The sequence below is a fragment of the Papaver somniferum genome, chromosome 11 (assembly GCF_003573695.1).
Source record: "Papaver somniferum cultivar HN1 chromosome 11, ASM357369v1, whole genome shotgun sequence".
NCBI classification, from domain to species: Eukaryota; Viridiplantae; Streptophyta; class Magnoliopsida; order Ranunculales; family Papaveraceae; genus Papaver; species Papaver somniferum.
The window spans coordinates 61,325,878-61,397,966 of record NC_039368.1 but is presented as its reverse complement, the minus strand read 5'-3'; the positions used below and the strand labels follow the sequence as shown (position 1 = coordinate 61,397,966).

At 35.9% G+C, this 72,089-nt stretch overlaps 2 protein-coding genes and 1 long non-coding RNA gene across 4 annotated transcripts; 2 read left to right on the top strand and 1 right to left on the bottom strand.

The window, feature by feature from the left end:
* The first annotated feature begins 30,189 nt into the window (after positions 1-30,189).
* Positions 30,190-33,668, top strand: LOC113321132 (KAT8 regulatory NSL complex subunit 3-like). The gene is made up of 6 exons (XM_026569014.1): positions 30,190-30,577; positions 31,136-31,197; positions 31,666-31,801; positions 31,900-31,972; positions 32,872-32,937; positions 33,045-33,668. The coding sequence occupies exons 1-6, from the start codon at positions 30,429-30,431 to the stop codon at positions 33,258-33,260; spliced, it is 702 nt and encodes a 233-aa protein (XP_026424799.1). The 5' UTR covers positions 30,190-30,428; the 3' UTR covers positions 33,261-33,668.
* Positions 33,669-35,296: 1,628 nt separating this feature from the next.
* On the top strand, positions 35,297-38,580 carry LOC113320428. 2 transcript variants are annotated; one of them, XR_003346094.1, is made up of 6 exons: positions 35,297-35,315; positions 35,416-35,484; positions 35,827-35,993; positions 36,087-36,341; positions 37,303-37,431; positions 38,138-38,580. It is a non-coding gene; the product is annotated as an uncharacterized LOC113320428 (long non-coding RNA). The 2 variants fall into 2 exon arrangements; XR_003346093.1 differs by having other exon boundaries at positions 37,750-38,580.
* Positions 38,581-49,601: 11,021 nt separating this feature from the next.
* LOC113320622 (major pollen allergen Ole e 10-like) lies at positions 49,602-50,715 on the bottom strand. Its single transcript, XM_026568524.1, has 2 exons — positions 50,039-50,715; positions 49,602-49,946 (listed from the first exon to the last, which is right to left on the bottom strand). Exons 1-2 carry the CDS (start codon positions 50,406-50,408, stop codon positions 49,909-49,911), a joined length of 408 nt encoding a protein of 135 aa, XP_026424309.1. The 5' UTR covers positions 50,409-50,715; the 3' UTR covers positions 49,602-49,908.
* Between the last annotated feature and the right edge of the window lie 21,374 nt (positions 50,716-72,089).

The window sequence follows — 72,089 nt, the reverse complement described above, 5'->3', positions numbered from 1 at the left end:
ACAAATTTGTCTCACACAAACAAGTCTATCAAAGGATCAATCTGTCTCCCACAGAAAAACCCTAAAATTTTCGTACCGTCTTTTGATAATAATCAAGGTGAACAAGAACCAATTGATAATCCGGTCTTATATTCCCGAAGAACAGCCTAGATAAATCAATCACCTCACAACAATCTTAATCGTATTGTAGCGAAACAAGATGTTGCGGAATCACAAAAAATGAGACGCAGATGTTTGTGACTACTTTTTATATCTTGCCTATCGGAGATATTAATATCAATCCAATCAATCTGATTGTACTCATACGATAGAAGATGCAAGATCAGATCACACAACTACGATAAAAGTAGTATCGGTCTGCCTTCACAATACCAATGAAGTCTTTAAGTCGTTAACCTGGTTTTAGAAGAAGAAAACCAAAGGTTAATGGAGAAACGACTCTAGCACGCAAACTAGTATCACAGTGAGGTGCGGGGATTAGTTTTGTAGAGTTGCTAGATGTCCCCTTATATAGTCTTTCAAATCAGGGTTTCGCCTTGGTCACAAAGCAAACAATATCCACCGTTAGATGAAAACCTGATTTAGATTCAAGTTAATATTTCTCAACCGTTAGATCGAAAACTTAGCTTGTTATACACAAATGAAATATACGCTCTAGGTTTGTTAACCGTACCCAACCATGTACATTGTTGGTTCAACAATAGTTAACCAAAGGGTCAGCCATATGAGCATTTCATACCAACCATATTCTTCTTCACCATAACTAGTTCAAGTGACTCAAATGAACTAGTTAGAGAGTTATTCAATTGCAAGGAATCTTATGTACTACACAAGACACAATTGAAGCAAAGATGATTTGATTCACTTGAGTCGGTTCATGAACTTTATAGCCACGGTTTGCAATTTGCATTCCTTAGTCTTTATAAGTTTAAGTTCAGAAATCATCTTCAGATATATAACCTTCTTAAGTTCCCACACTAGGTTCGTGGACTTAAGCAACCGGGCAGAGTTTACAAACTCCAGCAGAAAATCTCGGCAAAGACTTTCCGCCGGTTCGCGGACTGGTACTCACGTAACAAGTTTGTCAACTCCAGCAGAATTTCTCGGGATGAGAAGTTCGGCAGTTCGCGGACTGAGTTCGCGGACTTGGCAACAAGCCATTCTTCCGGTTTCTCTTGATCAACAAAGTTCGCAAACTTTGGTTCAAGGAATAGGACTTATGCACATAAGTGTTTCCATAACAATACTTATGTCCATCATTGGTTATGTAATCTAAACTCTCATTCCAACCATTGAAACATTCTTAGAGGATGTTATATAGTTATTACACCATTTCTCGTCAAAGCAATTTTCAAAGTGATTGAAACATATCATGACTTTCGTCACTAGGTAAAGATAAACATGGTCGAAGCGAAATACTTACCAACACATATTTCGAGATATAGATAGGCGAGGTATACTCGGCTCGAAATACCAAATGTGTATAATCTAAGTCTATATATAGCATACGACTTTTTGTCTCAAGAAGTAGGAGATAGAGTAGATAGACTTTTGAGTGACAGATAAGTTCAAGTCTTCGCATACCTTTTTGTCGAGAAGTTCCACCGGTTCCTTGAGTAGTTCTTCTTCTTGTATGATGAATCGCCATGAAGTCCTTGAGCTCAATTACACTTTCTATACTATTCCGAGACTTAGCTATAGTAGACTAGAAATAAAGACTTATAGTTTTGATCACTAATATTGACAAACATGCTTGAGATAGCAACGCATGCGATTTCCACCGAGCAATGCTCTAACAATCTCCCCATTTTTCAATTTTAGTGAAAAAACTATCAATACATATGGAATACAAAAAAGATAAAGAAACTTTAGTAGCTCCTATTCCACAGCCGCACACCCCTCAAGATATGACCATTATACAAAAGTTCAAAAGAACTCTCCCCCATTTGATGTCATTCCCAAGGGAACAACAAGAGCGACCTTAATTTCAAAAGAAAAGAAGGATTTTTACCACGAGAATGATTTTCTATATCCAAAATCTCAATCAAATTAATCACAAGTAATCCCATGATTAATTTAATCGGAATATGCAATCAAATTAAACACAAAAGTGATCAACTTAATTGATTATGCTCGACATAAGAGAACTTACAGAGCATACGACTAACATACCCATCAAAAAATGAATAGTATAGTCGTTCATATACTCAACATAAGAGGAATCTTACGGAGTATGAAAATACTCAACTAGATTAATTACAAGAGAACCCATAATTAATCTAATTGGAATACACAATCAAACTAATTACAAAAGTAATCAATTTAATTGTCATTTGTTTTGCTCGACATAAAAAGACTTATGGATCAATGACTAAATAACCAAACAAGATGATTAATTTAGTTCAAGAATGCTCAACATAAAGTACCTTACGGAACAACCAACAAAGCTAATCGAAAATTAATCAACTTGGTTGTATCTTGCTCAACATAAGACACATTACGAAGCCTCACAGTATTACATAAAATATGGATCAGTGAATATCAATACTGTGGAATACACAAGGATTCATTCTATCTTCTATCACTATTTGCATAACGATTTTTAATAGACATAATCCTTGAACACAAAAGATTTTAACCTATCTTCCATCAAAGAATTGACAATAAAGGATTAACTTTTGTATATGTCAAAAGTCTATTCATCCTTAAATCAATACATGAATACCGATCATGAACGAATTTACTTTTGACAAAATATGGGATAACATAGTTCACGGACGTAAACACCAATATCCCATAACAAATTGCAATATAACAAATCATAAAGATTAAATACTGCAAACCATCATCCTCCAAATATTTTTAGAATTTAATATCAATAAACCCAAAAAAAAACACAAGAAGATGAAACATAATAGCTATGTGTAATCACAATCATTTCTATTCAAAGCACTAGTTATTATTCCAACTAAACCAAAAAGAAGACATACTAGGCAACAAAAATAAAACTCAGTTTTTTAATAACCAAAGAAACTAAGCCTTGTCAGCAACTAGAGATCGAACATGGACGAGTTCATCAGTTAGCTTCTTTAGTTTATCTTTCAGAAAAACAAGATTGCTTGTTGCAATCCCGAGATGTTCTCAAACTACTTCAAAGTCTTGAAGAAGATTTCCTACCAGTTGTGAAGACATCTGAACCGATAGGTTGTTTTCATGATCAACTACATGAAAGCAAGTTACGGAGACATCAATCAACTCACTGGTTTTGCCCTGCTCGACTTCAACAATCTTGTTGCTTCCATCCATTGTGCACAAAAAAAAAAAACTCAATAGAATCTTCTGGCCTTATGAAACCCAATATTTATAAGGTATTCCAAAAAACCCTAGGAACCATGGAGTTCGTGTGGGTCCGATACGTGTGCTTGCGGTCAAAACACATGTGACACCAAGGAAAAAGGAGAAGCAAAGAAGACCAAGAGAGTGTTGTCAAGCGGCAGACACTTAGTGAAGGGATGAGGAAAAATCTAGAGAAACTTTAAGCAACAACTTAATACACTCCTGCTAGCTTTTTCAAGATGAGCATCTTGAGAACAAAGAGCATCCTTCTTTGTTAAAAGAAGGATGTGATAGGATCCGGAGACGCCTATATATGATAATCGCAATCGAACGGTGTCTAACTAGTAGACGGAGGCATGTACGGGTCGTTTCCACAAGGAGCGGTGGAAATGTCAATAATCAGTATTCTTAATCAACTAACCAATAACTATATTTTTGGGTTTTAGAATTAAATTCAAAAAGACCAAAAACAAAAAGAATTAACTAAACGCAATGGAGCGAGTCAATAACCAGGGTTTACGGATTCCACTACTATTTATAATTCTTCACCAAAAAGAATTGAAATTCCAATTATGTATACATCTTAGTTCTATTGCAACACCTATTATTGATGTATTTTCGTTTTTCAACTCGCATCTCTTAAATATAGCCTATCAAATTTCTAAGCATGACCTATCAAATCATAATAACGAGAGAATTATTGAAAACATAATTTATAGATTCACAATTACTATTTGCTTCGTCTAAACATAACCCATCAAAAGTATTAACCTAAGCATAAATCATCAAATACTAACAAATACAATTGCAAACTACATGAATTAATGGACATGGGCTATTGTATCGTACAAAGCCGGTGGAGCAACAACGTGTGTTCTAATATAATCAATAAACATAATTAAATAATTTACGATTCATTTTTCATAACTAATACCAAAATAATTTCAAAACAATTCAAATGGTCTAATGCTCTGAAGTAGTTTTCTCCATAAACCCTAATCACATAGCTTACCAAGTCATGGCTTTCTTAAAATCCATAAACAAATTAAAGAGAAAATCAATCGAAACTCAAAGTGAAATGGAAAACAATACTTCAAACCCTTGATTTCTCTTTTGCTCTCTGGCGGCAGCTTCCCTTTTCTGGTTCGGCCTCTCGGCCGCGACCTCCCTTCCTTCTTCTTTTTCGATTCCCATATATGCAAGTGTTTGCAGACTCCAAATAGGACCGAGCAAGTCCTTGGCAAAGCCCAGTCCAAAAGTATAGCACCCATTTCCAAATTCAGACTTTGTCCAAACTCCGACCACTGCTCCAAATGATGTTCCCCGAACCAACTTCTAACTCCGGCACAAGACCACTAACGCCAGTCAGTACTCCCTTAACTTCCAGCCACTACCGACTGCACTCATCTCAGCCATCGACTGCACAACTCCAGCTATCAGTATAGCATGCTCTTCCTTGCTGCTTCCACAGCACACAGTTCCGTTCAAACATGACGCGTATCTTCAATGGTTTAATTGCTCAGTCGTGGATCAATTGAAACGACGACAGCTCAATCAACAAACCCCCCACTGTCTCCTGCCAAACATCATACACAATCAACTCCGGCAACACACAAGAACCCATCTTTCTTCTCCACCTCGAGCTCTCAATACTTACTGCCACCACCGAGATACAAGAGCCTAAAAACTGAAGTCACTCATCCATTCACATCGACCAACCCATGCAAACCCATCTTATTCCTTGACGATAAAAATCTCTAATCGTTTCCTTTCTCATCGTTCTCTCTCTGCAAGAATTGATCTGAAACCTTCTCATTTTCTTCCACCAAAATTACTCTTTTCTGTCCAAAAGAAACGAAGATGTTACTTGGTATTGATCACAAACCACTGCAGAAATGTGGTCGTATACATTGACACGTCACCCACTATTTATTCCACTTTAATTAGTTATTGGTGAACTTTCACGTGCCTGCTTGAGTGGAACAAAGAAATCCAACAACTCTGGCCGTGTATTTGTTAAATGGTGCCACTAACTTAAGTATGTTTGGCAGCCCACAGTCTCAATAATTAAGCTGTATCCTTTGGATGAGTGATACGGGTGATTGTCGTTGCAACCGCCATTTGCTCTCATTTAGCCATGTATTTCACGGATTAATGTGGAATAAGGTAAAAGAAAGCAATACTAGATTGCTATAAGCAAGAAGAGAAGAGAATTCAAGCAAGAAGAGAAAGATAAGTTTTGTGTTTAATAATTTGATTGAGTAATAGATAGCTCTTACAAGACTTAATCTAGTCTTTATATAGGCTTGAAGAATAACTAAACTAGGAAACAGAAAACTAAAAGGAAATCTAAAAGAATCCTAAAAATAAGAAAGACTGAAACTAGGAAATCATGGAAGCCAAACCTCTAAGCGGAATCTTCTGGAATTGTAGTATGCCCTGCATCAGTCCCCCCTTCTAGAGTAAAGCTCGTCCTCGAGTTGTCCAAACAAACCAGAAGTTCATTGTCACCATGAAACGTAAAAATCTCTTGAACATTAAATGTGTTGGAGATATTCCAATCATTTGGTAGATCAATAACATAAGCATTATCATTGATCTTCTTTAAAACCTTGAAAGGACCATATTTCTTCATCTTGGTTTTGTTATAAGTACCCACTGGAAATCTCTCTTTTCTTAGATGTATCATCACGAGCTCCCCTTCCTTGAAGGTTTTAAACCTCTTGTGTTTATCAGCATCCTCTTTATATTTAGAATTTGACTTCTCCAGTTTAGATTTTACTTCATTATGTAATTCAGTTGCTTTGTCTACAAAAGAGTCGGTTGCAGTGTTTGTACTCTGTGTGGTGGGTAAGGCTACCAAATCAAGAGTATGATTAGGTACTTTAGAGTACACAATCTCAAATGGAGTTTTCCCAGTAGAACGATTCACAGAAGTGTTGAAAGCGAATTCCATATGTGGCAATAACACATCCCACTGCTTACTATTATCCAGGCACTTAGCTCTAATCAAATTCCCAAGTGATCTATTAACAACCTCAGTCTGTCCATCAGTTTGCGGATGTGAAGTTGTGCTGAATTGTAGAACTGTGCCTAAGCGCATCCATAAACTTTTCCAGAAATAACTCAAAAATTTGGTATCTCTGTCAGAAGTGATAGACTTTGGAACCCCATGCAATCTTACTACTTCTTTAAAGAACAAAGAAGCAACATTAGAAGCGTCAGTTGATTTCTTACAAGCCACGAAGTGAGCCATTTTAGAGTAACGATCAACTACGACCATAACAGAATCATTACCTCTAGCAGTACGAGGTAAACCAAGTATAAAATCCATACTTATATCAACCAAAGGTGCATCAGGAACTGATAAAGGAATATACAACCCGGTATTTTGAATTGTACCCTTTGCTCTCTGACAGACCATGCATTTTTGTACGAACTTTTGTACATCACGTTTCAAAGATGGCCAGAAATATCTTTCTTCAACCAGGGCAATGGTTTTATCTCTCCCAAAATGACCACCAAGACCACTGCCATGTAATTCTCGCATAAGATGTAAACGTAAATACCCTTGAGGAATACATAATCGATTCCCTTTAAAAATAAAACCTTCTTGTATAAGAAAATCATCAACCCCATGAGTTTGAGAACTGCATTGATCCCATAGTTTGCCAAAATCTTCATCTTCTGGATAAATGTCTTTGATATAGTCAAATGCATAACTCCCATTACGAATTGTAGTTAATAGATGACTTCTTCTACTTAAGGCATCAACAACTTGATTCAATTTGACACTTTTATGTCTCACGGAGAAAGTGTATTTGTTGAGTGTGGAAAGCCATCGATCATGCATTCTGTTAACTTTAGCAGAAGTATTCAAAAACTTCAAAGCATGGTTGTCAGTGTTGAAAAAAAATTCCCTATGTATAAGATAAGTATGCCACTGCTTAAGAGATTGAACAAGAGCCAATAACTCTAATTCATATGTAGACCATTTCTTTTGTGCATCTGAATTCTTCTCACTGTAATATGCAATTGGATGACCCTCCTGTGATAATACTGCACCAATACCAACAACAGATGCATCACAATCTATTTCAAAAGGCTTGTTGAAATTCGGAAGTGCAAGAATTGGTGCCGTACAAATCTTTTCTTTAAGAAGAATAAAGCTTTTATCCATTGCTTCCGTCCACTCAAACTTCTCCTTCTTGAGACAGTCAGTCAAAGGTGCAGAAATAGAGCTAAAGTTCTTCACAAATATTCGATAGAAAGAAGCCTAACCATGAAAACTACGAACATCACGAATAGAAGTAGGAACTGGCCAATCTTCAATTGCTTGAACTTTAGAAGGATCGACATGAATACCATCAGTAGAAATCACATATCCCAAAAATGTTACTGAAGAAGCCATGAAGGTACACTTCTTCAAATTAACATATAAAGAGTTGTCAGCAAGAACTTGAAACACTTGTGAAAGATGTTGGAGGTGTTCTGGCTCACTGCGACTAAAAATTAGTATGTCATAAAAATAGACAATAACAAATTTACTGAGAAAGGGTTGGAGAACCTGATTCATAAGTCGCATAAAAGTACTAGGTGCATTAGATAACCCAAATGGCATGACCAGCCATTCATATAAACCTTCACGTGTCTTGAATGCTGTTTTCCACTCATCTCCACCTCGAATGCGTATTTGGTGGTAACCACTGCGTAAATCCAACTTAGTAAAAATAATAGAGCCCGACAGTAAATCAATCATGTCATCAATACGCGGTATCGGAAATCTATAAGGAATGTTGATGCGATTTAATGCTCTGCAATCGATACACATCCTCCATCCATTGTCTTTTTTACTAACCAAGAAGGCAGGACTGGCACAAGGACTGTTGCTAGGTCGTATCAAACCCTTTGTAAGAAAATCATTTACCTGTCCCTGTAATATCTCATGCTCAGCAGGACTCAAGCGATAGTGTGCTTGGTTTGGTAAATAAGCTCCAGGAATAAAATCGATGCAGTGTTGAATATTCCGTAAATGAGGTAATGCAGTTGGTAGTTCATCTGGAAATAAAACATTATATTGAAATAATAAGGGCTTCACCTTTGCAGGCAACTCAATCATAGGCTTAGAATCTTCATGGGAATGTAAAGAATGTTGTGGGTGCAAAGAACGAATAACAGTGGCTACGACAGCATCAGTCTGCGCACAAGAGTTTGAAGTGGAATTGGATGGACTAAGAACCTTGGTTTTCCCATTATGAACAAAAGTGTAAGCATTCTCGAATTCATTGTGAACCGCGTGAAGATCGTATTGCCAAGGTCTGCCAAGAAGAAGATGGGTTGCCGTCATATTAATGACATCACATAGAACTGTGTCTTCATAACCCTCAAAAGAGAATGACACATAACACTGAAGAGTAATCTTCTGTGTGCTAGAGGCATTAACCCATCCTACAGTGTAAGGTTCTGGATGAGAAGTTACTGGTAGTTCAAGCTTCTTAACTACGTGATCAGCAATATAATTATCCACACTGCCACTATCAATTATCATCTTGCATATTTTACCCCCAATATAAAATCTTTATTTAAAAATACTGTGTCTCTGAGACTTGCATTGTTGAGTAAGAAATAATGGACGAATCATCCCAACAAACTCGTCGTCATCACCAGGTGAGTCTTCATCTTCGAACTCATTAAGCGCACCAGTGACTTCATTAATGAACTGAGGTTCACCAATCAAAGCATTGAATTTCCGACAATCACTAGAAGTGTGCCCCGATTGCTGACATTTATTGCACTTATCTCCACGAAATTTTGTATAAGCATTATTAGCTCGCTGTTGCGGTGGAAATTGTTGTTGCCTGTTATGAAACCGATTCCCTGTAGTAGGAGGAGTTGGTTGCAGAGAGTGAGACTACTGACCCGGCTGAAGATCAACTGGATTGGCTAAGATAGGTGTAGCCAGAGGTGGAGTATAAGGCACAATATGGCTAGGTTGTCGATGTGAATGGCTAACATCATCATAAGGAGGCCTGGGAATATTCAAAACAGTATCTGGAGAAAAGTTTTGAGATGAATTGGTACCCCTGTAAGTATTTTGATAACGCCCTTGTCTGGATGGATAAATCCTAGAAGAACGAATAAGACGATTTTCTATCTTAATAGCTTGCTGCACAGCTTCGACCATAGTAAAAACTGAATGAGTCATACCATTTTGTATTAATCTATTCAGTCCCTCAATGAATCTTGCAACTAACTGTTCTTCAGATTCTTTGAGTTGATTTCGTGCGACCAAATTATAAAAATCTGACACATATTCTTCAACAGTTCGTGCCCCTTGCTGAATTTTTTGTAATTTGATGAAAAGTTGCTGCATAAAGTCTCTAGGTAAGAACTTATCCCTGATCAAAGTTTTCATACGTTTCCAAGTACGTATTTTCGGTTTGTTAGCGTTTCTACGATCATCACAGATCTTATCCCACCAAGCTGCAGCTCCTCCTTTGAGTTTGTATGTCACAAGTTTAACCTTAGAATCTTCAGGGACTTCCATGAATTCGAAAAAATCTTCTACCTCAAAGAACCAATCAGTTAGTTCTTCAATACGAAAATTTCCAGAGAAGTTGGGAATATCAGCTTTTAGTTTATATTCTGGTAAAGAACTGTAAGGGTTGTGACCAGTTTTTAAACGTCGTTCTTCAATCCAATTCTTCTCTAGATCGTTCTCACGTTCATCTTCATCATCACTGTCAAGTGCAGGAGAAACTATCTTCTTCTTTGAATGACCTATGAAACCTTCACACGGTTTCTTAATGTTTAAAGTACGCAATACATCTTCAGGTACTTCATCATTCTGTAAAAACTGAAGTATATCTTCTTTAGTTTTTCCTTCTAAGTCTTCAAGCTCAGGCATATCCAAATCTAGATTTATATGTTTTGCAACCTTCAAAAGTTGATTCTGCATGGTTTCAAGCTTGGTATCTCTTAACCCTAATTTGTCCTCCATGGACTTCTCAAGAGCTTCAGTAATGTTTTTTGCCAAAATCTCGGTATGAGATTTTATGAGAGCTTCGATTGCTGCTAGAGTAACTGGTTGAGCAGTCATATTTTTTTTTTTTTTTTGTATACGAAAAGGAACTAAAAAAGGACTGAAAGGTGTTGCGGAAGTGATGTAAAGGATCAAGTTATAGGATGAAAACCTAAAACTAAGCGGTTGATACCAACTAATGTGGAACAAGGTAAAAGAAAGCAATACTAGATTGTTATAAGCAAGAAGAGAAGAGAATTCAAGCAAGAAGAGAAAGATAAGTTTTGTGTTTAATAATTTGATTGAGTAATAGATAGCTCTTACAAGACTTAATCTAGACTTTATATAGGCTTGAAGAATAACTAAACTAGGAAACAGAAAACTAAAAGGAAATCTAAAAGAATCCTAAAAATAAGAAAGACTGAAACTAGGAAACCATGGAAGCCAAACCTCTAAGCGGAATCTTCTGGAATTGTATTATGCCCTGCATCACGGATGATCGAATTCGTATGTATTTTCACTAATATAGTTAGCCAAAATATCGAGTCCTAACTAATATAAATATGGATATAAAATATAGCAGTTACGTGCTTATCAACACCCTCACACTCATATTTTGCTAGTCCTCGAACAAAATAAAGAATTTACCCGCTACATAGATGGTCATATCATAAGATAGAGTTAGACCCGCTACACAACTGGTCATAGAAAATACCCTACAAAAGATCCGCTACACAGCTGGTCATAATCCTAAAAATCATAATGATAATAGTAATTATTTTTTTAAGACCCGCTAAACAGATGGTCATAATATGCATTTTTTATTATTTTTTTATAAAAAAAACCTATCGAAAATGCCACTCCCCCACACTTAAACATTACATTGTCCTCAATGTAATTGAGTCATCCAACGTAAAAATTAAGATGGGAAATTCAAGCGAACAAATTAAAGATAGACGAAAGAAAACAAATCTGATGGGTTGACTCCCATGAAGCAAAATCGTATGAGTTGACTCCCATAAACCATAATATTTGTATCCATGTTTGCGCACATAAAGAACCTCAAACAAGGTGAGGTTGCACCAAAGTAAATTGCAAAGCATATATGTATAGTCTGAAAAGTTGGGGATCACTCCAACAAATCAAGTCTGCCGCGAATCTGAATCTGCAAGCACTATAAACCTCCAAAAAGAAGTGTAAATTCATTCCCAATAGAAAATAGTCCTTAGTTGAGATAAATAAATCACTCACATGGACAACAAACATAGAATGTATATTATTTCTTATTTGGGAAGCACACTCTAAATCAGGTTCTAAATCAGCTGAAATACATTCGGTAGACACATTATCTTCACTAGAAAACAGAGGAAATAATGAATTGACAATTACAAAAGGCAAATAATCATCAATATTAGCACGATGACCTATACATGCATCTAGTGGTTCAAATTTATCAAAATCAGTTACTCTTAAATCTGGTTCTAATTATGTTGAGTTACCTTGATTAACTATTGGAGGTCGCTATGCATTGATAATATCAATAATCATAGGGTCATCGGAATCAGAAAAGTGGGCTAAACAAACAGATAAAGGCTCAAAATCATCGACACAAGTTATCTGACCAATATCAATATGTTCAACATTCACATCAACATTCGGAAAATCACTAGATGGATCAGAAAAACAAGAGCACAATGGAGCAATAATATCATGAATAATTGCCTCATCACTATCTTCAACTAAGTGACTTAAAGGAAACTCATTATTTTAATGATTAGAAAATATCTCATTATGCACGTCTACAGTCATCAGACTCAACAATAGTATCTTCTGTATAAATTTGTTCTTCTAAATCATCTTTATCTGAATAAATGACATCTCTAACACAACTCTCGTCCTTTTGAATGGAAAAATAATCATTTAAATGATCATGAGTTGGGTAAGATACAATAGATTCAGGTATTATATCGGTATCATAATTCCTAAAATCACTTCTAGTGTCAAGTTCATTTTCACCCTCATGGTATTGGGGTTGATACTCATCTGAATAACCACCCATAGCGAAATTACGTGGATTCGAAGTTCCATACCTTAGACGATTATAAGCAAGAACTTCCTTATAACGTGACCCATACATGTATTCACCAAGCGTCATAGACGACGTCTCGCGCAAAGCACTCATCGTTCTCAAAAAGGCTCCTGAAATAAAATTCTGAAGCACAAATCAAGTCAAAAGGAAAAAGAAATCCTAAAAAATAAAAAATAAAAATACTGTACAAAAAAATAAAATAAAATAAACACCTATCTATTTACAAAATCAAAAATACTAATTACAATATTCCACAACCGCTCCCCGGCAGTGATGCCAAAAATTGATAGGATCCGGAGATACCTATATATAATAACCGCTATCATACGGTGTCTAACCAGTAGACAGAGGCAAGTACGGGTCGTTCCCACAAGGAACAGTATAAATGTCAATAATCAGTATTCTTAATCAACTAACCAATAACAATATTTTTGGGTTTTAAAATTAAATTCAAAAAGACTAAAAACAAAAAGAATTAACTAAATGCAACGAAGCGAGTCAATAACCAGGATTTACAGATTCCACTACTATTTATAATTCTGCACCAAAAAGAATTGAAATTCCAATTATGTACATATCTTAGATCTATTGCAACACCTATTATTGATATATTTTCGTTCTTCAACTCGCATCTCTTAAGTATATCCCATCAAATTTCTAAGCATGACCTATCAAACTATAATAACGAGAAAATTATTGAAAACATAATTTATAGATTCACAATTACTATTTGCTTTGTCTAAGCATACCCCATCAAAAATATTAACTTAAACATGAATCATCAAATACTAACAAATACAATTGCAAACTACATGAATTAATGGACATGGGCTATTGTATCGTACAAAGCCGGTGAAGCAACAACGTATGTTCTAATATAATCAATAAACATAATTAAAGAATTTACGATTCATTTTTCATAGCTAATACCAAAATAATTTCAAAACAATTCAAATGGTCTAATGCCCTGAAGTAGTTTTCTCCATAAACCCTAATTACATAGCTTACCAAGTCATGGCTTTCTTAAAATCCATAATCAAATTAAAGAGAAAATCAATCGAAACTCAAAATGAAATGGAAAACAATACTTCAAACCCTTGATTTCTCTTTTGCTCTCTGGCGGCAGCTTCCCTTTTCTGGTTCGGCCTCTCGGCCGCGACCTCCCTTCTTCTTTTTCGATTACCATATATGCAAGTGTTTGCAGACTCCAAATAGGACCAAGCAAGTCCTTGGCAAAGCCCAGTCCAAAAGTATAGCACCCATTTCCAAATTCAGACTTTGTCCAAACTCCGACCACTGCTCCAAATGATGTTTCCCGAACCAACTTCTAACTCCGGCACAAGACCACTAACGCCAGTCAGTACTCCCTTAACTTCCAGCCACTACCGACTGCACTCATCTCAGCCATCGACTGCACAACTCCAGCTATCAGTATAGCATGCTCTTCCTTGCTGCTTCCACAGCACACAGTTCCGTTCAAACATGACGCGTATCTTCAATGGTTTAATTGCTCAGTCGTGGATCAATTGAAACGACGACAGCTCAATCAACAAACCCCCCACTGTCTCCTGCCAAACATCATACACAATCAACTCCGGCAACACACAAGAACCCATCTTTCTTCTCCACCTCGAGCTCTCAATACTTACTGCCACCACCGAGATACAAGAGCCTAAAAACTGAAGTCACTCATCCATTCACATCGACCAACCCATGCAAACCCATCTTATTCCTTGACGATAAAAATCTCTAATCGTTTCCTTTCTCATCGTTCTCTCTCTGCAAGAATTGATCTGAAACCTTCTCATTTTCTTCCACCAAAATTACTCTTTTCTGTCCAAAAGAAACGAAGATGTTACTTGGTATTGATCACAAACCACTGCAGAAATGTGGTCGTATACATTGACACGTCACCCACTATTTATTCCACTTTAATTAGTTATTGGTGAACTTTCACGTGCCTGCTTGAGTGGAACCAAGAAATCCAACAACTCTGGCCGTGTATTTGTTAAATGGTGCCACTAACTTAAGTATGTTTGGCAGCCCACAGTCTCAATAATTAAGCTGTATCCTTTGGATGAGTGATACGGGTGATTGTCGTTGCAACCGCCATTTGCTCTCATTTAGCCATGTATTTCACGGATGATCGGATTTGTATGTACTTTCTATAAAAGCACTAAAATAATACAGTTAGCCAAAATATCGAGTCCTAACTAATATAAATATGGATATAAAATGTAGCATTTACGTGTTTATCATGATGCAATCTTATGCAGTCATGGTGTACTAAGATGAGCATCTTGCTCATCAATATTCACTTCTTCTTTTCCTTTATCAAGGATATTTAGAGAGACATTACTTGTCATAGATGAAGAAGTTTTATCATGAACAAGGTTATAAGTACCTGAATCAACTGTTTTCCATGTTTTCTTGATGCTCCATTTGAGTTTGTTTACACTGATTTTTAGATCTGAGACTCGATTGTTGATATGTAAGAAGTCTGGAGCGGAAGTCTTGGATTTGAAGCTTTCTTCAAGGAGAGATGAGGAACTCAACTTTTCTTTCTTTCTCCTATGCCTTTTTCTTCTTGCAGGGTCAGTCACCCTTTTGCCACTCTTCCTTCTTCCATTGTAGGCATTTTTTATTTTGAACATACAATTATCACAGTACATTCCTTGAGTGTTTAGAATGCTTTTTCCAACAATGTGTGAAACCGATTTAATGATTTCTTTAGACATCCAAGTAAGAATGTTATGAAGCTTTTCATTCCTCAACCGATAACGACATCTACGCTCAGAATGTCCTTTATTCCCGCAGTAATAGCGGTTAAACGAATTATTTTTAACCGTTCTCTTTTGAGTAGATTTAGAAGGAGCATAATTCTTGTTTTTGGGACCATTGCAAGCTGCTAAAAGTTTTTCACATGGAGAATTATCACTAGCTTTAACAAAGTTGATCTTACTACTTTTTGGAGCGTCTATTCCTTTATAGCCCAGACCACATGTATCACGGTGTTCTTTACATGCTCCAAGCATAGAAGATAATTTTGTAGAGCTAGAATTGAATCTACTCAGATTCTCTTCCAGTGATTTTACTTTGTTAAGAGCAGCTGCAAGCTCAGTATCCAAAGATTTTTCTTTGGCGAGAAGACTGCGCTCTTTGTCGCTAAAACGCTTTTGTTGAGAGTCATATCTTGCTTCAGTTTCTGCAAGTCTTTCTTTCAACACGAAGATATTTCGAAAAAGATTATCACATTCAGATTTTTTTGTGCGTACATCTTCTTCACGATCATTAACGATAGATTGTAAGAGTTTATATCCACCATCATATCCTTTAAAGAGTTTTCTCAACTTTCTGTTTTCTTGACAAAGAGGACCCATGTATTTACTCAAGCAGGTTGTTGACTTATTTTCTTTCAAGGCATGATCAAACAACTTGATATATTGAGAAACTTCCTCATCAATAATTTGTCCTTCTTCTGAATCACTATCATCTGAAAGATCATCCAATTGTTCCTCAAGAGATTTTTTCCATTCGAAAGCAGATTTAGTCAATGGACAAGTTTTTGAGTTTTTCTCAGAAGTTTCAACCCTTTGAGACTCACGTGAGTAGCTCTGAACTGGTGTTGCATTATCAGAGATGTACTTATCGTCCATAGAGTCAGATTGCTACAAACACATACTTGTAAGGTCTTAAACGTGTTTACCTGCTCTGATACCAATTGAAAAAGCGGGGGTCTAGCAACACCACCCAATATTTCTCTTAGAAATCTGTATGAACTAACTCCGAAATATTTTCTAGAGAATCAACTAGACAGTCAGACTCAATCTAGGTAAAAGTATCTCAAGGAGTTAATATCTCTCTCTTGTTTTGATTTACTCGAGCTAATAGAAATCAACGAGTCTTTAATCAAACACAAGGAATAACTTGGATGGTACCAAAGACCAATATACAAGGATCAATCAATGACAATCAACTACCAAAGGTTGGATTACTCTAATTGATGATCTAACACACAACCTGTATTATTTCAATTATAAAGATAAAACAATATGATGCGGAGACTGAAATAACACAGACACCATAAATTTTGTTAACGAGGAAACCGCAAATGCAGAAAAAACCCGGGACCTAGTCCAGATTGAACACACACTATATTAAGACGCCACCGACACTAGCCTACTCCAAGCTAACTTTGGACTAGACTGTAGTTGAACCCCAATCAGTCTCCCACTGATCCAAGGTACAGTTGTACTCCCTAAGCCTCTGATCCCAGTAGGATACTACGTAATTGATTCCCTTAGCTGATCTCACCCACAACTAAGAGTTGCTACGACCCAAAATCGCAGGCTTTAACAATAAACAAATCTGTGTCACACAGACAAGTCTATCAAAGGATCAATCTGTCTCCCACAGAAAAACCCTAAAGTTTTTGTTCCATCTTTTGATAATAATCAAGGTGAACAGGAACCAATTGATAATCCGGTCTTATATTCTCAAAGAACAACCTAGATAAATCAATCACCTCACAACAATCTTAATCGTATGGTAGCGAAACAAGATGTTGCGGAATCACAAACAATGAGACGAAGATGTTTGTGACTACTTTTTATATCTTGCCTATCGGAGATATTAATCTCAAGCCAATCAATCTGATTGTACTCGTACGACAGAAAATGCAAGATCAGATCACACAACTAGGATAAAAGTAGTATCGGTCTGGATTCACAATCCCAATGAAGTCTTTAAGTCGTTAACCTGGTTTTAGAAGAAAAAAACCAAAGGTTAAAGGAGAAACGACTCTAGCACGCAAACTAGTATAACGGTGAGGTGTGGGGATTAGTTTTGCAGGGTTGCTAGATGTCCCCTTATATGGTCGTTCAAATCAGGGTTTCGCCTTGGTCACAAAGCAAACAATATCCACCGTTAGATGAAAACCTGATTTAGATTGGAGCTAATACTTCTCAAACGTTAGATCGAAAACTTAGCTTGTTATACACAAATGAAATGTACGCTTCTAGGTTTGTTAACCGTACCCAAACATGTACATTGTTGGTTCAACAATAGTTAACCAAAAGGTTAGCCATATGAGCATTTCATACCAACCATATTCTTCTTCACCATAACTAGTTCAAGTGACTCAAATGAACTAGTTAGAGAGTTGTTCAATTGAAAGCAAATCTTATGTACTACACAAGACACAATTGAAACAAAGATGATTTGATTCACTTGAATCGGTTCATGAACTTTATATCCACGGTTTGCAATTTGCATTCCTTAGTCTTTATAAGTTTAAGTTAAGAAATAATCTTCAGATATATAACCTTCTTAAGTTCGCACACTAGGTTCGCGGACTTAAGCAACCATGCAGAGTTTAAAAACTCCAGCAGAAAATCTCGGCAAAGACTTTCCGCCGATTCAACGACTGGGTTCGCGGACTGGGTTCGCGGACTGGTACTCACGTAACAAGTTTTTCAACTGCAGTAGAATTTCTCGGGATTAGAAGTTCGGCAGTTCGCGGACTGAGTTCGCGGACTTGGCTACAAGCCATTCTTCCGGTTTCTCTTGAACAACAAAGTTCTCAAACTTTGGTTCAAGGAATAGGACTAATGCACATGTGTTTCCATAATAATACTTATGCCCATCATTGGTTATGTAATCTAAACTCTCATTCCAACCATTGAAACATTCTTAGAGGACGTTATATAGTTGTTACACCATTTCTCGTCAAAGCAATTTTCAAAGTGTCATGACTTTCGTCACTAGGTAAAGATAAACATGGTCGAAGCGAAATACTTACCAACACATATTTCGAGATATAGATAGGCGAGGTATACTCGGCTCGAAATACCAAATGTGTATAATCTAAGTCTATATATAGCATACGACTTTTTGTCTCAAGAAGTAAGAGATAGAGTAGATAGACTTTTGAGTGACAGATAAGTTCAAGTCTTCACTTACCTTTTTGTCAAGAATTTCCACCGGTTCCTTGAGTAGTTCTTCTTCTTGTATGATGAATCGCCATGAAGTCCTTGAGCTCAACTACACTTTCTATCCTATTCCGAGACTTAGCTATAGTAGACTAGAAATCAAGACTTATAGTTTTGATCACTAATATTGACAAACATGCTTGAGATAGCAAAGCATGCGAGTTCGACCGAGAAATGCTCTAACAATGTCTATATAGAGTTCATATATGCTTCGCAGTTATGTTTTCAATATGCACGACTTGAAAGATACATTAGGGAATGAAACAGTTCAAGTCAAATATCACTAACCTCAAGTGGAAGGATGATTGTTGTCGTTGTAGCTCCTTGCTTCTTCACATCTTCAAGACTTCGCAATTCTTGTAATGTCTCGTATCCTAATACTTTCAAGCTAACCTATACGAAGTTTAACTCTAGTACATAATCAAGCGAATCTTAACATGAGGTTTGATTCACTAAAATATGACAACCAAACTTGACATACCAACGCTTGGTGGGTTCAACCGAGAAATGCTCTAACAATATCCCCCTTTGTCAATTTTAGTGACAAAACTCTTACGTCATATGGATAAAAAAATTACAAGAATTCATTACACTCCGTTTGATTCCCGATTCAACAGCACAGTAAAACTGCTTACATTCAATCCTTGAAAATGCCGTTGTTGACATTATAATAACAAAGCAAATACTCCCCCTAAGGAATATAGGTAGATATTCAATCCACACGTCTTTGTTATGCCAATCAATATGACATGTTACTCCCCCTTAGTCTGTGCTTTCACTCTTTCGTTAGATAAAACATTCAAGTACCCATATTCTTTTCCCTAGCGATGCCAATCAATATAAAATCAATACCAGCATCACCTGTTTACTCCATATATTTCCCTCCCTTTTTGTCAGAAAAATACAAAGAAACGAAAAAATAAAGGACAACACGAAAAGAATCTTACAAATCTCAGAATAGACTTGCAAACCTGTAGAGTTAGGCACGAGGGTTCCACACATCATGTTCTGATAACCACTATCAAAACCAAAACTACAAGTAGTCTTATTTTGATATGTTACCAAGGAAACAATTTTCCGAAACAATTTTTCCCATTTAGTTTAACAAACCAAAAACAACTAATCACATTAGTCCCTTTGCTAAACTGATTGTTGAAAAACAACCGCTTAATTCGATAAGACCAAAATAAAGATAAACTCCATTTTTCTCATCAGGTTCTAATTATCCATAAACTTAGACCTTTCAATTTTAAACAAGCCAAACACTAGGTTAGTTGACTAGCATTTCCTTGTTTAGGCATTCGATTAGACTTGAATAACCGAAACCTCACTTTGATAAGACAAACTAAGATCAGAATTAACTTAGTTTCTTATCTGGAATCGAATTGGACTAACAACTCATCCCGTACACATATTATTTCGTTAAGCCATAAATAATTCATACAAACCAAAATAAATCAACTTGCATAATTATTCACCTCAACCGGAAGCAATTGAAACAACATAGACATTAAAAGCACCGCAATTGCACTATAATTTTGTAAGCCTTAAACAATTGATACCATACAAAAGCAAGATAACAATATTTTTTCTTAACCGGAACTAATTGAATCACACACACATCATGTAATAAATATCAATTGAACCTAAATTTTGTTAAGAAAAAGCAACAAATATATATAATATAAACTCAGGCTTTTCTTAAACAGGAAAACAATTAACTAACAAGATTGTTACCTCAAATTTCGTATCCACTTCTCCAATATGATAGCATCTTCGTCCAGGGAAAATTGATATCGAAATATCACCACGTTGTCATCCTTATGCAAAAAAAAAAGAATAACAACACACCTCAACCTTTACCATAGAAAGGTTGAAAACCGGTTTTAACAATTGCAACCAAAAGTTGAAAACCGTCGAAACACATATGATTTTATGCTAAACCAAAACTGATTCAACATATTGTGACTTTTTCACATACTGTTTCTATTAGAACCCCTCATGATCCTTTGATAAATCCTACCTACTAGGGATATAACTTAATCCCGCTAAATCAAAAAGTCACCCAAACCATAAGGGTTCACAATATATGAGATCGAATATTAAGGTAGTAAAACCGAAATCAAACATCTCATAAATCAATTTGCAATACACCATAAATATTCAACATAAAATCAAGTATTTCAATTGCCTCAATATTATAGGAAATTGAATTACGAAACCAATGCAAAAAGAATGAGGTCATTCCGAGTTCGGATAAAGAAGTTATGGGAAAAACAGTTTTTACACTTCTTCGTAAGGGGACCTCTCACCAGGATCGGTTCCCTCACCATGACATGGTACTAGGATCGGTTCCCTCACCGTGACAGGGTACTAGGATCGGTTCCCATGAGTTACTTGTGACAGATCACAACACTAAACTGTTTCGACATAACTTTTGCATTCGATGTCCGAATTCAGTGATTTTTGGCTCGTTTTAACCGTAAAAACAAGAGCTACACATATACGATCAGTAGATATCAACATCATAAACTCACAATTACCGTTTCTATCAAAACTCAAATATATATGGAGAAAGTATGAGTATAGAAGAAAATAAATCTCCTAAATATGTTAATTAGTCATATAATAACCGAGAGATCATGTGCTCAGTTTTTCATGTCCTTCCTCACCTTTCAAAAGATTGAGCACCAAGGTGATCATGCACATTCCAACACAACTAGGTTGTGTTGATTTGATCCTTGTCTTGTTCGTCACGAGTGACTAAGACCGAATCATCATTCTTTACCTCTTGCTTAGTTTGTTTTCTCTTGTTCCATGTATTTTTTTTCTTCTTCGACTTGTGATGAAGAGTGTCATTATCACAATGTTCACTAGTACAAGAGATTTCAAACATGATGTCTTTCTTTAGCCTTTCAAGAAGAATCTTGTAATTATTGTCACCAACAATTAACAACTGAGAGTCGTTCTTGTGACTAACTTTTGGTCCCTTCTTGGGTATGGAGGACTGAGGGACCCATTTAGAGTTGGGTTTCGCAGGATCAGCTTTCTTCTTCACAATACCGTTAGGATCATTGTCCTTTTGAATACTTTGCGAAACATCCTTTCTCCAATTTGGAACATCAGATCTTGTCTTTGCATTTGAAACGTCATCTCTCTTTCTATAATCGAGTATTTTATGAGATGACCTTGTCGAGTGATATGCAAAACTATCATCATAATAATTATTTTGCCTAAACTTAGGACAGTAATTATCTGAGTTCTTATGAGGAGGAAACTTAGCCAATTCATTTGATACAAAAGAAAGTGCATCTTGCATCTTACGAACTTTGCATCCCCATTGCAAGTGTCCTATATTACCACAATAATAACAATGCTTAGTATAAATATACGAAGTATGAGTTTTAATGTTACCTTTTTGTGGATCATATTGCATTGGAGCTTGACGAGTTTTCTTCTTCTTCTTCTTCTTCTTATCCTTGTTGGATGTTGTTGCCTTCTTGACAGACTTCCCTTATTTACAAGAAATGTGAGCATCTTTGTCATCAGTGGAAACCTCTGATTGAGAAGAATTTGTAGATTTAACAAATTTTACCTCTTTGCTAATATTTAAAGCATATATTCCCTTATAGCCCAATCCTCGTGTATCATGATGATTTCTACTTGCTTCTAACATTGAGTTTAAATTGTTTGAGTTAGCATTGAACTTTTTAAGGTCCAAATTTTCTTCTTCCAACATCTTGATTTTATCAAGAGCACTGGATAGATCAGCCTCAAGGCGTTTTTCTTGTGAGAGATATACACCTTCTTTCTCTTGAAAACTCTTTTGTTGAGAGTTAATCCTTGCATCAGATTCAACAAGTTTCTCTTCCAACAAGTGAATCTTTTCAAGAGAAACATCACACTCTTTCTCTAATAATTTTGTTTGAGAAGACTAGCACTGTATTTTTCTTCAAGGCCCTGTACTTGTCGAGAATTAAACATTTCTTCCGATTCAGCACGTTTCTTTTCCGACAAAAACAGTTCTCTTCGAAGATTTTCACATTCTAATTTCTTAGAATTTAGATCGTTTGTACGATCTTTAGGAAGATAATCACAGTTTTGGAAACCAATATAATATCCTTGAAAAACCTTCTTAAACTTCTTGTTTTCACGACAAAGAGGAGTTCAGAGTATTCTGAGATATCCTCTTTTACTTCTTGTTCAAAATCTGAGTCATCATCATCGAAAATTTCATCTAAAATCTTTCTTGTAGACGTATTTTCCAGTCGTCATCGGTTTCTACATTATTAACAAGATTAACTTGTCTAGTAGAATCTCTAGTGATGATATCTTCAGATATTGATTCGTAGATGCCATCATCAAGTGTTAATTCAGAACTCTTGATGTCTTGCTTTATCTTAACTGAATCATTCATTAGATTCAATTCTTATAGGTTGGATCGCACCAAACACAGATTGTCATATCTTTTCGTTTTTGCCTGCTCTAATACCAATTGAAAAGGCGAGGGTACCCAAATATACCTCAAGCTAAAACTTTTCCTACCTATAAGTATTTTCTCCGAAAGTGATTGTTTATGAACTGAGTCGAGATAATACAACTAATCGGTTCGCACTTCGTGTGATCGTCTATGGATACGAGACCGAGACAATAAAACAACGAAGTATGTTTACTTGATACAAAGGTTCAGACTTAACCAAACACAATAGAATTGCTTATCAAGTAAATGGGAATTAACGTTTGTGTAATTTACTTTAATTATAATAAAACAATTATAATGCGGAAAATAAAAGTAAATGACACAACAAGATTTTGTTGACGAGGAAAAATGCAAATGCAGAAAAACCCCAGGACCTAGTCCAGGATTGAATACTCTTAGGATTAAGATGCTACACAAAATTACACTAACTTCGTATAGTTGAGACCAAGTAACTAACCCTATAGTTCACCTAGTTCCGTCTGTATTCCCTCGCCTCCAACTTATAAATAAGTCACGTACTTGGATCAATCCCTTTGGTTCGTATTCCAAACTGTAAAGGAACAAGAAATATGTTTGGTATCAACTCTATTCAACCAAGTGATATGAGTCGGACAAAGGCTCTTCCGTTTATCTCAACATAAAATCATTCGTCAGGTATAGATTTATCTTATATTCAATCACCCAAAGGTAATCGATTAAGATTAAGCCAACAACACCTTTAATCCGAAAAACTGTGTTGATGCCGATCTACTCAATTAATCAATCCAATCTACCACAAGGATAAACCGATTATTAATTGGATCATCTTTTACCGAAACAAGTATTGTGCACACCAAAGATTGTAAAACCCAAGTCAGATCTTCAATATCTTCTTTGTCTTCAAATCTTCTTAAATCTTCAATAAAAACCTGCACACAATCACTTGAATCTCTTGTGATCAATCATGCACAGAACGGAGTCTGTTAACAATGGTTTATCACAAGATCGTCTTTAGAACTAACAACAGTCTAAAGATAAAGATATTAGCTTGAGTCAGATCAGGTTTTTCATCTAACGGTGAATATTGAATTCTTTGTTATCAAGGTAACTTGGATTGCAACCCTGATTTGAAAACTATACAAAGGAGAACTCTAGCAAATGGGAAACCTAATCCCCACACCTCATGTGTGATACTAGTTGCATAATCTAGAGTTGATTCTCCTTTAACGTCAGTTTTTTCATGAAACCCTGTAGGTTAACGACTTGAAGACTTCATTGGGATTGTGAAGCCAGACCCAACTATTTTTTATGCAGTTGCGTGATCTGATCTTGTTGTTTCTATCGTGTTTAAGTACTATATTCTTTAATATTGGCTCGAGATTCAATCTACGATAGGCAAGATAAAAAGTAATCACAAACATCTTCGTCTCATCGTTTGTGATTCCACAATATCTTGTTTAGCTACCATACGATTAAGATTATTGTGAGGTGATTGATATTTCTAGGCTATTCTTCGGGAATATATGTCTGGTATATCAATTGGTTCATGTTCACCTTGATTTATCAAAAGACAGAACAAAACTCATAGGTATTTCCATGGGAGACAAATGTATCTATTCCTATAGACTTTTATGTGTGTGACAAATTTGTTTATCAAGTCTTCGACTTTGGGTCGTAGCAATTCTTGGTTGTGGGTGAGATCTACTAAGGGAATCAAGAGCGTAGTATCCTGCTGGGATCAGAGACTTAAGGAGCACCACTGTGACCTTGAATCAGTGTGAGACTGATTAGGGTTCAACTACAGTCTAGTTCAAAGTTCATTGGTAGTATGCTAGTATCTGTAGCGGCTTAATACAGTGTGGTGTTCAAATCTGGACCAGGTCCCGGGGTTTTTCTGCATTTTCGGTTTTCCTCATTAACAAAATTCTGGTGTCTGTGTTATTTCTTTTCCGCATTATATTTTTTTATATAATTGAAATATCACAGGTTGTACGTTTAATCGATCAATTGGGAAATCCAACCTTTGGTTGTTGATTGAAATCGATTGATCCTTGAACATTGGTCTTTGGCACCGTTCAAGTTAATTCTCTTATATTCAATCGGGCTCGCAAATTCCTATTTGTTGATTGCAGATTGAATTGAGAAAGAGAGATACAAAACTCTTTGATTACTTTTATATAGATTGACTCTGACTGTCTAGTTGATTCTCTTGAAAGTATATTGGAGTTTTTCTATTCAGATTGCCAAACGAATTGTTGGGTGTGGGTTGTACCCCCGCTTTTCAGTTGGTATCAGAGCAGGAAAACACATTAAAGACCTTATAAGTCTGTGTTTGTAGCGATCTGAATATGGACAGAAGTGTTATCTCCATAAATGTACCGGTTACATCAGTTACTGGGACCCGTTACCATATTCTCATGGTATTACTTGTGATCGGTTACACAAGTCACTGGGATCGGTTACACCAATTACTAGGACCAGTTACGCCAATTACTAGGATCGGTCACACCAATTACAAATATCGATCATACCATCTCAGGTGATTACTTAGGATCGGTTACACTAATAAAAGTCATACCAACACATAAGTCAGGCATTTTGGTTAGTTTTACCAAGATACATACTAAGTTATGATCGGTTCTACTAACTCACACATATTGGTAATCCAAAGATATGCAATGAATAACAATACCAATAAGCCTAATGATTTCCATTTCGATTCATAAAACAAGTTCATGAATGTACTTCCTTTAAACCAAAAACATTGTTCCCTATGATGAAATCTTCACCTTTACCCATACACATAATCACAATAGCATTCATACGATTATGTCGATGTCTTATATGAAAAGTTCAAAAGATAAGCATTATACTTCGTATGCTAATTCCTTAACATTATGATCATGTGATCATGTCTTACTACTAGAGTATAATCATTCACAACTTCGCAGTTATGTTTTCAATATAGCACGACTTGAAAGATACGTTAGGAATGAAACAGTTCAAGTCAAATATTACTAACCTCAAGAGGAAGGATGATGTCGTCGTTGTAGCTTGTTACTTCTTCACATTCTTCAAGTCTTCGAGTAATACTTGTAAGTCTCATAATCCTAGTCTTTCTAGCCTAACATATACGAAGTTGTCTTTAGTACATAATCAAGCGACTCTTTAAATGAGTTTTGATTCACTAAAATATGACAACCAAACTTGACATACCAACGCTTGGCGGGTTCAACCGAGCAATGCTCTAACAGGGGGAGAATTAATGTGTAGTTCACACTACAAATACATATGGTTTACAGATCATTATGTAAGGGGGGGGGGTGTTTCATATGAGATGAAGTATTGACTAAGGGGGAATGATACATATCACCATAGTATTGTTGTCAAAGTTGTGATACAATTTGACTTTGATGTTGTGTAATAATACTATGGCACTGTATAACAATACGAAAACATCTTGTTTTTATATATTGTTATAGCTATGGATCTTTAACAACTATGATGCTGAGTTGAACAAGTTCATAATCACTGGAGTACTTGGAAGTGACGAAGATTTCGAATAATGCTGAAGAACCAAGGAAATCAAGCATTTGGATGAGAAGCTACAAAGTTTATTTATTTTGTAATTCATATGTATTGATAGTTTTGTCACTAAAATTGGCAAAAGGGGAGATCGTTAGAGCACTGCTTAGTCGAACTCGCAAGCTTTTCCATCTCAAGCTTGTTGTCAAGTTTAGTTGCCAAAACTATAAGTCTTGATTTCTAGTCTACTTATAGCTAAGTCTCGGATTAGGATAGTAAGTGTAGTTGAGCTTTAGACTTCACGGCGTTCATCGATTGAAGAAGAAGAACTATTAAGGGGAGCTTGTGGAACTTCATCAACAAAAGGTATGTGAAGACTTGAACTCATCTATCACTCAAAAGTGTATCTATTCTATCTCCTATTTTCAGACAAAAGTCATATAGGTATATAGACTTCGATTATACACATTTGATATTTCGAGCTGAGTTTAACTCGCTTACATATTTCTCAAAATATGTGTTGGTAAGCTTTCGCTTTAACCAAGTTCATCTTATATTCTTGACGAAAGTCAAAATATGATCATGTGAAAATATCCTGGTAACATCTTACATGATTTGTGTGAGACAGTCATTTGATGTAGATTCAGAATGTTTCGCATTGATCATTCAATCACTTGAAAATTGCTTTGAAGCTAATAGTTTGTGTGAGACAGCTATTGTCGTCTTCTAAGAATATTTCAATGATTGAAATGGGAGTTTAGAACAATTAACCATGATTGGATATAGCACAGTATGCGTTCTTTTATGATAATTGTTGCATGTTATTCCAAGTCCGGGAACCATAGTATGCATACCCGTACGTGTACTGGTTGGTTTAACGAAAGTCCGGGAACTTAGTATGCATACCCATATGCGTACTGGTGTAAAGTTCATGTCTGGAAATTCAATTGAGTTTGGAGGTATGCGTACCTGTTTGCATACTGGCGAACCCAAACTAAGTTTGACCACTTACGTATGCGTACCCGTTTGCATACTTGAGTAGGTTATGTTCTCAAAACGGTTTGTTCATTAACTAATACATTTATATATTAAGGAATGAAATCTTTTGCAAACCGTGGCTATAATGTTCATGAATTGATTCGAGTGAATCAAAATCTATTTTGCTTCAATTATGTCTTGTACACTTCTATGAGAATATAAATAATTGAACAACTCTAGAACTAGTTGCACTTGAGTCATTTGAACTAGTTATGAATAAGGTTGATATGAAAGTGTTCATATGGATAACTTCGCCTAACTATTGTTTAGCAACAAGGTGTGCACGTTTAGGTACGGTTACGATTTCATCACATAAGATTATATAAGGGTCAAACCTCTATACTATTGGAGATAGTTTATTAGTTACGAGGTCCTATATTTACTATATGCAGGTGTAAATAATCCACAGATCCAGGTGGAGCAATCCTAGGCGATGTTTCACCAATAGTAAGGAAGATGCGAGGCACCGAATCATCCTTTCCAGGCTCGGCGCTAGGAAAGAGACATCAGAATAACCCGTGAAGCCAACACGTGTAAAGGTGAAGCTCGGATGTGATGGAAGAGACGTCTGTCGGAAGCTAGGTTAATAAATGCTCTGACAAAGTAGTTGGAAGGATAAGAAGAATCTAGTCAAAGTAGGACTCGGGGGTAACAACATCTAGTCGTAATAAAGGACGACATCGGGTCATACTAAGCAATCAATATCGAACATAAGAACGTCGGGAGTTGATCTCACCCAACCTAGGCCGATATGTCGGGAGAAGCATCACATGGTACCCGAGAAGAGCAGCAAGAAAGATGTACCACGACTCGCACTATAATATGGATATATCATCTTGAGAGCTTATAAAATAGAGAGATTTGTAAAGAATAGAAAGGCAAGTAATTCAGGAAGAGAGAGAAAACACTAAAGATTTTTGTAGAGTGACTAGAGAGCTTGTTAGTAAGAAACATCATCTTGTAACCTTGAATCAAGTAATAAGATCATCCTTTCACCCCTGTGGACGTAGGTAATCATGCCGAACCACGTATATCTTGTGTTCATGTTCATCTCTTGCTTATTTACTTAAATTGCGTGTCCTTAAGATTCATTGGATGTAGTAGTAGGATTTTCCACATCTACATTGTATGTATGTGCAAATCCTACTAAATAATTGTCTTGATAAAATTTTCAAGTAGGATTTTTAATACCCACTTTTGAGATGCTCTTAGAGATGTCGAGCAAGTTACGAAATGCCACAAATGTTGTATATTGATTGTGGCTGGCCCACCCTGTACTGCCCAGATATCCGGAATACGCGAAGATAATCTTCGCCGCAAACTTGACTCTTTTTTTTTAAAAAAAAAGGTCACCAATTCATTAAAATGAGAAACTTGAGGTTACATTTCTAGGATACTTTGTGCCAATCCTATCATTAAAAACAATATCGTGGATAAAGGATGGGCATGTGAATTCCCAGCTGTTTGTTGTTGTTGCAGTTGTGTTCTGGGTTTGGTTTGTGACCGCCTTATTTGTTGATGCATCAGCTGCTTGGTTTTCCTCTCTCCAAGTGTATGTGATTTTGTAGATTGGAATTTCTCTTAGGAGCGAGTTGAGTTCTGCCAGCATGTTGTTTAGGTACCATGGTATTGATTCCTTTTTTTGAATTAGATTGAGTAGTGCCTGCGAGTCAATTTCAAACCAGATTCTCTATCAATGGTGTTGAGTAGCTATCCTTGTTGCGAGTAGTAATCCCCATGTTTCCGCCTGAATTGAATTGGTTATCCCAAGTGGTGCCGCAATTGCCTTCAGTAGATTCCCTTCACTGTCTCTGCATATGATCCCTGCCCCTGCCGGTCCCGGGTTTCCTTTGGATGCGTCGTCTGTATTTACCTTGATCCAATTTATTTCCGGTGGAGTCCATCCTATGTAGATTGTTGAAGTAGTCGTTCTTTTCCTGTGTAGCCTTGCGATTGTTGGTCCATTAGCCATGATAGGTGCCATATATTCATGTGCTCGTTGGTACTCTTCATACATTACCATTATGATTTGGAATGTTTGCCTTGGATGGTGTCTTTGCCTGTTGTACACTAGTGCATTTCTGGCCAGCCATATGTTCCATACCGTGAAACTTAGTAACACTCTTTTTTCTGCTGAGTATGATTTAGGAGTACTTCCTGAATGTTGGTGGGGCATATGTGGTTGTTGGAGCGTGATGGCCTTTGTTGATGTTGATGTTGTAGTTGTAATTCATGTTGTGATCCTGCCTGTTGGTGCTGTTGTTCACGAATATTGTTGGTCTCCGGAATACTTGCTAGATGATTCATTATTAGTTGCCATATTTCTTCTGAGGAATTTCATTCGAAAAGTAGATGTTGTGCCGATTCTTCCTGATTGTTGCAATTTGGACATGTATTTGTTGCTCTGATGTTTAGTCGGTGAAATCACTGTAATGTTGGTAATTCATTGTGTGCGACTTTCCACCAAAAAAAACCTCATTTTTTGTGGACATTTTAGTTTTCACATTGAGTTGGGGTCCACAGGATGTTGAGTTGGTGTTTGGTTTGTTAGATGCAAACTTGACTTGGTCAAATTACTTATCCATGTACAACCGTGACATGTGGGACAGTATGTGGCATATTAATTTTTTTAACTTGCACTCAGGCATAAATAGAGTCCGATCCGATGTAAATTGTGTAAAAACTCTCATTTTCTTCTCTTCTCTTCTCATGTTCTGTTCAGGTTCAGGGTGATGTACTGTAATTGAATACCTACCTTTACATAAGTAATAATACAAACTAGTAATACAAATACCAGTCTGCTGCAGCAACAAGCCAACATCACCACAAAGCCCGTATTACATACCCTAGTACGTCCAAACTATACCACGCCTTCTGATTCATGCTTGTTCGATATTGTCTGGCTGGTCTCTTCGGGGTTTTATAGGGTTTCAGAAGATAACTGAAATCATCACTTACAAGGTTTTGGCAATGACTTCTGTATCTCCTCCTTCCAAACGTAGTCGTAAGGATGACCAGATCGAAGATATTCCGATTGAATCTTCTCATCCGAAGAGATACCCTCTCGTCGTTTTTGCTCATGGTGCTGGAGCTAATTCTTCGTCTGAATGGATGAAACGGTCATCTCTGTCTCTCATTGCAACCTCTTATATGTTTTCTCACGATGTATCATTTGGATTTTCACTCGTCGAACATCTTGAAGTAAATTCAAGTAATCTGGTACAATTTTACACATTGAGTAGGGTTTTTTACCTACTTCATTGTGATTATGACTAATAGATGATTACTGTATCCAGCAGATGCTGGTTCAAATTGTTGTATGTAGAGCAAAGGAAACTCAGTAGAAATGTTATCTGGTTCTATATTTAGGTTATTCACACAAATTAACCCGTGGTAATTGGAACCACTTGTAAGATTTAGATTCTCCGTAGATTAGTGGACAACACATGTTATTTTATTTAAAACAGGTTAATGAATCATGGTATAGAGTTATGCAGACCAATTAAGGAAGTTCACTAGTAATTGCAATTTGGGCCACTTTATCTTAGTTATCCAAGGAATTCAAAAACATATGCGGGCTTTCTTTGGGATCTCTTTTCTTTGCTCATTTGATCTTTTCAGCAAGTTTGGAAATGAGAATTATACACTCTTACTTATGATGTTTGGATTTTCTACAGATGGAAAGATATGATGGGAAAGGCTTTGCTTGCTGTTGATGTAGTTACATTTGATTACCCATGTATGTCTACCTCTTATCCTGCATTAAGCAATTGTTGGTTATATATCACGCTAGGTCAAGTAAGAAAAATAGAGAAAAAAGTGGCTTTTCAGACTTGGCTTTTCCACTTGGTTCTTTATCGTGTGAGGTTAAGCAAGAAAATTGAGAAAACACTTCTTAGCGTGGGTGACAATGACATGGAGATGCTAAGAATGACCTATTATAGAGCCATGTGTTACTAACAGTGATCCAAAATAAAGTTGATCTGTTCTATTTGTCAACGAGGGCTCTAAACTGCACTTAACTTTCTTGAATTGGGGAGGGAAAAAAAAATTTAGAGCACAGAAGGAACGATTCATACCACCCAAATACAAATGAAAACTTAACTAGTATATTAGGGATGCCCTGGTTAAAAGTAGATTGTATAGAAATACAAGTAGACAAAGTTAGGTAATATAGCTGAGATTTACGTAAATGAATACCCGGCAGATTTATCTGGTGGAAAAAAAGGTGCTCCCCCTAAGGCGGAGAAACTAGTAGATTTCCACTTGGGGATTGTGAAAGAGGCTGCTGCGAAGTATCCTGGTCATCCGTTGGTATTGGCAGGAAAGTCCATGGGTTCAAGGTACCACTTGCAAAATTTGCTTGCTTTCTATTAATACGCATTTCCATTGAAATTTGGACAATCGTAGAAACTAAGATTCAGCGTTTTCTTTTGAATAGAGTTAGTTGCATGGTTGCAGCCACTGGAGACATCAACATCTCTGCAGTAATTTGCTTGGGATACCCACTAAAGGTTTTGTTAATACGATACCACATTGCTAATACGATACCTCTACATGTGGTCTATTCAATTTTATCTAGCATTTGTTTTCTGTCTATTATCCTCAGTTCTGGTTATATGTGCCCAACTCCCTTTGCAAGAAGTGATACTCTTCAGTCCACCATCTACTTTAAAATGCATTGCAACTGTTTATAGAATCTTATTGTATTTAAAAATGTTTCTTCTTTAAAGCGCTCCATATGATTTTACTTTTACATTCGTTATGTAAGCTCATCATTAAACTCATCCAAGCCTTTCTAAGGCCAATTCGATCACAACTAATTTGGAAACAGAGTGAGAATCTGTTATGTTTAAGCTTGCAGCGACAAATAATTGCTCTAAGTTCTTAGATTTTTATGTCTTAGGTGGTTTTGTATTACAAGTTCTAGAAGGCGGGATGTGAGTAGAAGTGCTAGAAAATAATTCTCTGGTCCTTATAGGAAGTTGCACTTATTTTCCATGGAACCACTAAGTCATCTAATCATATATACTGATGTCATTTTCTAACTCATTATAAAATATGCAAGCCACTAAGTCAAGAGCTGAATCTTTCGAAAGTCAGGCCTTATAGTTATCAGTTTAAATATATGTAGCTATATAACCATCCTGAATTAGCTGGATGTCAACCCTCGGCATAGTTACCCCAGTTCGCTTTTACAACGTGATGTTGTTTGAACCTAATATTGTAGCAATTGAACTTTTCTCAGACCCTCACTGATATACCCTAGGCTGATCCAAAAAAATGTCCATGGTGTTGAGGTGTCTGAAACAATGACCATGCCTCGACTATCTATAAAGATATAAATGCATGGTTACTGGTGCTGGATGGTTTGCATATATAGTAGAAATAACATGTCGTGTTTCCAATTTAGGGTTCAAATGCATCGAAAAGACAAGAAACCTTGTTGCAGCTTCCAGTTCCAACTATTTTTGTACAGGTTTGGAAAGCTCTTAACATGCTTTTATATGAATATTATATCAAGTTCCCTTACATTGCCAAGTAAGCTTCTCTAATTCTAAAATGAATCTTACTAATATGATAAAGGGTAGCAAAGATGCACTCTGCTCTCTTGATAAGCTGACTGCAGTTTGCCGTAAGATGGAAACTGTCAGCGAGTTACATGTAGTTGATGGTGGTGATCATTCATTCAAGATTGGTAAGAAGCATCTAAATTTAATCGGATCAACCCAAGAAGCAGCCGAAGAGGAAGCTGTAAAATCGATAACGAAGTTTGTCAGGGAGGTACTTGGGGAGCTTTGACATCTTTCAAGTGCGCTTCAAACTGTTCTTACTACCATCGAAGAGTATGCCGCCTTTCCTCTGCGAATGAGTGTAGTCCTCTTTTGGGTGGTTCAGACTTCAGAATACTAACTGAAAATGCTCAGTAACATCATAATTACTTGCTCTTTTTTGCTTGTTTAATCCTCTTTAGGATTGTAAATATCAAGTTCCGTGCTGTTTTAGTAGTTGTAAGATAAGGAAACTCATGTACAAATTCGTGTTTGTGTAAGTAATGCATGTAGGCTTTAGTTAATACAGCTGGTTAAGGAAACTCGCTTCAGAGAGAGAAAAAAAAACACAAAACATCAGTATTATGCTACAGCTGGATGACGATTCTGCCTGAAACACAGTAATTAAAGGGTTAAATGGAGGTGGTTCTGCTTGAAACTCCTTCAGCGCTCTGCTGCCTTGTTTGGCCCTTTGGTGTGAGTCTATTGGCTTTCATTCTTTTGGGTAAGTGTAATCATATTGATTTTGGAACTCGGGTTCTTTTGGGTTTGGCCTTTACATTCAATTTTTTTGTGGTTAGGCGGTATAATTTGGAGCCCAAGTGATGAGATTGGTTCCATCTGTAGAACGTGCTTTCCAGTGATTATCATCAAGATTCAACAAATATAGTGGGAGCTATCAATTTTCACCCTCAAATTTTGTACGTCAAACAAACAGACGAGAATTGTAGCCGACACATTCCGAGTTCTTACGCATTCAGCAGTAGGTGAAAGTTAAAACAGTTCAGGTTAAATGGCTGAGAGCCTGAGATGTGAATGTTGTCCTACCAAGAGTAAATGAGAAATGATAAAATGTACCACCAATGGGTACTTTGGCGATTCATCTAATGACATAAAATCAGATTTCCAGTCCTTGTGTAATTAGATGATAAATCTGATAATTGAGATTCGATCAAAAAGAAGAAAAAAATTGTCTAAAAACACAAGAAGAAACTGACCAGAAATCATTATAAAATCTTGAGAATTTCGTATATAATATAGAGGGAGACCGGAGACATACATATTCTTTATATAAAAATAGAGTTTTTTCGAACGACGTGGTTAATCGGAGCTTCTGGTTGATTCCGGCCCCGTCGAATTTTTAAAAAGAAAGTTTATTTGACATGTACCATAAGGAAAAGTGCAAAAAGATTCCACGGATTTTTTTTGGAAACAAATATTTTGTTACCAGTAGAAGTTTATCTCAAAAAATAAAATATTAACAAAAATAATTAAGTCATGAATTCACGGTTTCACCCAAAAACTAAATTAATCATGCATCATTCATGAAAATAATCACGCAAAATCGCATCATTGATTATAACATTAATAAATTAAAAAAAAATTGTTACAATTCTTCGAATTTCTCTTTTCCTAATTACAATTTCGTTCTATCAATTAAAATCAATTAATCCCGATGACACTTCCGATAATGAGAAACTTAAAAAAATGATTAAATTGATTGTGGATACTAACCTTTCGATCAGAGAATGTGTCTCTCTTGCAAATAACTTTATTATTAATCCTGTTTGACAACAAAAAAATTGCGAATCGTTAGAATTTGACACAAAATAATAGGAACAAATATTGATTAGCATATAATTAATCGAGCAAACAAACAAACAAAAAATAACGGGCTAAGCTCATACAAAACAATCATAAAACGAGCAATATTGTTGAATTAGTTAACGTCATTTACACGTTACTTTTTTTTAATTTTGTTTATACCATAATTAAAACAAAATAGATGTAAAATAAATTAAAAAAAGAAAGATTAAATAAGGTGAATTGTTAATTTTGTTATGTCTTGATATGCCCCGGATTTTATATACTAATATGTTTTCAACCACTGATTGTGGTGATATGGATATAATATATATGTCCAAAATTTAAAGAGATTTTGATACCTATCACGATTTTATTCCTTAAATTAAATGTTGTTTTACCTATTTTAAGGTTTTGTTTTCCTGGAAATTTCATGTTCATTGCTATCTATATAAAGTGCTCTGCAAGGTTGGGATCACGTGTTGAGTTTTTTTCCGCTAAGGTTTTTTCTTCTTGCTTTTTTATTATTCATTTTTTTATTATTGTTAATAATAATAATGAATATCAGATCTTTTTGATGATGTTTGGTTTTTGATTTGCAGATGTTGGTTGTGAATCTCTTTGCTTTAGTGGCGATAAATCAGCATTCAATAATGTCGTGTAAAGATGAGGTGATGAGTTTGACATTTTGTTTCTTAGAATCTGTGTTTTTAGCATTTTTAGTTTTCCATGGGAAAAAGAATTTGGGGCGAATAATATGTGTACCTCAAACCAGATCAACTTTCTGTTTATTCTTACACTGAGTAATCAAAATTCTTGCTTTTTCTAAATTTTGGGTTCATCATTTACTGCCTTCAGCAGAAGCATGACTTACTTTATTTTTCTTTTCCCAATTCTTATTTTTTTTTGTTTGTTTCCTGCATTTGCTGCCTTCAACAGTAGCATGACTTGTTCTATTTTTCTTTTCCCAATTCATAATTTTTTTTTTGTTTCCTCATTAATGCATGATGCAGTATCTTTTCAACCAGATTGTGGTAAGAAATTTACGAATATCAATCGATATTATTTCCAAGATTTAGTTTTTGCCTTCTTCAGAAGATGAATATGGCTACCATAAATTATCTTCTATTTATGGAATTTCCGGGCTTGGTCGAATTCTATATAAAGCACTCGCACAAAGGTAAACTCTTATCATTTACCCTATTGTTTTTTCTTCTCCTATAATTTTTTTTTTTTTTTGGTTTTTTATTTTGGAAATTGATTTTGTTTGCAGATGATGGTGATATATCCTCGCAGCGAAGGATGAAGCGATGAACTTTTATCTTTCATAGTTCACAGTTTTTCCTTAAACATCTTCTATTATGCAACCGTAGTTTTTTTTATTCATTTATTCCTTTTATTGTTTAGTATTTTTGTTCCTTTTAATTTATATTTGGCTTTGTTTTGCAGTTGATCGTAATCGTTGCTCATAGTCAATAATGAGACAATAAAATTAAATCTGGACGTTTACTTTCGTACGAGTGTATAGGTGAGATAATGAGCATCTTTTTCTATGGTTATCTTTGTTTCATATCTTTATTGCTACCGTTCCTATGGTTTTTTCCCTTTTATGATTTTGCGCCTATGATTTTGTCCCTGCTGCTTCACTTTTGTGATATGTGATCGAAGCAATTCAAGGATGAATGAGATACAAAATGATGAATGAGTTTCAATACTCCCTCCGCTTCAAAAAGATAGTCCGGTTTGACTTTGTCAAAATATTAAGGAGACCTCAATACTTTACTTGACTAACCTTAACTATTTATTTATTTTTAGTTAATAAAAATGCAAGTATTAAAAACTTCCTAAAATTGTTAAGAGGATTGTAAATAAGAAATAAAAAAGGAAAATCAAAAGATATCGAATATATGGAGTATAAACTCTTTAGGGAATTTAATTCTTAGAGTCATATATATTGTCTTTTAAAAGGAATGAAGGATATATTTGTTTCCTTAATTGTACAAATTTTTTTAATATTTTAGATTAGATCTCATTAATATGCATTTATGAATATAAAAAATTAGAGGATATAATAGAGAGTGCATTGAAAAAATACGCCTATAAACAGATTCTGGACACAATTTTGAAACTGACGGAAATAGAATAGAGGACGGTCTTTTTGAAACAGAGGGAGTATTATTTTTCATTCCATAAAAAAAAGAATCTCATTCTTAAATGTGTAGAAAATGCTCAATATATCTCAATTGTGCACAAAAGCAAACCCAAAATATAAAATAAAAAATATTAATTATATTCCTGGACGTGAAAATAGATATTTAACATTTTTTGTACAAAATATATTTTTTGGATCGTTAAATAAGGGATTAATTAGACAAAATAATGCAACAAATAACATAGTTATCGGAAAATATTATGTTATCCAAAAATATACTAAAAACTATAAGAAATTTATTATATTATTTCCAAAACTAAGTTAATGAATTTTGCAGGCTTTGCTCTATATAAAGCACTCAAGAATAGGACAAGACATTATTTGCACGTCGTTTTTTCTTCTACGGTATTGTTCGAGTTATCGGAAACTAAGTGTTTATGGGAATCCTGATCAATTTCCGCAAGAGGTAAAGGATTTGGTATATCTCTTTGGAATTTTTGAATCTTCTTATATGCAAGTTGATTAAATATTGTGATACCCAATATAAGTTGATTCTGAAATTTGGCACCGTGGGTGATAACGCGAGCTCTTCTCTGTTTGCAAGTTTGACGTTGCACCTTAAAATTGGACAAAATATTGCACATTGATTTTTTGTTCTTCGGTATTGATTGTAATTTTTGTTTTTGTTTTGCAAGTACGCTTAAAAGCTTTTCATCTATGGTATTGGTCGTGTTTTTTCTTTTTCTTATTGTTGGTTGATTACTACTATGCATTTGTTCTGCAGGTATGCTCAAGCTTTTCATGGGAAGCTCGAAAGTACTCATGGAAATCCTGATAAATTTCCGCAAGGATTTATTATATCTCTTTTGAATCTTTGAATTTACTTAATTATATGCAATCGATGTTGCACCTTAAAATCGCAAATACATTCTTGCGAGAAATGCTAACTGTACTTCATAAAGGGAATAATCGCTTATGCTAGCTTAGATTAAGCTGTCACATATACCATCACACTTTTTTTTTAGGTTTTATGATCATATGAGAAACGTAATCAATTTAAATATTTTTAAATCAATAACATATGTCAAGAAGATTGTCATATATGAGATCATTGCAGATTTGCGGTAACTTGAATGAATGTTGTTAACTAAGAATTTCTTTGTTATTTGTAGGATTATCTGTGTTTTCTTGGTTTAGGAGCAGGAGATTGTCAAGAAGGTTTTTAAGATCAAGAAACATAAGGAGAATGTTGTAAATAGATAGATTTGTGAAGAAAAAAAATTGGGTTCAAGTAGATAACAAATGCGTGTTTTCATGTTGTTGGTTTGGTTCGACTAAATCGTTTCTTCTGCGTAAAGGTTAATTTATGTTCTTTGTGTTTATGAAGACCCTGAATTTGTATGGGGTGGCATCCAAGAGTTCCACAAAGGGGTCTAATAAGTGATATAGCGTAGGATTTCATCACGGTTACATTATAGGTTGAGTTTCTTTGGTTTGTCTTAGGCTTTAGTCAGTTCACTGATATAAACTCTTTCATGTTTGTCGACTACATTATAAGTTCTTGGCTTATCTGCATTTGTATCAAATACCAATAGTTGTAAGGGTTGCACTCGAATCCCAATCGATTTGAAGACGAAATATTATAGGTGATATGGCATATATAATAATAGTGCAGACTTAATATTATCGAAAATGATTGGTGTATCGTGGAGGAAATCCCGCGGCTGCACCGTGTGAGAGAGCAAAAAAAAAAGGGCCCCACCCCCTGCAAATCTCCCCTAAGGCTGCCCTAACAACCCTTGGATTTGTTTGCGGTGCAGATCGTGGTACACACCTTCGATGTGTATCATCACTCTAATATTATATTGTATGATATTCTTGAGGACTTAATTGGGGAGAAGAAGGTAACATCCAAGCGTCTTATCCCTAAAAAAGAGCTATAATGTCCCCAAACATACCTGATACTTCTCTTCCTCGAAAAAAAAACTTACTTCTCCTACTTACTCCAACAAATCTTAGTCCTCCTCCGCCTGCCCAACGGGACATCCGTATTAACCGTAAGTCGTGCAAGGAAACTGACAAACGGGCTGATGGATATGCAGCTGATTAGATTTTTTACACTTCAGCATCCAATGGAGTTTTGGGTTTGTAAAAAACTGATTCCAATTACTTTAATAATGAAAAGTCTCTAACGGAATGTTTCTTTGACATGCAAAAGGGTCTTATGCATCGGTGTGGTTAGCGGCGTCAATAATTGTTCAAACTAGAGTGATTCCAAACTACAAGAACCTACTTTAGGAATAACATTTTTGCATACATCACATCCAACAGATAAGATAAAATTGATTTACAAGTTAAGGATAACTCATAGTTACGAATTAGTGGGTGGTTCCCTATTGATATTGTGGGTTCTTACAATAATCTGTCTATTGATATCCTACCCAGAGTCGTGTCTTTTCGTTAAATTTTTTTAGGATGTTAAAGAGAATCTAAAGATAGTGTTGGTGCTAGGACTGATTACTAGATACGGTTCCTAACACATATTCCCAATTGTATTAAGAGATATGTTACCTGAAATATATTAGATGGTTGGAAAGTTTCCAATCAAGGCTACTGTTGGGGTATAAACAAGCTTCAACAAGATATAAACCTGAAATTGCAACTCACGATACCTTGGAACAACCCTAAAAAATTTATAAATAATTGCGAAAATTGTGGCGGAAAAAAAACTAAAATTTTCATTTAGTTAGCGACATCAACCGAATGTACGTTTGGCATACACATATTTATGATTCCGATGCATGCTTTGGTATTCTTGAGTTTCATGGGAACAAAATTTTATTTTTTGTTAATGCAATAATTGATGCAGGAAATCAATTAAACAAGTTAGGCTGTTGGAGCCGGTAACTCCGTCACAAGCAAGACTAAATCGTTTGCGACGTAGGGTGTGATATTAAAGAGGAAAAATAAGAGAACACGTGGAATACGTCTCGGTGAGATGTATGTACATATATGTGTGTATTATTGTCCAACTTGCATGAGATATTAAATTACCATTTTAAATGCATTTTTGGTGTCCGAAGGAGGAATACAGTTATAGGAGTAGTTCCGAGATCGCCGAGGATGGATCCAGAAGAAGCAAGGGTAAATCGTAGCATGAATAGAGATGTAATCATGTGAAGAGATACCAAAGATTTGATTTGGATACATGTTGAGTTTGTCTGTAATTCCTAAATTAAATAAACAAAACTTATATCTCAACGATGCCATGATGAAGCGTCAGGCACGCGTGAGTATCATGCTTTTAGATTGCAAGGATAGTCAAGGGACGAACACTTATTAGGGATAGTCATTTGTCATTGAAATACGTAGTTGATGCAGAAGGGAATTTTAATTTGGGAGCTGATTAGAGAACTGACTTACGCAGGCTTTCCAACAAAGTTCATTTGGGGCAATAACCCGACACAATGGAGTAGAAGAAAACAACAAAATGGATGATAAGAAGAAAAAAATGAATTTGGTAGACTCGGTTGTTCAGGAACTTAAATCCTCAGTGTGCTAGCTGCATCTAGCTTATCAAAAAAAAAATGTATAATGCTCATCATACTGCACGCAGTAGAAAGGTATTTTCGTATGTTGAACATTTTCGAAGAACCGCGTAGCCCTCTGCAAGACTTATAGAGAAGCACGTATTGTACTTGGATTATTCCACTGTGACAGTGACATCAAATACTAAAAATGCGTCGGTTTGGATTACAAATGATTAACCATATGATGAACTGCATTTAACATATAAGATGCATGGATAATGTTATTTTTTTATGGTGTATATAACTTGGGTGACTAAGATACTCGGATAATGTTGTTTTTAAAGGAAATGTGAGCACCCAACTTTATGATGGAACCTGAACCAAAATTCCAAACTAAAAATTGGAAAAGATCAGATATTGTTTTATAAATTGCATGTATAAGTTTCAACCTATGAGACCGTTGTACGTAAGACATGAACTAGATACAGTCATAAAACAAGCTTATCGAAAAACTGGCCTTGGTTTGGTTAATCAACTCCCTCTCCCCCCACTAAGGAACAATAATTCCTCGCTCCACTATTGCTTGGCATATACTATATGTCTGAGATTTGTGAACGCGGATACATTTTTATTCGAAAAGACGGTGATGATTTGGAGAGACTCTGTAATCCGTTTTAGTGGAAATCGCCAGGGAAGGGCCGTCTTAGGAGCAAGGCGGACTAGGCGGTCGCCTAGGGCCCCAAATTTTAAGGGGTCAAAATAAAAAAAGGATTCTTCTAATAGTAGTTAATGTGTAACATATAATGAGTAAAGTGTTCTGTATCACTTATTTGCATTACAGATAATTTGTAACACTTATAGTTGTTAGCAAATGGTTTCTAACAGCTACAAAAGTTATTTAAAATCTTAGCTTTTGAAAACATCAACCAGTTTGGGCGGTAGTTTATGCCAAAATTTCGGCTTAGAACCCAAAATCTAACCAAAAGAGCTGAAATTTTTGTTACGGCCATAGCCTAATTTAAGTTATCGCGTTAAACATACAAAATCTATTTTCTTATAATCTAAAATTTTAACTCTTACAATGATTTGGTGACCCATAAAAAACCCCAAATTTCAAGTTTGCATAGGACACCCTAGAAGAGTAAGACGGCGCCAGGGAAGTAATTATAGTTTCTATATAAGTCAAAGTACATGAACAAATGAAAGTGTTTCCGGTTCAACATGATTTGCTCCATCAAAAATACAAGTGGGTTACAACATTGTGTAAGTATGTTTTCTGAATCAATTAATAACTTATGTGGATCCTTGAATGTTTGTAATTTCTATTTTGTATTTCTTATGTCTTTTATTAACTGTCTTATTTGACTAAGTCAAGTTATTATAGAGACCGGTGAGAATCTCGTGACCGACCATATTAAATGTTATATTATTACTGATAAAAAGAAATGTATCTTGTAATTTTATTATTCTTGGGAATGTTTAAAAGAGTCTTATAGCCATAAATATTTTTATTTAGAAAATATAGCCGCAAATATTTTTATTTAGAAAGGGAATGGAGATAGATAAAAAGCTTTATAAAGAATCTGATAGTTAATATTTTTATTTATGTAAAAAGGAGTGAAAGTTGATAAGAAACATCTTAAATAGATTTGTTTATTTATATATTGAGATACAATTTAAAATTTAGGATTAAGTTTATATTAAAAATGATCAGTTTAATGAGAAAATATGTCTATAAAAAGAACGGATAGATAAAAAGGACAGACCAAAACAGAATAGAAGACAGATATATTAAAAAAGACAGAGAGAGTATTTGATTCTGATTTTTCTATGTTATTTTAGTTCTAATTATTCTTTATTTAGTGATTAATTTTTATTTAAAGTATTTTTAGTTTTATGCAAAGAAAGAAAACCAGAAAAAGTTATTAAGTTATCGAAAAAAATATTACATCTATTTAACCTCAATGATATATCAAAAATATCGAAGGACATCATCAAACCTGGGGAGCTTATAAAAAATCAAATGGCCAAACGAGAATCTTTTGAGAAGATTATCATGTATCGCTATCTCTATGATGCTTTTGCTGATGAAGTACATGCACATAATGATTGAATAATGATTGAATGGACCAGAAAATGCAAAAATAAAATACATTAAAAAGCAAAAAAAAGGAAAGCATAAACTCCAGAAATTAAAAAAATATCAAAACTAGAAAAAGTATGAATGGCATAACTTTTTAATTTGTTTTCTTTTATTACATTGTGTTTTCTAGGAATTACTGGTTAATCCAGTTATAAGAGAACCCGATAATGTGTAGTCCAGCACCAGAAAAAATTTAATCGCTGGTCCAAAAACATGTTTTTGGACCAGATCTTTTACTCTCTAATCCGGCACACGTGCGGACTTATTATTTCCTTTTTGGTAAATTCCCAAAACATCCCTACGTATAGAAACATTATTTGAGGCAGCCTTGAATACAGAAAACTTCATTTCTTCGTTTCAATTTCGTACATCAAAGCAGCTCTGGATATTCATGAAGACTAGGTTTTTTCAAAATCGCGATGATGATGGACAATTGTTGCTTTTCCAAAAGCTAAGTCTTCTTATAATTCTTCTAATCTTGATCTTAAACATCTTTTAGTGTTGTTTAAAAAGGAGAAATCATTTTTAGGGTTTTCAAAGTTTATCTTTTGGTTGTTCTATGGTAGGTGAATGAACTTTATTTTTTCTGATTTGATGTTAGGTTATCTTCAATCCGTGTTTAATTTTGATTTAAATGTGGTTAATTTTAACCTTTTATTTGATGGAGCGGTTAGTTTATGTTGATCAATTTGATTTTCTGGAGCTTTTTTGATGATAAAATATTTTATGCAGAATTAATTTCATTGGATTTAAAGATCTGTTGTTTCTTCTGCTCATGAATATTAATTAGTTTTCAGTTTTCTAAACAATTCATTTACACGTAAAGTGAGAAAATTGAGTGTTGTTTATTATGTTAGTAAAAGCATTAGTCAATTTCATGATTCAGGGAATAGATTTTTGTTTAGATCCGAGATGATCATATTTGCATCATAAATGAATTGATGAGAAAAAAGAAGAAGAATGGATGATATCAGAAAAGGAATAAGTGCAAAAGAAGCTATTTCTCTTCCTACGGGTATGTCTAATTTAGTTGGCATTCTTCTTCGTTGATCAATACTGATTGGTCTTAGCTTGACAAAGTTAGTGGTATTATACATATTTTACTAGCTGTATTTTCCAGAAAGTGAAAGCAGTTTTTTGATGCAACAGTTAATTGGTATCCTTATGATGGTTCTTGGGTTTTCTTTTGATTCGTTTCCCAGTACTCTAGTAGTCAAGTTTGATGTTGATGGAGTCCAGTAGTCATATTTTTACTCACTACTTATGAATATGTACTGTGTTTTCACTCAGAATGTACCAATATGTATTGAGTTTTCACTTGGTACACATCAATATGTACTGGGTTTTCAGTTCTTTTTTTTTTCAATACATATATATAGATGCACTGGTTTTTTTTTTCATTTTGAATCTCTTTATAAATTTATTGGTTTCCAATTTTTATAATCTGCTATATTGTATGAGATTCATTCCCTTAAAAAACTTCGCAAATTGCAGAAAACAAAAGAGAACCAACAAAAGAAAAATAAGATAAAGGGGTGAAACTAATGTAGTAAAAATAAGCTAAAGAGGCATGCTTCTTCATTCATTCTATTCGGGTGAATATTATTTCCATAACTTACTAGTTTTGTTTTAGATGTTATATGTAAATCGGGATTTTTAAAGGTTTTGCTTCCATTCATCGTTTTGCGGTGCTGCTGATTCAAGGGTCTGCACTTGTGGAGCTTGGGTTTCTGATGGAGTTGGACTTGTAGACTCAATGAGCATGATAGATTATATTCCTTTTTGATCAGGTAAAACTAGGGGTGTCAACGGGTCCGGGTCCTCCCGGGTATCACTAGACCCGGATCCGGACCCTACTTATAAAGGTCGGGTCCGGTTCCTAACGGTTCCGGGTCCGGTTCCTAAACTTGTGGACCCAGAACCGGACCCGTTTAAATATCCGGGTACCCGTCGGTTCCGGGTACCCATTGGGTCTAAAGAAAACTATTTAAAAAATCTCAAAAACTTAATATATTTATCTTTTTAGCTTGGATTTAAGTAATTTTTATAAAAAATTATTATTATTTCTTATGAATGCACTAAATAAAGATTAAATGTAAGAGAAAAAATTTAAATGAGTAAAATATCAAAGCTAAAGCTAGAAAAAATACTTATAATTTTGCTAAAAACATGAATAAAAGAATGAATAAACGGGTACCCGATACCCGCGGGTACCCAATGGATATTACCCGTTTGGACCCGTTTAAATTCGGGTCCAATCGGGTAACTACCCGCCGGGTCCTAAGTAGCTAATGGGTCCAACTTTAGGACCCGGAACCGGACCTTAATATACCGGGTCCGGTTCCGGATCCGGATAATGGGTACCCATTGATAGCCCTAGGTAAAACTGTATTCCTCTTTATTAATAATAACAAATAGGTGCAAACCTTTAGGATACATGTTGATATATCTTTTTTCTAAAATCTACATGCATCTGATTTTTCATGGCTTCTAATATTAATTCAACATACTTATGTAATGGAGGTCAACTGTTTAACTCTATTTTGACATTATTAACATGTATTTTAGAACTAACAAACAATTGTTTTTTGGAGTACATATCGATATCTACTAGTCTTTACTCGGTACATATCAATATGTACAAGGTTTTCACAGTACATATCAATATGTACAAGGTTTTCACAGTACATATCAATACCTACTAACTTTTTTCAGTACGTTTGTATATGTACTCTAATTTTTATAATGAATATAAAAAAAACAATTGGTGTGTGGTGTAAACAAGAAAAAAATTTAACCGAGTGACTAGTGTAGCCACTCATTAAAGCCATACACAAATTCTGTAGATGTTTTTATATGGGGTTGCCTCAAAAGCAGCACCACAATCCTTGGATCAGTGTGTATACTATAGGTTGTGAAAGAAAGAGAAACGTATGTACATGTACAATGTAGTTTTAATGTACTTTCATAAGAACATGTATATGGAATATAATGACTTATGTTTATCGTGAGCTGAAAAGCGGCGTTTCCTTGCATTGGGTTTCACTCAGTACATATCAATATGTACTGGGATTTCACTTAATGTTGTCCTCAACTTTTCGCAGTTCGGTTAATCTAATTTTTAGGAACATTGATGTGGATGACTAGCCTCTTGATATTCTATTATTGATCTCTTTTAGGTTAAGTAATCTAATATGTATGTTTTATTCCCATGTGTTCAGGCAGATTTGGCAGACAATTGGTCAAGAAATTTCTTTTCATGTTCGGCAATCAGTATTAGGGATTTTACGGAATCATTTCTTTTAGGTTCAGGAATGTGAGTGAAGTCATTGAAGATTATAGAAAATATACAGGTGCAAAGAAGAAGACGACAAGAAACATCAGTTGGATGGAGGTGATTCTCGCATCTCAAAAGAGATGATATCTTTGTAAACAAACCCAATTAATATCTAAACCATACAATATTTTAATTGTATTGATTTTCTCGGAACTCTTAAGAGTTTTATATATATTTATATTACTGATTCCATCCCTTGTAGACACTAATGAAGTGCGTGTTATACAAAACAAGCTTGATCTTACTTGACAAGTACAGTTTCTATGTTGGACATTATGACTGCAAACATCATTGTCGACAAAAAAGAAGTGTATATTTATCCTCAAGGATGTTGTTTTCAAAACTAAGAATTCAATCAGAAAAAAAAACGATCTGAAAAAGAACTAAAATATTAATATTAATCTAACTTTCTTTCGGTTCTAGCTAAAAAAAATAAACACCAATCTTTAACATCAACTCTAATCATCAGCTTCTTCAACGACGTTAGTTCCCAAACCCTTGAGACCTTCTGCAAAAGTTTATGCTACAATTATAAGTGAGTAGAGCTCTTCCTTTGCATCTTCATCATCTTTCCTCTTGCGAGCAATGCGGATCCTAACTCTTCTTCACGAATCTTATTATGGGAAATGACTGCAAAACATACTACAAATGATGAGAATATATTTACCGACAAAAACCCAATATATCATTCGACCTAAGTAACAAATCACAAGTACATGTGTAATATGAATTTCTAGGTACATATCAGTATGTACTGATGGATATGTACTGTAAGAAAGTTTTTTCATCAGTTGCACATCAATATATTCTTACATAAATTTGCAAAATAACATATACTGTGTACTTAATACATATGTATTGAAAAACGATGAAAATACATGACAAGAACCCAAGATATTGATGGACCAAAGTGACAAAGCACAAGAATATTTTTACTTTTACTTTTGCAAGGTAATACATATTGATATATGTACCTAATACATATGTAATCTAAGTATCCATTAGTACATATCAATATGTACCTATCAAGTAATACATATCAATAGTCAGTTTTCCAATCAGTACTTATCAATATGTACCGTCAGGTACAATATGTGTTTATACACTGATTTCCGCAAAGACTCTCAGTACATTTAAATATTTACTGGATTTTATTAATATATTTTAAATATCTACCTAAAGCTATTAGTGAACAAAACTCGCAGTACATCTAAATATGTACCTAAAGCTACATAAAGACCCACAGTACATCTAAATATTGATATGTAATGTAACATATTCCACATGGATAAACTACCTTTCTACCTAAATCATGTTTCTAAGTTGAATTAGTTGTTGATGTTGTTGATAGACAAGAATAGAAGTTTTCATCTGAGAAAGTAGATGAAGTTTTCGTCCGAAAAAGAACAACTTCGAAAAAATAAAGAAGAAGAATGAGATATACGTACCACACGTGATTGGAGATGTCCCTTGTTGAGGTGTTCCACACTAGGTGAATGTTGAATTCTTCGATGTTTACTTCCTTTTCTCCATCTCCCTGATAGGTTTAAGAATGTAAGTCTCTTGTCCTCCAATGAAGTCTTACGGGTGGTCGAAATGATATTGAAAACATGTAAACAAGTTATTCACCTATTACATATCAATATCCACAGATAATAGTGTTTTTTTCAAACAATATATACCATAATTGAAAGTAAACCAAAATCAAAAATAAAATGGCGTCCACAAAATTAACTAGGCTCTCTTGTACTGTCAACTAAGAATAAGTCTCCTGCATTTTTATATCAATATGTACTAGGTGAATAACTAGGTATTTTACCTAGTAAATACTACCATATATTGTTGGATCTAAGTACTGGGTTCATTAGTACATATTAGTATGTACATTTTTACACTTTGCAGGGTAGTACATATAACTTTGTACCTACTTGATATCCAAATACATACCAATATGTACCTAAATCTCTCAAGTTCCTACACCACATATCAACATGTTCTACTAGATATCCAACAATACATATATGTACCTAATCTCTCAAATCCTACAACACATGTCAATATGTCCTACTAGATATCCAATAGTACATATCAATATTTTGACACCAAGTTAAATTGGAACGATTGAGTGAGAATAACTAGACACACCTGATACCCGTAAGAAAGATGTCCACCATGTGGAAGGTCAAGTTCAATAATTCTCTCGCTGGGCTTCAACAATGCAGTGATATGTACCTAATAACTATGTAAGATAAAGTACCAACTATACCTATCAATATGTATTGATTCTTATTCAAGCATAAAAGATGTTTTTCACATAGTACATGTCAATATGTACTGTTTCATAATATTACATGTCAATAAGTATTGGTTCATATCGTACAAATAACCTACATATCTAGATAGGAATATACACTACATAACAATATGTATACTGTCCACTGATATGTAATATCAATCATATTGCTACTTGACAAAGTAACACAATGCATCATTACATATTCATAACAAACACAACAATGCTACTCCCATAACAAAGTAACAGAATGCAAATATCACTACATATCATATTGATATGAATAGTATCACCATTTATGGGGGTCGAGGGGGCAGTGTCCCCTCGTTATTAAGAATTACTACATATTGATATTCAATAAATCACTACATATTCATAACAAACACAACAATGCTATTGCCATAATAATTAAGGAATTACTACATATTCATATTCAATAAATCACTACATATTGATAACAAACAGATCAATGCAAAAAATCACTACATATTGATATGTGATTCACTACATAATATTGATAACAAACACACCAATGCAAAAAATCACTACATATTAATATGTATCACTGCATATCATATCAAACACAACAAATCCACATGCAAAAGAATTTCTACATTTTACAAATCTACCAACACTACATATTGGTATGTAGTCTAAAAGTTTGAATAGATGTTTACATTTCTCATTATTAAATTTGATTTTTTTCCTTTAGCTTCTGGTGAAGGAGTACCGTCGTTTTCATTCATTTTTGTTGATGAAGGAATATCATATTCAGAAGCTGTTGTCATACTTCTCGTTGTTGGTAAATTTGCAGCGGGTTTTTCCTTGGTTTTTGTTGTTGATTAATTAACGACAGTTTTTCCTTCTGGTTTTTGCTGGTGAAGGAGTTTCTTCTACAATTACTTCTCTAATTGTTCGTTTAATCTCCCTTTTGGTAACCATTTTCTCAGATTGAAAATTATTGGAACGGTTTGGGTTGCTGAAATGGAGTTAGGGTTTGCTGAAGAAGATTGATTAGAGATTTTTTGTTTTTGTTGCCTATAATGATCGATTTTTAGTGATGATTAAGCATGGGTTTAGGTTGATTTTTGTTTTTGGTGTTGTCGACTGAGAAGAAGGAAAAAGTTCTCGTCTGTAGATGAAAACAATGAAGAAGAAGATGCATTTCGTCTGAAAAATAAAGAAGAAGAACGAGGAATAAATGTACACACGTGAGTGGTGAGGGCAGTCAAGTACTTTTAACTTTCTAAATGTTTTTTGGACCTCCAGATATTTTTTTGCAGCTGGACTACATAGTAACCTGGATCGGATTTAGTGGACTAAATAGAAAATTTCTCTTGTGTTTTTATTAGTTTATTGGATGTTTTATTAATTTCCAGGATCATAAGCTTATTGAATTTTAAAACATCATAAGCCAGACACTGACCCGTGCATAGCACGGATGACCAACTAGTTTTATGAACAATACAAGTCTCGGACTCTCGGATAGATAGATATGGGCACGTTATAACCATGTAACACAAGAGTAAATACGTATGACGTATCAACTCCATTTTCCTACCCACAACATATATATAGAGAAGCGCTAATTTATTTAATAAAAGCTTCTAGACCAACTTAATTCATTCCCCTCTTTAAAATCACTCTTGTTTAAGATCATAATAGCACTTTCCACAACCTGCAAGGCAAAATAAGCGTTCTTATTAGTCTACACATATCTAGAATGTAGAATGTATAGAATACATAGACAGAAAGGAATAAGAAACTTACTAGGTTCAAATTCAATCTCGATACCATTGCCACTGAAATCACAATCCCCTTTTTGACGATTAACTTGATAGTATCGATTCATGAGAAAAGAAGCGTGCCTATACAAAGTATCTGGTTCATAACAGCTTCCACCTTCCCTACAAGGGGAACAATCTACTTTACGCCCGGCACAAATCCACTCTATAATATCTGTTAGTGCTTGCTCACTTGTTCCATACTTTGCCACACACCACCTAGGACCTGTTGGTTTTGCTTCATCATCCATGGTGGTTGCACCCATAACTTGATCATTCGTACCAATCCATATTATCAACGTTACCACCATCATGATGGAAAGAAACCCATTCATTGTTAACTTGTTCGACTTCATCACGTACCGATTGCTGAATTTCTTGAGAATTATGGCTACTGAACTCTTTTTATCTCTCAATAACAAGCTTTGTAGTATGTGTTGGAAACAACGCACAAGAATCAAATCACACAAGGAAAAATTTCAAACAGCTGAGTCGCGTATTAGATCATTATCTTTAAGGTGTTTCGCGACTCTGCCTCTTGATTATGCTAGCAGTCAACTCTTGTCGAAACCCTATGGGATAAAACAACTTTCCTTGTTTGATTTCCACTAAGAAAAATTGAACCAACAACTACTCTTTCAGAACGCTTGCTCAGAATCTCACTAAAAATTGATGAAAAAGGTTATATCCTCATCTCTTCCAGAAACCAGTTTTATAACCAAAAAAAATCAATGGAATTAATGAAAAATCTTTTTGATTAAATGGCCAATTAAATTTCAGAAAATCAAAGGAATTAATGAGAATTTTTTTTTTGGTTAAATGTCCAATTAAATTTCTTTGTAACAGCAGGAAAACGGCCATAATATAATGTCAATATTAATTGTAATTAATCATGAAATAATTACCTTAATACGTTTTTGAAAAGCCAAGTTAAACCCGCTCCCGGATTAATGTAATATAAGTTTATAGTATAAATAGTATATGTCATAGTGCTAGTGAAATTGTATGGGGATGGGACTTGAACCCATGCCTATAATGTGGGAGCCCAAAATAATATCACCAAAATATATCTCTAACTTTGACATAGTATTACAAAACTATGTTTTTAAATATATATCCCAACAATATGTAATGATGATTTTTTTTTGCTGAGGGCAGTTGATGAAGCAGGGCTTATAGACATGGGGAAAGAAATTGATTTTTGCTTTAGTTGTTGGATGGATTAATCGCGTGGTTAAAAAATCGACTATTCCTTTTTACTTTTTCCTTGTTTGTTCTCAGATTTAATTTCTATCATTCCTAACATATAGCCATTTCAGGTGATATTTGTTGAGATTCATCTTACCCCCACCCCCACACCTCACCCACTCCCACCCACCCCAGCTATTACTGTACTATCATAGCACTACAAATTTGTTAAGTTTGTTTTGATTTTTGCTAGCCGGATTGTAAGTCCACGGACGAAAACTAGGTTTTATCAGCTCTGGGGTTTACTCAATAAATAGCTTTTGTGATTAGATATTTAAAACATTGTATTACTGGTTGTACACTTTAGAAAACTCGTTGTAAGTATATGTTACTCGTTATATATAGTAGAAATTCTATAAATTAATACTATTGGAACCACCAGAATTTATTAATTAACAGATAAATTAATAAGTATTAATAAGTATTAATTTATAAATATATTTAACTTTGATCAACAAATAACATAGGTTTACACAATTCAGATGAAAAATTAGATGGTGATATCGGTCAAGACTTGCGGAATTTGATCAAAAAGTTGGGTTATAGCAATCCAGTGAAGGTCAATATGTCGTGAATATCTGGAAGAAAATGAAGTTACGCAATTGTTGACTGATGAGGAAATAATTGAGAGCGTTATGGGAACCGATAAAGATGGGAAAAAAGATGATGAAAGTTATACAATAAATCCCTCTTCACGAAACGAGGTCGTTAAAGCGACAATTACATTAAATAATCTCTCACTGGGCTATGAGAAACAAAACTAAAAATTCTTACGATGATAAGAAAAACTAGTTCAGTGTGATATTGATTTTAACAAAAAACATTAGTGTATTAAATATATATATAGTAGATTATTAATTTATATTTCATATGGGGTCTATATAAGTAATCAAAAATGTATTAATTTATAATTTTAGCGAATTATTAATTTGGCACGTTGTCCCCGACTTGGGACCTGCTAAAAATATTATTTAAGAGGGTTGATTAAATAATCGAGTATTAATTAATGGAGTTTCTACTGTACTTATAAATTCTCGTTCAAAGTTTGTGTTACTCGTTATAAACAAGAAAATTTCAAGACTTTGCATACTTATCAATTTTTAAGACTTTGAATGACATTTATGTTTATTTTTGCCTTAGAGAAAGTCTCGCAATATATGAAAGATTTTGGGAGACTTCTACAAAAATAAAACTTCATTATTATCTTCTTTATTTTATATTATTATTTTTTTATTTCAAGTTGATGCAAGCGCTTGCATGTATACTCTAGATCCATTTTTCTCTGTCTATTTTTTGTAATTATATCCTAAATTCGATATATATTTTTATATATATATAAAAAATATATATATGATACATATGATAAGATCAAACTTTTTTGGTTTTGTTATTCGTTGAAATGAAAATTTCCGTTAATGGCTAAAGTGTACAGATTATGATTGCTGCTCAATTTAATTTGCAATCAACGTTTTTCAAGAATTTTTTTTTATAGGATAAATTTTATAAAATTCTAAAAATATCTAGATTTTTCATGCTTGGTTGTTATACAATTATCTAGAAATCTTGTTTTCATAACGTTTTAGAACTCTAGAAATCTCTACAAGAATTAGACCAACTCTACGAAACTCTGCAAGTATTTATCCAACTCTTTAGAACTCTCCAAAAATTGTTATTTTTCATGAATATTTTTAAATCTATACAAATCTAGAAAAATATTTATTAAGTAAACCCCGGTTACTATATTTGTTTTGTCCTGATTCTCGTTTTATACCATTCTCTGTTACATTGAGAATTAGTTGCATACGCCACCGGCAATATTAAGGTATATGATTCAAGACTTACAGGTTTAAATGATATAGCTACAAAAACCAAAAGTCTAGCTACCTAGATTCAAATTAAAGCTGACATTGATGCGCATAATAACCAAAACATGTGACTCCGTCTCCATCAACCATTAACATATCCATGTCAACATTGACGAAGAAATTGTTTGATGCATGATAGAATCATGAAAATAAATGAACCGGAATGTAACCTGAGGTCATCAAGCAAGTCAGGATACAAGTTGGCGCTGGGATGGCAACAGTGAGGAGGTGCATTAGGCTTAGTTTGGTATTGCTGAGGCTTTTACAAAACCTCTTTTCTGCTATGCGTTGTTGTGCTGTACTGTGAGGAAAAAGTAGTTAGACGTTTGGTAAAATTAAAAATGTGGGGGTCTAACAACCACACCCAACAATTCGTTTGGCAATATTAGAGGACTTACTCTAATACACTTTCTAGAGAATCAACTAGACAGTCCGACTCAATCTAGAGAAAAAAATATAGAGGAGTATTATATCTCTAACTCTTAATTCAATCCAATCAACAAATAGAAATCTGCGAGCCCGATTGACTATAAGAGGAGTAAACTTGAACGGTACCAAAGGCCAATGTTCAAGGATCAATCAATCTCAATCAACAACAAAAGGTTGGATTTCCTAATTGATCGATATAACGCACAACCTGTGATATTTCAATTATATAACAAAATATAATGTGGAAAAGAAATAACAGAGACACCAGAATTTTGTTAACGAGAAAACCGCAAATGCAGAAAAAACCCGGGACCTAGTCCAGTTTGAACACCACACTGTATTAAGCCGCTGCAGACATTAGCCTACTACCAATGAACTTCGAAATGGACTGTAGTTGAACCCTAATCAATCTCACATTGATTTAAGGTACAATTTCCCTCCTTACGTCTTTGATCCCATCAGGATACTACGCACTTGATTCCCTTAGTTGATCTCACCCACAACCAAGAGTTGCCACGACCAAAAGTCGAAGACTTAATAAACAAATCTGTCTCACACAGAAAAGTCTATAGGATTGAATAAATCTGTCTTCCATAGAAATACCCAAGATTTTTTGTTCCGTCTTTTAATAAATCAAGGTGAAAAGGAACCAATTAATAAACCAGACTTATATTCCCGAAGAACAGCTCAGTATTATCAATCACCTCACAATAATCTAAATCGTATGATGGCGAAACTAGATATTGTGAAATCACAAACGATGAGACGAAGATGTTTGTGATCACGTTTTATCTTTCCTATCAGAGAGATTAATCTCGAGCAAATATTAGAGAAGATAGTATTCAAACGATAGAATCGGGCAAGATCAGAACACGCAACTACAAGAGAAATAGTTGGGTCTGGCTTCACAATCCCAATGAAGTCTTTCAAGTCGTTAACCAAAAAGGTTTAGGAAAACCTAAGGTTAAAGGAGAATCGACTCTAGATTATGCAATTAGTAACACACAGAAGTGTGGGGATTAGGTTTCCCAGTTGTTAATGTTCTCCTTTATATAATTTTCAAATCAGGGTTTGCAATCCAAGTTACCTTGGTAACAAAGTATTCATTACTCACCGTTAGATGAAAAACCTGATTCAACCAAGATAATATCTTTCAACCGTTAGATCGAACTTAGCTTGTTACACACAAATGAAATGTACCCTCATTTAAGTTTATGTAACCATACCCAAACGTGTACACCCATGTTGGCTCAACACTGGTGAACCAAAGTTAGCCATATGATAACAATGTACTTCCTTTAAACCAATTTAAACATTGTTTCCTATGATAAAATATTCACCTTTACCCATACACATAATCACAATAGCATTCATACGATTATGTCGATGTTTTATTGTTTGTGGGTGAAAACAGTGTCTGCTGGTTTTGGTAAATTCGTGTGTGTGGATGAGAAACGAGCCTAGACCCTAAACAATGCACTGCACGGGAGTACTTTTTATTCGAGAGATCAATTTGTAAAATCCTGGCTTAAACCAAGAAATGGTCATTCCAGGCTTGCTTCGGTCACAAAGTGAAGGAGAAAGGTTGGTTTTAGGGAGGGAAGCGAAGAAAGTATTGAGACCAGAATCGTTAATTCTGAAGTAAGAGGTTTGTTTATGACTTGTATCAGAAGGTAGAACTGGCTAGCAGAATGGAAAGCTACCAGGTGATTTCTGGATACTGTGTTGTTCTCTGACCAAAACTTGTTTTTTGGTGGAAATAGGTGAAACCTATTTATACAAGTCATAATAAAACGTACATTAATCTCGTAGGAAGTGGAAACGATTGAGTGGTGGAAGAGTGGAGTAACGTGTAACGTTAGGATTTATGCTTCCATGATGAAGAAAACGTTTACACCATTACTTCTTGCCATTACTAACCGCCCTTCTTCATGATACTTTCTTGTAACGGGCGAATTGCACGCCGCACGTTGTAAACCGTCAGACCAATACCCTGATGAGTATCCCCCAGTTTGTGACATGTTTGATTTCTCGAGTGTTCTTTATGGGAAACACGTAGCACTTTGGCAAGTCAAAATCACGAGACTTGCCGCAGGAAAATAGCATGTGGTGCTATTAGACTCGTCTTGGATGGACGCCTGAAACTTGCCACAAATCTATCAGTTCGGTGGCGAACTTGGATGGTTGAGATTGCATCTCATGAGGAAGGGTAGCCATTGATTATGGCTACCTTCTGCTGGCACCTGACAATGGCACAGTGGCGCCTTTAGTGTATGCTAGTGGCATTGCGGCATGGCTGGCATAGTTTGTGCATCCCAGCTGCATGATGGTGTAAGTGGCGCCTGGTATAGCCATGGCCACATGATTTAGGCGGTTGGTCACCTAAAAGTTGCCACAAGTCTGTTAGTTTGGTGTAAAACTTGGATGGCTGAGATTGCATCTCATGGGGAAGGGTAGCCGTTGATTGTGTCTACCTTCCGTTGGCGCATGACAATGGCACAATGGCGCCTTTAGTGTATGCTAGTAGCGTTGCGGCATGGCTGGCATAGTTTGTGCATTCCAGTGGGACGATGGTGCAAGAGGCGCCTGGAGTAGCCATGACCACTGTATTTTTGGCACGTTTGGCATGTGCACTTGGCATGCCTGTTTGGCGTGTGCGATTGGCATGATTTTGGCATGTTTGGCATGCTGTTTGGCATGTGCGCCTGGCATGTTTGACATGCCATTAGCATGTTGGCATGGTTTTGGGAAGCCAACTTGGTAGGGTAACCTTTTGAAACAATTTCCACCCTTTTTAAAGTTGTGGCAGGTTTAGAGCAACCTGATTGGTCAATGAAAGCAGGGAGCCGACCAAGCATGGGCGTGGCCACCGTTTTGGTGCGCGTGGCAAGTTTAGTGCGACCTGATTGGTCGATGGAAAATAGGGTCGGCAAGTATGGGCGCAGCCACAACTTATGTGCGTGTGGCGAGTTTAAGGCGACCTGATTGGTCGAGGGAAATAGGGCCGGTTTAGGATAGGGCGTGGCCAATGGAAAATGGCACCGGTTGGCCTAAGGCATGGCCACACCTCTATTTGTTGCTGCTCCTATCCCGCGGCTCCTTGTTTTCTGATTCTGGGCAAGATTTTGCATCTGCTAATCCATGGCGAATTAATTACCTAGTTTGCCTAGGCTTAATTTCGACAAGCAAGGTCTGATATACTGCGCAAGGCGCAAAACCTAACTTTTGAAAATTAGTCAGGATAATTGATTGAATTCTATGTGTTGACACAGAGTTCTTTTAAGTTCGTTGTCAGAGAGCAGCATGCTTTCTGATTGAATACCTTATGCAAAGACCTTATCCTTGATACTTGGAAATTCGTGCTACTCTGCTGCGAGTGAACACAAATCGTCATGCCATATCAATATTAAGGGTTCATCCGGGGAACATGGCACAGAAAGCATTCAAAGAAACTTATATTAATTGAGTATAGGCAAGGTGCCAAAATTTACAGAATGCCTGGGATTGTTGCTACATGCGCCAGTCTGGATAAATTTCATGTAAATATATTGAACGGCTCAATAAATATACCAGTGAAGATGTTGACACTCATGGTTCCGCTTTCTTACAGAGTGACGTTACATCAGATGCAAGGTTTTACGATTTTAACCCTAAGCTAAAAACCACCATTAACATTAAATCCGCTGCTTAGCCCGTGACAGTGGCATTGCTGCGGGGTAAGCATGAGATGGTGACAAGAAAGGATAAAATTAAAACGACAAGTCGTGAAGAAATTGTCAGGAGAATTTGGCTAACCTTTGTCAGAAGTCATGAAGAATCTGTGATCCTTGCATTGGCGGCTTTGCATAACTTTGGATCGGCCATAGGGTATTGGCGTTGGCACTGCCACTTTGGCCACGGAGCGCTAATGCTGGCGCTACAGGTTCGGATACGGAATGCTAATGTTGGCGCTGCAAATTTAGCTACGGAATGGTGATGATGCCGCTTCTTGCCTGGCGAGCGATGATATGGCGTTGCTTTGGCTACCAAACGGTGATGGTGGTGCTTCTTTGGCTACCAAATGGTGATGGTAGTGATGCTTTGGCTGGCTGTGGAGCGGAGAATATGGCGTTGCAACTTGGCCCGCAGAACGGGCGCTGGCTGGTTAGGTCACGGAACATGCGGATATGGCGCTTGGCTTCAGTCCGTGGAATGGTGGAAACTTGCTTCAGTCCGCGGAATGGTGGAAACTGGCTTCAGTCCGCGAAATGGTGGAAACTGGCTTCAGTCTGCGGAATGGTGGAAACTGGCTCAGTTCGTGGAATGGTGAAAATGGCACTTGGAAGTCTTGCTAGATGGATCATGGAATGCTGGAGCGTTGGCGCTAACTTAACCACAGAGTGATGGAGCCATGGAGAGTTAGCTTGACCACGGAGTGCTGGAGCCATGGAGAGTTGGCTTGACCATGGAGTGCTGGAGCCATGGAGAGTTGGCTTGACCGTGGAGTGCTGGATCCATGGAGAGTTGGCTTGACCACGGAGTGCTGGATCCATGGAGAGTTAGCTTGACCGCGGAGTGCTGGAGCCATGGAGAGTTGGCTTGACTACGGAGTGCTGGAGCCATGGAGAGTTGCAGGTTAAGCGACTGGTGTTCCTCGTGCTGGCGCGCTGCTGGTTCGGTCATGGAGAGGAGATATTGGCACACTACTTGTTCGGTAATAGAGCATGAGTGCAGTGCGCCCAGTCATCTATTCCCGTTCATGGAGAAATAAGGAATCCTTATTCTGTTCAAACTCTAGAAACTGCGTTCGTATGAAAAGGGGTATCGACCCTCTTCTGTTTTTGTTGTTCGTCCGGCTCTGTGCTTTCATCTGCAGTATCTAGCTCCTCTTCGTTATTTGTTAGCGGTGGTAGAGCGAGCATTAATGGTAACAAAGCAATCTCCAATAATCAGCGGCAAGGCGAGCCAGGAGAACTCAAGGTAGTTTCTTTCGCATGTATCCACCCAACAGTACCATCGATCTTCTCCAGAATGTGTAATAAGGTCCTGACTCCATAAGAATGAGTATCTGACCTCTCCAGTGGATTTCAAAATTTATCAAACTCCATTGCACTCTTGGGATGGATGGATGAAATAATGTCAGGGCCAATCTTGGAGATTGTGGTTGCATTGTTGATTCATCCTTGACTTTAGGTTATTTGGTACCTAGACTTTCTGATTGCGATGATGATATGTTGTGGATGCTTGTGTGGTTGAAATCTTCCGGAACCATTAGGTGAAATAGATGAGTTGAGAGACGTTTCGTTGCCAATGTGCTGCTATCAAGTCTTCAAATACTTCGTTCCAAACGACATCCTTTGAACCATCTTCTGAATCTTGGACTATCGCATGGAGTGCGGTGAGAAGTCCCCAGTTATACTTCTGTTAGATCCGATGGCGTGGTCGGATATGTGAATGTATCTTCGTGGCGTGCTTTTGGGGTCTTTGATGCACGTGTACAACTTCATTTTGAGAAATTCTTGTGGCTCGTAAAACTGCGACAGTGATGATGTTGAAATCGGAAATAACCTGGTTGAGGGTAGTGAAGGCATACCATTCTAGTAGTCCCCATGTGGAAGATGTGCTTCTGCTGCATTCACTGGTAAGGTAGTGACTGCGTTTAAGCTTCTAAACATGAAGGAGGCTTCAGTCCCCAGGTGTAGCCTGCTTTAATTGCATCGCCTTGAATCCACACCTATGGGATTTGATACAATCTTATCATGCTCTCCTGGATGTGATGCTGGGATGCTTGGAATATCGCATGGACGAAACATTCTGGATAACGAAGAGGTAGAAGTGAGAGAGTTATGTCGTTAATCGTGGCTCCCTATGTCTCTTCAATAAAAATGTTTCAGCCGCGTCTCTGGAGTTATCTCATGAATGCTTGATTGTTGTCGGGGATAGGCCGTGATGAGCAGTCCCCAGTCGCACTTCTCTTTGGTTACTGAAGTTGTTTCCTCTGAGTAGGCTTGGGATCCGTCGCGGCCTCGTAAAGTGTTGCAGGTGCCTTCTAGACATAGAGGTCATGATATTCTTATGCTACACCTTTGAAGGGTGGATGACCTTGTCGCGGCTATGACTTTTGGCTGACGGTGTCTTCTGAGCTTTGACAGTGAAGGGATCCTGTGTAGAGCCTCAGTCCCCAAGTGTGGTTTACATGTTTCTATCTTGTATGATCGATGAGTTGACCATGATAAAGACATCATTTTGCATCCGTACTGGTGACTCTATTACTTCTTCCACGCGAAACTTCGTAGTGGTTATTGCTATGGTAAAGCTCTGGCTGGTATCGACAAACGAGCAGTAACAGTTCTTGGCAGCAGATGTGATCAAAAGAGACTACATCATCGTGGGAACCAAAATAGGTTGGTCGGAATTGCATGGGTGTCCATGTAAGAAAAGGGATTGGCTTGATGCGTAAGCGAGTAAACTGTCGACGACCAAGAGGTTTGGCGAGATGGACCAAAAAGTGGCCACAATAGCGAACCTGGGCTGACTGTGATCACGATACTTGATAGGGAGGAGTGTGGCTGCTACGACACGATTTTTGGCAGGGAGGAGTGTGGCGGCTACGACACGATTTTTGGCAGGGAGGAGTGGAGAGTTCTAGGGAGAACGTTGAATCGGAGCGGCTCCTGGAGCGAAACGTTGAAGTGGCACCTAGATCCAAACGTTGAAGCGGAGCAGCTTCTGGAGAGAAAAGTTGAAGAGGATTATTCTGAGTTGTGGCCATACCCGTCTGAGTTTCAAGAGCTTCCAGTCTCTCCATTAAATCTATAATGGTGAATTGAAGGTTGGTTTCCTCTGGCACCTCCAGTTTCTCATCCTGATGGTGGAGTAGCAGCGGCTCTGGTGACGGTTGGAGGTGTCGCACTTGAAGAGACGTTGGGGGTGGCGGCAGCGGCTCTGGCTCTGGTGATCGGAGGTGTAATGCCTGAAGGAACATTTTCCGCGCCGCTGGTGTTGACAGGTGGCATATTAATGCCACTGGAAGGAACGTTAACACCGAGGATGATTTCAGCGCTAGTGTTGGTTGCTGATCTGGTCCTGAGTTCTACCACCTTGAGATCGGGATTGAAAAATGAAATTGGAAATTGGAAATTGATATTGCAACCGAGAGATTAATCTCCCACTATGGTCGCCAATTGTTTGTGGGTGAAAATGGTTTATTCTGGTTTTGGTAAATTAATATCATAAGATTGCATTCCTTATGATTTAAATATTTAAGTTCATGAACTGACCAACTTGATAAAGTAACCAGCTGAAGTATGCGTACATGTATGCGTATTTAAGCAACCGGATTTGAGTTTGTTTTAGTTTCCAAACTCCGCAGAAATTTTCGGTTTGAAACGTCTGTACGCATACTTAAGGTGACTAGTTAAGAGTTTTTCAAAACCAAACTCAGCAGAAATTATCAGTTGGAAAACTTCCGCCAGTATTAACCCGTATCTTTCACCAATTCGTATACACACATATGCATACACTTGGCTCCCGGTTTATGGATTTATACACTAATGTGCGAACACACTATATATGCCTATATCCAAATATGGTTACATAATCTCAACTTTTCATTTCAATCATTGAAACTTTCTTAGAGGACGTTATATAGTTGTTGTTCACAAACTATTTCTCGTCAAAGCGATTTTTCAAGTTATTGAAATTATCATAATGAAACATTCCAAGCCAACACCAAATGATTATATCACACAAACCATGTAAGATGTAACTCGACAATTTTCATATGATCTTATTAGGACTTTCGTCATGAATGTTAGATGAATTCGGCCGAAGCGAAAGCTTGCCAACACATATTCCGAGAAATATATAAGCGAGATAAACTCAGCTCGAAATATCAAATATGTATAATAGAAAACTATATCGTAATACGATGTATGTCTCAATATAGGAGATAGAGTAGAAATAGACTTTCCAAGTGATAGATAAGTTTCAATCTCCACATACCTTTTGTCGATGAAGTTCCACAAGCTCCCCTTAGTAGTTCTTCGCTTCAAGAGATGAACGCCGTGAAGTCTAAAGCTCAACTACACAATCTATTTCATAGACCGAGACATCTAAATAGGTTAGAAATCAATACTCATAGTTTTGATCACTAACATTGACAAACATGCTTGAAATAGCAACGCGTGCGAGTTCGACCGAGCAATGCTCTAACAGTCTCCCCCTTTGTCAATTTTAATAACAAAACTATCAATACACATGGATTACAAAAATAAATAAAGATCTTGTAGCTTCTCATCCAAATGCTTGATCTCCTTGGCATCTTCAACATTACTCGAAATCTTCGTCACTTCCAAGTACTGCATGATTCCAAAGGTTGTAAGTTTAGTCTCATAGTTGTTGAAGATCCGTAGATATAACAGTGAGAAAACAAATGCTCTCGGTCATTGTTATACAGTGTCATAATATTATTACACATCATCAAAGTTCAATTGCATCACAACTTTTACAATAATACTACGGTGATGTGTATTACTCCCCTTTAGTCAATACATCATCTCAATATGAAAACCGCTCTCCCTTATATAATGATTCGTAAACCATGTGTATTTGTAGTATGAAACTACACATTTATTCTCTCCCTTTTTGTCAATAAAAATTGGCAAAGGTACGAAAACTAGCGGGATCCTCATGAAATTTCCATAGAGATTCTTCATGACCAAAAGAGAACAAAATACCAACAAATTTAGATGCAATCATAAAGCCGAAGCTAAATGCATTCATCAAGGAGTTTATAAAGATACAAGATAACCCCTATAAAATTCCACAGCCGCACTCCCCACAAACGTCTGACTTTGATTCTTTTGGACTTCTTCTTGCCTCCAGGAGTTACAGACTGCTTTTCCAGGATTAGATTCATCTTTTGCATGTCATTTTGAAGTTCGGAAATTCTTTGGCAGTTTCTTTTGAACCTCCAACACTTATCCTGGATATGACTTGTACTACCATAAAAGGAGAAAAGCAGGGATTTGCTTTGAAAAGATGACTCTTGATTACAACGCACACTATCAATTGGTCCCGAAACAGCTGGAACAAATGAATTAGATGTGCTTACTGTCTTGCTTTTGAACCCTAAACCTTGTGTGTTTCCAAAAGCCTTTTGACCAAATAACATTGCTGAAATTTTGTCAGAGCTTCCTGATAACCTTTGCAGGCCACACTTGAGAGAGTTAATCTATTTTTCTTTCAAAATTAGGATTCTGGTAAATTCATCATTAAGACAATCAATCTCAAGAGTTTTCACCCAGAGTGATGATTCAAGTTTATTCAACGACTCTTACAGTCGAATATTTTCCTGATGAATTTCTTCATACTTATCCAGGAAATATAGGATCTCAATGTCAGACACACATTCTGAACTATAATTTGAATAACCTGGAACTTCTGCCGGGAGGGATAAAACTTCTCACATACATCACCAGTATGTAGGTTGTAGTGACTCTGAGACCCTTTTTCTTAACTTGAATCATCAGAAGCATTAGAGAGAGAAGATGATCTCTAAAACCTTTTGCTTTTCTTTACCATATCCTTAATCTTTTGTGTAATCAGTCATCGATTAAGATCAAAATGATTAGGACAACATTCATCATCCCATGAAAAGTTAAAAGCTTCACTTGCAATGGTCATAGCGTTGAATGCAGAGGTTCTGACTGTATTCTGATCAAGATCAAGTAATTTAATCTTTCCAACAAGAGAGTTTCTGGAAAAGTATCAAGGTTATTTCGCTCAACGATGGCATGCTTCTTAGAATCTTATCTAGATGGCAGCGATCTGAGAATTTTCATCATAATATCATTTTCAGGAATAGTCTTACCCAATGTAAAAGATGCACTAACAATTTCAGACACTTTGTGATTAAACTCATCAAATGAATCTTCATCTACCATACGAAGGTTTTCCCAATCGGAATTAAGGTTTTGAAGCCTAGCTTCCTTTTCACTGGTATTATGATAGGTGTCTAAAACACCTTGATTTCATATATATTGTTTATGCTTTCTTTGTTATTTCTCTTGTAAAATATGTATCTTATGTTTAGTTTTGAGTATCTAGGTACTTTGGAGTCATTGGAGCAAAAGGAGGCGAAACTTGCTCAAATCTCTTATTCCTTCTCATCATGTTGAAGTGAACGAAAGGACGAAGCCGTCGATAAAAGAATGATGTGATTACAACGTCATACAAGAAAGTTACGAGCGAAAGCATTTATAAGGCTTGTCACTTCCTTGAAATTGACATGCCATAGATGAACTAGGTCGCCCTTATCGACTGCACCTGAGTGGTTATATACGTTTGTTATTCCTACACATGCCCTAAAAGTCAGAAAAATCATTTCTCTTATCATCAGTCGTATTTCCTACATCACCTGAAATTGAGATAGGAGTGAATGGCGGCAGAGAAATTCAGTGACGAAATTTTGTATTAGAAACATAGAGGAGATGGCGGCTTCACTACGTTCACAGAAATTGAGGAGATGAAGATGGGGTTGCTGCTAATGGAAGATTAATGAATAATACATGGTTTGAAGTTGTGTTCGAAGTGTGGATCTTGATACAGGAAAGGAAGAAGATGATTCTGAATCTGGGGAGTTTGTGTTGTATTGTCTTCCCCAAATCAGAGTTAGGGTTTCTGCTGTTGATTGCAAGAATTGAAGGGTTTGGCTACAGATTTGAAGTCAAGAAGGAATTATAGTTAGGGTTTATGTTTGACTGGTGGTTGAATGGACGAGCTGAGTTGTTGCAGATGGGAACGACATGAAGCTGAAGCTTGGGTTCTCGGTGGAGTAAATGTTGGCAGCAAGATGGAGTTGAAATTGCAATTGTAGGAGTTCAATGGTGATTCAGAATGGGTTGGTGTTGATTGTGTATGATTCAAGTAGCAGCTGCAGTTTCTGGTGCTGTTGTGGTTACAGTCAAGTCAGGTTCAGTTGCAGAGCAGCAGAAGTGGCTCAAGGTGGTGGTACAAGTTTTATTAGTTGCTGCATCAGATACAAGAGCAGAATGAGCTTCAGGAAATATGTTGATTTGAGTTGCATAGCTAATCCAGTTGAGTGGGTTTGAGGTTGTTGTTGGTGGAGATCAGATGAAGCTAACTGGTGGCTAGTCAGGGAAGTGGTGATATAGATTGGCAAGAAGCTCAGGTCTGGCGTGTTGATTAAATGGGTCGGAAAACTGATGGATGAATGAGTTGAATTGTGACAAGGGAAGGCAGAATATAGTTGTTCTGGAGCGGAGGTGCTGGTTGTGTTAGAATTAGTTCCGCAGCTAAAATTGCTTGTGAATGAGCCAACTCACAGAAGAACAAGGACCTGAGATGCTGTTGCTGTGTGAGATAAGAACAAAAATGGGAGGAAGAAATGGTTATAGGTAATGACATTGCAGGTGCGGGAATGGCTCGAATGAAGGAATAAATGCTTTGCAGGTGATGGGGGTTGAGCTGCAAGGGACTATTTAGTGTTATGCAGTAATGGAAGATGGTTGAGCTAAAGCAGAGTAGTTGGATGTGTAGGATTAAAAGAGTGTCAAAGACTGGCAGCTCTGTTGTAAGCTGGTGATGCTTGTATGTGCAATGTCTAGGCATGACTCAGGTGAAAAAATGGGGTTTGTGTGTTGCTTGAGTTTGCTCTGGTACTGGTAATCTAGTATTGAAGCTGCAAAAACTGAAGTTGTGAGCTGGTGATTGTGTTGGTTGAATCTGGTGGTGCAAACTGCAATGGCATGAATTAGATGCATGTTAGGACATCAGTCAGTGAATGAAATGGGTTTTGTGAGTTTGGTTGTGAATGTAAATTGCAGGGGAGAATGGCCGGCTTGGAGGAAGTGACTGAACAAGATAATAGGCTGTCAGCTCTCTTAAACTGATAAGCCAAAGGCCGAATATTTAATGGGATTATAATTTGTTTGAGGCCTGAATAGCAGTTGTGATCATGGGCTGGACATTTGGCCGAGATTTAGAAATTGGAAAACAGGAGAAAGTTTATATAAGAGCCGAGACTACTTCTCCATCTCATCTCTTCGACTACTTTTGTTCTAAGGTTTAGAAACATGAAAACCTTTCTTTTTCTCCTTGTTATGAACTCCATTAACATAAGTAGTTAATCTTATTGTTGGTTCTAGATTAGTTGGATTTTACAAAGCATGTTTCTTGTTCATAAATTAGTTTTGTCTCAATTTTATCGATTATGATTCACTAGAAATATGGCCATGTATGATTGAATGTTTGTTTTTCCAAGATGCAAATTGGTAGAACTCACATACATATTTGTTCCTAGATTAGAGATTATTATATGCAAAAGTGATAAATTACTGAATGCAAGTAGCATAATTGTGAATATTGCTTGTAGTGATACATCCTAGTAGTCACAAGTGAATCATAACCTTTGTTAAATCGGATTAGTGCTTTTTCACGTTCGGTTGCTTTGATTGGCCTGATTTCATAGAACTTAACGCATCTAGGGAATTAAACTTGATTATTGCTTTTACACGTTAGGTTTTTCTCTTAGGTATAAATCATATTCGCATATTTTAATGTGTTTGTTGATGACAAGAGGAAATTAGCGGGATATTCTTGCGATCAAGGTATCCTAGGGCCTTTGATAAAGTATAGATTAAATATCAATTATAGTTATTAAGACAAGAACATGTTGATGAAAACGACATCCTTAACCAATGCTTTCACATCTTTGAATTTATTTGTTTACTTTTCTTTATTTGCTTTTATATTTGTTTTAGTTACATAACTCAGAAAAATCCCTCCTTGCTTTACATAAGAAACCGAAACATATTGACAACCTAGTCCTCTATGTGGGAACGATCCTTTCTTGCCCTTGTTATATAATATATTTTGAGTAGTGAGAAAGTAATTTATTTTTGATACATACGACAACGATCATATTACCTTCAAATACGGTTTCTAAGATATCCCAAGCATCTTTAGACCGAGCGCACTCAGTCACGTGGTGCTGAAGATCTGCGGTAATGGCATGTATGATGGCATTCAAACCGTCGAAGTTTTGCTTTGCAGCAAATATCTCAGCAGCGTCATATGCACCAACATCCTTAGGGATGGTCGCATTTCCAACTGCAACAACGGGAGCATCATAGTTATTAACAACATAAACCCATGATTGAAAATCACGCGCTTGAAGAAAGGCATGCATAGCTATTTTCCACCATAAGTAATTAGAGCCATCGAAGATAGGTGGTACGTTATAGAGATAGCACCTCTATCCATATCAGATCGCTACAAACACAAACTTATAAGATCTTTAACGTGTTTTCTTGCTCTGATACCAATTGAAAATGCGGGGGGTATAACAACCACACCCAACAATTCGTTTGGCAATCCGAGAGGACTTACTCTAATACACTTTCTAGAGAATTAACTAGACAGTCCGACTCAATCTAGAGAAAAGTATATAGAGGAGTATTATATCTATAACTCTTAATTCAATCTGCAATCAGCAAATAGAAATCTGCGAGCCCGATTGACTATAAGAGGAGTAAACTTGAACGGTACCAAAGGCCAATGTTCAAGGATCAATCAATCTCAATCAACAACAAAAGGTTGGATTTCCTAATTGATCGATATAATGCACAACCTGTGATATTTCAATTATATAACAAAATATAATGCGGAAAAGAAATAACACAGACACCAGAATTTTGTTAACGAGGAAACCGCAAATGCAGAAAAAACCCGGGACCTAATCCAGTTTGAACACCACACTGTATTAAGCCGTTGCAGACACTAGCCTACTACCAATGAACTTCGAACTAGATTGTAGTTGAACCCTAATCAATGTCACATTGATTTAAGGTACAGTTTCCCTCCTTACGTTTCTGATCCCAGCAGGATACTACGCACTTCATTCCCTTAGTTGATCTCACCCACAACCAAGAGTTGCTACGACCCAAAGTCGAAAACTTGATAAACAAATCTGTCTCACACAGAAAAGTCTATAGGATTGAATAAATCTGTCTCCCATAGAAATACCCAAGAGATTTTGTTCCGTCTTTTGATAAATCAAGGTGAAAAGGGACCAATTGATAAACCGGACTTATATTCCCGAAGAACAGCTCAGTATTATCAATCACCTCACAATAATCTAAATCGTATGATAGCGAAACTAGATATTGAGAAATCACAAACGATGAGACGAAGATGTTTGTGATCATGTTTTATCTTGCCTATCAGAGAGATTAATCTCGAGCAAATCTTAGAGAAGATAGTATTCAAACGATAGAATCGGGAAAGATCAGAACACGCAACTACAAGAGAAATAGTTGGGTCTGGCTTCACAATCCCAATGAAGTCTTTCAAGTTGTTAACCAACAAGGTTTAGGAAAACCTAAGGTTAAAGGAGAATCGGCTCTAGCTTATGCAACTAGTAACATACAGAAGTGTGGGAATTAGGTTTCCCAGTTGCTAGAGTTCTCCTTTATATAGTTTTCAAATCAGGGTTTGCAATCCAAGTTACCTTGGTAACAAAGCATTCATTATTCACCGTTAAACCTGATTCAACCAAGATAATATCTTTCAACCGTTAGATCGAACTTAGCTTGTTACACACAAATGAAATGTACCCTTATTTAAGTTTATGTAACCGTACCCAAACGTGTACACCCATGTTGGTTCAACAATGATCAACCGAAGTTAGCCATATGATAACTCTCATATCAACCATATCCATCTTATCCATAACTAGTTCAAATGAATCAAATGAAACTAGTTAAAGAGTTGTTCAATTGTTATATTCTCATAAAAGTATACAAGAACACAATCGAAAGAAAATCGGTTTGATTCACTTGAATCAATCATGAACATTATAGCCACGGTTTGCAAAGATTGCATTCCTTATAATTTATTAAATGTGTAAGTTCATGAACCGACCGATTTGATAAAGTAACCAGCTTAAGTATGCGTAGGAGTATGCGTACTTAAGCAACCGGATTTGAGTTTCTTTTAGTTTCCAAACTCAGCAGAAATTTCCGGTTTGAAAACTTCCTCCAGTATGTGTACGGGTACGCGTACTTAAGGTGACTAGTTAAGATTTTGTCAAAAACAAACTCTGCAGAAATTTTCGGTTGGAAAACTTCCGCCAGTATGCGTACGGGTACGCATACTTGACCTGTCTCCTTCACCAATTTCATATACACACATATGCATATACTTGGCTCCCGGTTTATGGATTTATACACTAATGTGAGAACACACTATATATGCTTATATCCAAAGATGGTTACATAATCTCAACTATTCATTTCAATCATTGAACCTTTCTTAGAGGACGTTATATAGTTGTTGTTCACAAACTATTTTTCATCAAAGCGGTTTTCAAGTTATTGAAATTATCATAATGAAACATTCCAAGCCAACACCAAATGATTGTATCACACAAACCATGTAAGATGTATTCGGACTTTCGTCTCGAATGTAAGATGAATTCGGCCGAAGCGAAAGCTTGCCAACACATATTCCGAGAAATATATAAGCGAGATAAATTCAGCTCGAAATCTCAAATGTGTATAATAGAAAAGGGTTCTTTGGTTTTTGGTACTCAGGTTTTGGTCTAACATTTGTCCAGCCTTTGTGTTTGGACTAAAGACCAACGTTGACCCGTGTTGACTCCGTTGAATGGCGACGTGTATAAGTATTTGACTAAATTAATTTTTTTATGGCCCTCGGATTATAATTCATTTTGTTATTTCATCCCAACTCCTTCTCTCCTCACTGAAATTCCAATTACATTCAACCCATTACAGACTCGAGCCAATTTCTTCATCTTCTTGGTTGAATAGCGACCACCATTTCTTCTAAACAAACTACATTAATTCACAATCAAATGGAACCCATCTTTACCAGCGACACCCTCATCATAAAACCCTAATTTAAAAATTGAACTCCTAATTCCATCAGTACCAATTCTTCATAAACACCCTATCTTAACCTCTATCAGTAGCAATTATTTCCCTAAATTCACCAGAGAGGCTCAAATCTTGACCATACTCCACTTCAACTACACCCGTTCTCCATTTACATACTTCTAGATACCAATTCTCGATTAAATTCAATAACAACAACTTCAACAACAGTAGCTTCTTAATATTACTCTCAACTACAACCCTAGCCATCATCAACTTCCAACCCCCATCAACCAATTTCAGAAACAAATTCAAACCCTAACTATATCTCTGTCACTTCCAAATTAGCTAATTCAAACACATCTGTGTTATTTGTCATAAATTCATCAATTTCAAAATTCATCCATTCTATTCTGTGATTTCAAAAACCCCATCGTCATAAAACCCTAATTTCAAAATTCATCCATTATGTTCCCTGATTTCGAATAGCAACAAGAACCCATCTCTAATCTTCTATGTATTCACCATTAATGGTTCTCTGTTTAACTCAATTTGTACAAAGCCTTACCTGTAGAACCCTTAACAATTGAATTACTTCTTTAAATTGATGCTCAAATTAAAACCCCCAAATCCCCAAATCAAATTGATGATCAAATAAGAACTCCAGAATCAAATCAATATGACTAAAACACCTCAAATCTCGCCAAAAATCAACCTCAAATCTCTTATCAATTTGTTTCATACTTCTTATTCGTGCTGTCAACTTGATTCGAAAGGAAACCCAATTCTCTTGATACTCTGATTATTCTTTAATCAATGGCAGGAGCTAACTTTATTGATGATGACTGATTATGATTCCTAGTTGAACTGATTAGAGAGTTATGAGTTCAGATACAGAGGATTTTAACTCTAATCCTAAACTTAACCAACAATCATCGACAATGGAGTCGAAATCATTACTTAGACCGTTAGGGTTTTTCTGAGTTAGGAAAAAGATGGGTGAAATTTGGATTTTATTCTCAAGACTCGTGAATCATTTTGGAATCGGGGGAATTGGGAATTAGGTAAGAGTGAGCTGAGGGTAGAATAAGAAAATGTTATACAATTTGAGGGCCACAAAAAAATAAATCAAGTCAAATACTTAAACACATCATCACTTGACGGAGTCAATGCGGGTCAACGTTGGTCTTTAGACCAAACGCAAAGGCTGGACAAATGTTAGACCAAACCCAGGTTTTGGTCAAAACCTAAGTACCAAAAACCAAATAACCCAATAGAAAACTATATCGTAACACGACTTACGTCTCAATATAAGAGATAGAGTAGAAATAAACTTTCCAAGTGATAGATAAGTTTCAGTCTCCACATATCTTTTATCGATGAAATTCCACAAGCTCCCCTTAGTAGTTCTTCGTCTTTAAGAGATGAACGCCGTGAAGTATAAAGCTAACTACACAATCTATGTCCTAGTCCGAGACATCTAAATAAGCTAAAAATCAAGACTCAGAGTTTTGATCACTAACATTGACAAAAATGCTCGAGATAGCAATGCATGTGAATTCGACCGAGCAATGCTCTAACAAGAATATTAATTAAAGTTAAAGCCGATTAAAAAAGCAGTCAAAGTGTGTTTGGTAAAATATCATATTCAACCATTGTTGTTGTAGTAAATGACAAAAACAAACATATATCTGAAAATAGTTTTGTTCAATTTTATTGGGTTTAAAAATAATTAATTTTTTCACTATTAAATATAAGCATATATAATATTAAATTTACTCAACCACTTATTAATATATATATATATAATTTTCAAACAAAAAATCAAACTAAAATTGAGTAATTATGTAATATTATTATCAACTGTGTTATTAAACAAATATTTAATATTTAATATTTGTTTTTGTTTTGACAAACTAAATGAAATGGTATCATAAAATAGTTTGAAAATAAAATATAACAATATTTAAAGAATAAAATATATGAAATAAAAACTGGTTGTATATATATTTAAGGCTAATTTTGTCATTTACAAAATAAAATAGGGACAAAAAGGATAAATCAAGTATTAAATTTTGGTGGGACCAAAGATTATGCTTTTGTAGCTTTTAAAAGCTCCTCCTCCCCAGCTTTTAAAAATTGAAGAATTTTGGAAGTGCTTTGAGTAAAAAGCACCTTGATTTTTTTTTACCAAACACCAATTTCAAAAATTATTAACATACATAGGTGTAGATGGTGGATTTTCGACAAAGGTTAAAATCGTAAAACCATAATCTTACATATTCCTGATCCAATAATCAGATGAGTATTGAAACTCATGTCTCTTATTGAAGCATGAAAGCTCATGCCGCAAGAACCTCTAACTGAGTATACTATCTCTCAGAGCATACATGAATATGCAGTCTCTCAGTTGAGGCAACGACACATTTCATGAATACTGAGCAATTTCAGTAAATCACTTTTATATAGAATCGAACGATTGGACGGCTCCTATACAACTTTCCTGCTGGTATAGAGCGATAACGTCTTCAGGATGTAATAATGTTTTCCCTGACTATATAAAAGACATGTGTATAGAATCTTAATGATTGGATAGCTC

What these genes read in the sequence shown, in the direction of transcription:
- LOC113321132 (XM_026569014.1), top strand. Translation starts at nt 30,429, where the DNA reads ATGACTTCTGTATCTCCTCCTTCCAAACGTAGTCGTAAGGATGACCAG. An exon ending in GGAAAGTCCATGGGTTCAAG is followed by an intron (nt 31,802 to 31,899) that starts GTACCACTTGCA and finishes TCTTTTGAATAG; the next exon opens with AGTTAGTTGCATGGTTGCAG. An exon ending in GCTTGGGATACCCACTAAAG is followed by an intron (nt 31,973 to 32,871) that starts GTTTTGTTAATA and finishes TTTCCAATTTAG; the next exon opens with GGTTCAAATGCATCGAAAAG.
- LOC113320622 (XM_026568524.1), bottom strand. Translation starts at nt 50,408, where the DNA reads ATGAAGTCGAACAAGTTAACAATGAATGGGTTTCTTTCCATCATGATG. An exon ending in CGAGATTGAATTTGAACCTA is followed by an intron (nt 49,947 to 50,038) that starts GTAAGTTTCTTA and finishes TTTGCCTTGCAG; the next exon opens with GTTGTGGAAAGTGCTATTAT.